The following is a 72,089-nucleotide window of genomic DNA, read 5'->3' as shown; positions in this document are numbered from 1 at the left end:
AGCATGCACGCCAGGCACACTCTGCTTTTAACCCCGTCCGGTGCCATTACAGCTTTCATCGGATCCAGGGATGCAAGTACCAACATGCATGCTGAGCCCACTATATACTTCTCCTGGAGCCAAATGGCTACTGGTAGGCGCTATGAAAGCAGACTCAGTTTTATACTGACTTTAAAACCAGCCTCCAGGGCAGACTAACTGGTCAGGTGTGCATGACTGCATGGAGATTGCCACGCCTCCAATATATATTACAAAGAAAAAAATGTGGGGGGTTCAGTCAGCACAACCCTGTAAGCAGGTGCTCATTGCTATGGCGAAATACAGATACAAACGCAAAAACACAAATGCAATGGCACTCTGCAACCAGCACTCTGCCCTGCCTCTATGCTGGATGTTGAATGAGGCATTAGTGTACATTTTGGCCAAAGTGTAATAAGCCACTCACCACGTCAAGGTCGCCTCTATGAGTGGTCCCTAACACTAGTTCCTACCTGTTATGGGCCATGACAGCCACATATATTTAGTAATTGAATTGATCACACAAAATATATCTGTCCACAGTAAAAACAAATCTTTAGCTTTTTAATTTTTAAAAGTAATATTCTGCATGAGATATGACATATTACTCTATTAAAGGGAACCTGTCACCTGGATTTTGTGTATAGAACTGAGGACATGGGTTGCTAGATCGCCGCTAGCACATCCGCAATACCCAGTCCCCATAGCTCCGTGTGCTTTTATTGTGGAAAAAACACGATTTGATACATATGCAAATTAACCTGAGATGAGTCCTGTGTGTGAGATGAGTCAGGGACAGGACTCCTCTCAGGTTAATTTGCATATGTATCAAATCGGGTTTTTTTCACAATAAAGGCACATAGAGCTATGGACCTCCTGACGAAGCCGTAAGGTGAAACGCGCGTCGAGGTTGTGCACCCAGGGTCCGACTGTCCACTCACCACCATGTCCTCAGGTACGTTCTGAGTTAGCATCACTCTATACCGTTGCTTTGGGACTTCTGTATACATCCATAGTGAGTCCCTCAACACACCCATGGTGCATATCATTAAGATTTTTACTTCTATTCGAGTAACTGTTACTTCCATGATCTGCTTGAATTGTTTAAGTACTATGTGTTGTGTGATATAGCTCTTTTTTGTACCTGGTATGGTCATTTGCATGACTTGTGCATAGTCTCATTGTGGAGACACTACATCTGGCCATCCAGGTATTTCCTGAGCTTGTATTATCATTAACGGATTGTACCTTTCTGTGTGTTATCACCCACAGATACATTGGTGTTTTGTAGAGTCTGTGACTCCGTATCCTTGCATTATCTGTAGTTGTTCCATCCTTTATACCTTATAATAAATTTATACTTTTATACATCATTTCCACTTGTTCGTTTTGGTTTACCTTAGATGTTTTATGAGTTGTAATCATAGCTGTCTGGTTGACAGGTGGCCTTTTGTAGGTTAATAACATAGAGCTATGGGGACTGGTTATAGTGGATGTGCTAGCGGCCATCTAGCAACCAATGTCCTCAGCTCTATACCCTAAATCCCGGTGACAGGTTCCCTTTAAATATCAATGTATTCTTCTTCTTTAAAATATTAAACAACGGTAAATATAAACCTTTGTTTAGAAAAGCAACAACTATGTATTAACCTAATCCCCATAGCTGGATATGCTTTCCAATATAGTTTACCCTTATATTTCCATGACTATTAATGAGTTCAAATTCCTATCACTGATCCAGGATTAACTCATTCCATTTCTGGAATCTCTCTAGAATACAATATCTGAAATAACAATTACAGTAACTCCATGATCACCATGTATTTCAAGCATGTCATACTCATATATCCTGATTAGATGATTCATACAATTGTGTAATAGATAACTATATAATATTTCAATATGCACTTGTATTTGCATACTTTCTTCCATATACCAATACTTATTGACACTCAAGTTAACTAAATTTGACTATTATTCTTAGACTTTAACTCTTGGGAGACACAAGTATGCCTTGACCACCTGTGGACATCACTCCTGTATAAACAAAACATGAGTGCTTTGCCATAAAGTAACCTAGGAATCTTGAAAACCTTACAAATATTCAGTTTGAGGATATACTGTGTGTATATATATATATATATATATATATATATATAACCAATAAATTACTAGCATGTGTAAAATATATAATATCTTCCTGTATATGAGGATATAGTTGTGTATGTGTGTGTAGTATCAATAATAAATCATCACTATAAACAAATAAAAAACACTTTTGAAAAACAAAATTAAAACAATCTTATGGAAAGTAAATCCCATAAATATATTACCATGAAACATTTGCAAATTAAATTGAAACATTTACCTGTGGATCTTTATGATTCTATATACTGGATCATCAAATATTCAACTTAATATGACTTATAATGTTAATGCCTCTTCTGACACTTTGGATAAAGAGACACCTGAGCATATGTCTGGGGAGGAGCCAATGCAGCTGGGGGGGAGCTACCCCTGGATCTGGTAATAAGAACTTTAGGCTTAAGATGAGACTCTGCTTTTTCTGTCAAAAAGGGGGACATTTTGCTAACGTATGTCCTTATGTTAAACGTCAAGGTGAAAAAGAAAAAAAAATGTGTTTAATCCTCATCTCACTCTTGGTGGTGTGGGTGGGCAGTCTGAGAAATTACTTTGTCTTTTGCCGGTAGTACCCGATTTCTCCTGCCTGCCAAGGTAACGTAGTACATAACATAGTACATAAGGCCGAAAAAAGACATTTGTCCATCCAGTTCGGCCTGTCATCCTGCAAGTTGATCCAGAGGAAGGCAAAAAAATCCTGTGAGGTAGAAGCCAATTTTCCTTACTTTAGGGGAATAAAAATTCCTTCCCGACTCCAATCAGGCAATCAGAATAACTCCATGGACCAGCGACCCCTCTCTAGTAGCTATAGCCTGCAATATTATTACGCTCCAGAAATACATCCAGGCCCCTCTTGAATTCCTTTATTGTACTCACCATCACCACCTCCTCAGGCAGAGAGTTCCATAGTCTCACTGCTCTTACCGTAAAGAATCCTTTTCTATGTTTGTGTACAAACCTTCTTTCCTCCAGACGCAGAGGATGTCCCCTCGTCACAGTTACAGTCCTGGGAATGAATAGATGATGGGAGAGATCTCTGTACTGACCCCTGATATATTTATACATATTAATTAGATCTCCTCTCAGTCGTCTTTTTTCTAAAGTGAATAACCCTACTGTAGTTGCCCCATTCCAGTTATTACTTTAGTTGCCCTCCTCTGGACCCTCTCCAGCTCTGCTATGTCTGCTTTGTTCACTGGAGCCCAGAACTGTACACAGTACTCCATGTGTGGTCTGACTAATGATTTGTAAAGTGGTAGGCCTATGTTCTCATCACGGGCATCTATGCCCCTTTTGATGCAACCCATTATCTTATTGGCCTTGGCAGCAGCTGCCTGACACTGTTTTTTGCAGCTTAGGCTACTTTCACACTAGCGTTCGGGTTTCCGCTCGTGAGCTCCGTTTGAAGGAGCTCACGAGCGGACCCGAACGCAGCCGTCCAGCCCTGATGCAGTCTGAATGGAGGCGGATCCGCTCAGACTGCATCAGTCTGGCGGCGTTCAGCCTCCGCTCCGCTCGCCTCCGCACGGACAGGCGGACAGCTGAACGCTGCTTGCAGCGTTCGGGTGTCCGCCTGGCCGTGCGGAGGCGTGCGGATCCGTGCGGATCCGTCCAGACTTTCAATGTAAGTCAATGGGGACGGATCCGTTTGAAGATGCCACAATGTGGCTCAATCTTCAAGCGGATCCGTCCCCCATTGACTTTACATTGAAAGTCTGGACGGATCCGTACTAGGCTATTTTCACACTTAGCTGTTCTATGCTAAAAATAATGCAGACGGATCCGTTCTGAACGGAGCCTCCGTCTGCATTATTATGAGCGGATCCGTTCAGAACGGATCCGCCCGAACGCTAGTGTGAAAGTAGCCTTAGTTTGCTGTTTATTAAAATTCCTAGATCCTTTTCCATGTCAGTGTTACCAAGTGTTTTACCATTTAATAAGTACGGGTGACTTGCATTATTCCTTCCCATGTGCATAACTTTACATTTGTCAGTGTTAAACCCCATCTGCCACTTATCTGCCCAAGCCTCCAATCTATCCAGATCCCTCTGTAGTAGTATACTGTCCTCTTCAGTGGTAATTACTTTACACAGTTTAGTGTCATCTGCGAAAGTTGATATTTTACTATGCAAGCCTTCTACAAGATCATTAATAAATATATTGAAGAGAATAGGGCCCAATACTGACCCCTGAGGTACCCCACTAGTGACAGTGACCCAATCTGAGTGTGTACCGTTAATAACCACCCTCTGTTTTCTATCACTGAGCCAGTTACTTACCCACTCACAGACGTTTTCTCCCAGTCCGAGCATTCTCATTTTATATACTAACCTTTTATGTGGTACAGTGTCAAATGCTTTGGAGAAGTCCAGATACACGACACCCATTGATTCGCCGCTGTCAAGTCTAGAACTTACCTCCTCATAGAAACTGATTAAATTTGTTTGACATGATCGATCCCTCACGAAGCCATGCTGATATGGCGTTATTTGCTTATTTCCGTTAAGATGCTCTAATATAGCATCTCTCAGAAAACCTTCAAACAGTTTACCCACAACAGATGTTAAACTTACCGGCCTATAGTTTCCAGGCTCTGTTTTTGGACCCTTTTTGAATATTGGCACCACATTTGCCATGCGCCAATCCTGTGGGACATTCCCTGTCAACATAGAATCTGCAAATATCAGAAATAAGGGTCTGGCTATGACATTACTTAATTCCCTTAGGATACGGGGGTGTATGCCATCCGGTCCTGGCGATTTGTCTATTTTAATCTTTTTAAGTCGCTGTTGCACTTCTTCCTGGGTCAGACAGGACACTTTTAATGGGGAATTTATTTCAACATTCAGGATTTCATCTGACAGTTTATTTTCCTCAGTGAATACATTGGAGAAAAAAATATTTAACAGCTTTGCTTTCTCCTCGTCGCTCTCTGCGACTCCCCCCTCATTACTCTTTAAAGGGCCGACACCTTCAGATTTATACTTTTTAACATTTATATAATTAAAGAACATTTTAGGGTTAGTTTTACTCTCTTTGGCAATTAATCTCTCGGTCTCTAGTTTGGCCGCTTTTATTTGTTTTTTACATGTTCGATTTTTTTCCTTATATTTTTTCAGTGCTTCCGTGCTACCTTCCTGTTTTAGTGTTTTATATGCTTTCTTTTTGTCATTTATTGCTTTCTTTACAGTTCTGTTTATCCACATTGGTTTCTTTTTGTTCCTTAACCTTTTATTCCCATACGGTATGTACCTCTCACAATGAGATTTTAGGATGCTTTTAAAGATATCCCATTTTGTGGCTGTATTTTTATTTGTGAGGACTTTATCCCATTTAGTTAGGCCTATGGCCTCTCTTAGTTGGCTAAATTTAGCTTTTTTGAAGTTTGGTATTTTTGTTCCTCCCTGTAGAAATGCTCTCTTGAATGATAATTGGAAGGTTATTACTTTATGGTCACTATTTCCCAGGTGTCCCCCAACCTGCACGTCTGTTGTTCTGTCAGGCCTATTGGTTAATACTAAGTCCAGTATGGCCGTCCCTCTAGTCGGGTCCTGAACCAGTTGGGAGAGGTAATTTTCTTTAGTTATTGCCAAGAACCTGTTTCCTTTATGAGATATACAAGTTTCAGTTTCCCAGTCTATATCTGGGTAGTTGAAGTCCCCCATAATAACCACCTCATTATGATTTGCCGCCTCGCCTATCTCGTTTAGTAGTAGATTTTCTGTGGACTCTGGTATATTAGGTGGTTTATAGTAAACTCCTATTAGTAATTTATTATTGTTTTTAGCTCCCTGTATCTCTACCCACAGTGACTCCACATGTTCATGTCCCTCACTTATATCTTCGCGGAGTGTGGGCTTTAGACAGGACTTTACATAAAGGCAGACCCCTCCCCCTCTCCAGTTTTGACGATCCTTTCTAAACAGACTGTAACCCTGTACATTAACTGCCCAGTCATAGCTATCATCCAGCCATGTCTCAGTTATTCCCACTATGTCGTAGTTCTCCTCACACATCACTAATTCCAGTTCACCAGTTTTATTAGTCAGGCTTCTGGCATTAGTATACATATATTTGAGAGGTTTATGTATATTTTTTACTCTACACCTTTCCTTCTGAACTGTTCTAGTCCCTCCTTCCATTCCTCCCCCAGTCTCACTACCTTGCCCCCGGTCTCTATCTGCACTATCTTCCCATTCTATAACATAATTACCCTCCCCCCCAGTCCCTAGTTTAAACACTCCTCCAACCTTCTAGCCATCTTCTTCCCCAACACAGCTGCCCCTTCCCCATTGAGGTGCAGCCCGTCCCTACGATAGAGCCTGTAGCCGATAGAGAAGTCGGCCCAGTTCTCCAGAAACCCAAACCCCTCCTTCCTACACCAGTTCTTGAGCCACTTGTTAATTTCCCTAATCTCCCGCTGCCTCTCTTGTGTGGCCCGTGGTACAGGTAGTATTTCAGAAAATACTACCTTTGAGGTCCTTGTCCTCAGCTTTTGACCTAAATCCCTGAAATCATTTTTAAGGACTCTCCACCTACCCCTAACTTTGTCATTGGTTCCGATATGGACCATGACCGCTGGATCTTCTCCAGCCCCTCCCAGTAATCTGTCAACCCGATCCGCGATGTGTCGAACTCTAGCGCCAGGAAGACAGCACACTGTTCGGCGATCACGGTCTTTGTGACAGATTTCCCTATCTGTTCCCCTAATAATTGAGTCTCCCACTACCAGCACCTGTCTGGCCTGCCCTGCTCTCCTGGTCCCCTGCTTACCGGAGCTGGCATTCCCCTGACTGGCAGAGGAAGTGTCTGGCTGCGGCAGTGCCATCCCTGGACTGACATCCCCATCATCTGCCAAACGTGCAAACTTGTTGGGGTGTGTCAGATCAGGGCTAGCCTCCCTGGCACTCTTCCCTCTACCCCGCTTTCTAACTGTTACCCAGCTAGCTACCTCACTTTCCTCAGCCTCCTCTCTGTCATCCTCCCCCTCATCTACCCCAAAGAGTGCTTGCTCGGTGAGAAGCAAACTCTTTTGCAAATTGTCAATGCCTCTCAGTGTTGCAACTTGCCCATTTAGAGACTCGATTAGCGATTCCAAACGGGTAATTTGCTCACATCTTGAACAAAGATATGCACCCTTGAACTCCTGTTCCAGGACTGCATACATCATGCAAGATGTGCACTGGACTGCGTTGTCAATTGTGCAACACATACTAAATGGGGATTACACCAGCAAAGCAAAAAATACAATATAATGTAGTACTAAGAAACTGGCTAATTACAGTCCCCCACTGAAGTCCCTGAATCTAAAGTCACTTAATCTTAAGTCACACACTTAATCAAACTCGCGTTATATATCTCCTTATATAAATAAATCTAGATGCAGCTCACTACACCAGCCTGGTTTGTTTCCCCTCTGGGTTCAAAGAGGCTGTGCTGCTCACACTGCTGAGTTTTTATAGTCTCCTAATTAGACAACCACACCCGAATTAGACAGCCACACCCTAATTACTCACCTGTGCAACCCCTGGAGAAGGGAAAAAAAAAAAAGTGTTATCACAGCATACAATACAGTCAAATACAGCCACTCAATGTCCACAAATAATTTAGCTCTCAGATACTCCCTCACTTAATCTTAAGTCACACACTTACGCAACCACACTTAATCAACCACGCGTCGCGGTCAAACTCGCGTTATATATCTCCTTATATAAATAAATATAGATGCAGCTCACTACACCAGCCTGGTTTGTTTCCCCTCTGGGTTCAAAGAGGAGGCATAACTACTATAAAGAAGGCATATCTGGGCATAATTATTGTGAGAGGGCACATCTGGGCATAACTACTTTGTGGGGGCAGTAAAGTGGATGACATTTGTAAAAGCTCTCATCCACACGTTGCAGAGACTGTCCACACTGGAATCTGCACATAACTTGACCCGCAGTGAGAATTTGAAATTCCCAAAATGTTATTACTGCAGATTTTCATCCACGTGTAAATATATATCCTTAGGCTACGTTCACATCTCTGGTGAACATTTCCGCTGGCGTTCAATGGATCTGGCATTGCCAGATTCAACAGATCACTGCTGAATCCCTATTGACTATAAGGGGATCTGGCGGTGATCCAGTTGCTTTCCGGTATAAATGATAGGTTTCGGCCAGACAAAAAACTTTTTTTTCTGTGGTCGACAGTCGGACAATCTCTAACAGAGATGTGGACGCAGTCTTAGGCCTCATGCACATGGCTGTTGCAGACCGTGGCCCGTATTGCGGCACGCAAACAGCGGGTCCGCAATATCTGGGCACCGGCAATGTGCTCCCCGCATCAAGTGAATGGGTCCATAATCTGGAGCTGCAGTGCGGAACAGAGGCACGAAACCCCACGGAAGCACTACGGACTGCTTCCGCGGTGTTGATGTTCGTGACTCCGCACCGCAAAAAAACACAACTTGTTCTATTTTTTTATGGTGCATACGGATCACGGACCCATTCAAGTTGAATGGGTCTGGATCCGTCGCGGCTACCGCACGGATGGGGCTCTTGCAGTGGCAAGGAACGGCCGCACAATGGCCATGTGCAAGAGGCCTTAGGCTTAGTACACACACATCACTATTTGGTCAATGATCAGTGATTGTGAGCCAAAACCAGGACTGGAGCCTCCACAGAGACAACATACAATGGAAAGATCTGCGCCTGTTCTGTGGCTTTGACCCACTCCTGGTTTTGGCTCACAATAACTGATAGAAATCACTAAAATTGTGGACTAGACTTTAGGATACATTCACACGAATGTAAGCTATCATTCGAATAGGTCTGCGATCCGCAATATACGGCAAAAGATAGGACATGTCCTATCCTGTGTTTCACAGTGAGGAGGCACGAACCAAAAAGGCCACAGAAACGTTTTAGAGTGCTTCCAATCCGTGTCTCCGCTCCGCACTGCAGATTGCGAACCCATTCAAGTCAAAGGGTCTACATACGTGATACGGGATTCACAAGGCCGGTGCCTGTATATTGTGGAACCACAGCTTGTGGTCTGCAACAAGGGCGTGGACGGCCTACGGTCGTGTGAATGGACCATTGGGCTTCCTGCACACGAACGTGTGCGCCCTGTGGCAGTGCTGCGGCCTGCAAATAGTGTTCTGTTGCAATTGCATCTGCAAATAGTGGGACGCAATGCAGGAACACCGACCGTGGGGCAGTCGCAGCGGATCGCGGATCCATTCACTTTAATGGGTCCGCGATCCACCCGTTCTGCAAAAAGATAGGACATGTTCTATCTTTTTGTGGAACGGAAGTACGGGACGAAACCCCATGGAAACACTCTGTAGTGCTTCCGTAGGGTTCTGTTCCACACCATTTCGCATCTCCGGATTTGCGGACCCATTCAAGTCAACGGGTCTGCATCCGTGATGCGGAATGCACACAGAACGGTGCCCCTGTGTTGCAGATCCGCATATGCGCTCCGCAATACGGCAATTGGAAACCTACGGTCGTGTGCAGGAGGCCTTAGTGAACAAGCCTTTATGCAACAGCTCAGCATAACAGTAGTTATAACTCTTTTGCCCACAAGATGGCAGACATCATACAAAAGACTTGTTCTAATCAGTGTTTTCAGTAACTGTCTTGATAAAAAAAAATACCCTCATATTGAGAGATTGCAACCACCAAGCATGTGAACCTGTGTTATGGATGCAACATTTAAAGTGTACTGTGCCCTCCTATGGAGAACATAACATGTACATATGAACAGTAAAGTCTATTGTAGCTGCAAATTTTACTGTGCTTCCATCCTCCATTTTCTGCGTCATCCTGACCAGTGTTCCCCAACTCCAGTCCTCAGGGCCCACCTACCAGTCATGATTTGAGAATATCCCACAGAATGAATGCCTGAGGTAAGTCCTGATGCATGGACACTAATTCTATCACCTGCTCAATACTAAGGAAATCCTGAAAACATGACCGGCAAGTGGGCCCTGAGGACAAGAGTTGAGGAGCCCTGATCCAGACAGCCTAGATTTCCATCTGCATCGTATATGTGGGAAAAACAGCAGTGGTCTTATTTTCATGCCGAGCTCAGCTTGAGATAATCAGTACAGGGTTAATTTCTCCTGTGGTAGTGCTGAAGGGTTCGAGAAGTTCGGCCGAACTTCCCGGAAATGTTCGGGTTCGGGATCCGAACTCGACCCGAACTTCGCCCCGAACCCCATTGAAGTCAATGGGGACCCGAACTTTTCAGCACTAAAAAGGCTGTAAAACATCCCAGGAAAGGGCTAGAGGGCTGCAAAAGGCAGCAACATGTAGGTAAATCCCCTGCAAACAAATGTGGATAGGGAAATTAATTAAAATAAAAGTAAAATAAATTAAAATTAACCAATATCAATTGGAGAGAGGTCTCATGGCAGAGAATCAGGCTTCATGTCACCCACCACTGGAACAGGCCACTGTCAGATATTTAAGCCCCAGCACCCAGACAGAGGAGAGAGGCCCCATAGCAGAGAATCAGGCTTCATGTCAGCAGAGAATCAGGCTTCATGTCAGCAGAGAATCAGGCTTCATGACAGCAGAGAATCAGGCTTCATGTCATAGCAGAGAATCAGGCTTCATGTTAGCAGAGAATCAGGCTTCATGTCAATAGCAGAGAATCATGCTTCATGTCACCCAACACTGGAACAGGCCACTGTCAGATATTTTTAGGCCCCAGCACCCAGACAGAGGAGAGAGGCCCCATAGCAGAGAATCAGGCTTCATGTCAGCAGAGAATCAGGCTTCATGTCAGCAGAGAATCAGGCTTCATGACAGCAGAGAATCAGGCTTCATGTCATAGCAGAGAATCAGGCTTCATGTTAGCAGAGAATCAGGCTTCATGTCATAGCAGAGAATCATGCTTCATGTCACCCAACACTGGAACAGGCCACTGTCAGATATTTTTAGGCCCCGGCACCCAGACAGAGGAGAGAGATCCCATAGCAGAGATTTAGGCTTCATATCATAGCAGAGAATCAGGCTTCATGTCACCCAACACTGGAACAGGCCACTGTCAGATATTTTTAGGCCCAGGCACCCAGACAGAGGAGCTGAGAATCAGGCTTCATGTCATAGCAGAGAATCTGGCTTCATGTCATAGAAGAGAATCAGGCTTCATGTCAGCAGAGAATCAGGCTTCATGTCATAGCAGAGAATCAGGCTTCACGTCACCCACCACTGGAACAGGCCATTGTCAGATATTTAGGCCCCGGCACCCAGAGAGAGGAGAGAGGTCCCATAGCAGAAATTCAGGCTTCATGTCATAGCAGAGAATCATGCTTCATGTCACCCAACACTGGAACAGGCCACTGTCAGATATGTTTAGGCCCCGGCACCCAAACAGAGGAGAGAGGTCCCATAGCAGAGATTCAGGCTTCATGTCATAGCAGAGAATCAGGCTTCATGTCACCCAACACTGGAACAGGCCACTGTCAGATATTTTTAGGCCCCGGCACCCAGACAGAGGAGAGAGGTCCCATAGCAGAGAATCAGGCTTCATGTCAGCAGAGAATCAGTCTTCATGTCATAGCAGAGAATCAGGCTTCACGTCACCCACCACTGGCACAGGCCATTGTCAGATATTTAGGCCCCGGCACCCAGACAGAGGAGAGAGGTCCCATAGCAGAGATTCAGGCTTCATGTCATAGCAGAGAATCATGCTTCATGTCACCCAACACTGGAACAGACCACTGTCAGATATTTTTAGGCCCCGGCACCCAGACAGAGGAGAGAGGTCCCATAGCAGAGATTCAGGCTTCATGTCATAGCAGAGAATCAGGCTTCATGTCATAGCAGAGAATCAGGCTTCATGTCAGCAGAGAATCAGGCTTCATGTCATAACAGAGAATCAGGCTTCACGTCACCCACAACTGGAACAGGCCATTGTCAGATATTTAGGCCCCGTCACCCAGACAGAGGGGAGAGGTCCCACAGCAGAGATTCAGGCTTCATGTCATAGCAGAGAATCATACTTCATGTCACCCAACACTGGAACAGGCCACTGTCAGATATTTTTAGGCCCCGGCACCCAGACAGAGGAGAGAGGTCCCATAGCAGAGAATCAGGCTTCATGTCATAGCAGAAAATCAGGCTTCATGTCAGCAGAGAATCAGGCTTCATGTCATAGCAGAGAATCAGGCTTCACGTCACCCACCACTGGCACAGGCCATTGTCAGATATTTAGGCCCCGGCACCCAGACAGAGGAGAGAGGTCCCATAGCAGAGATTCAGGCTTCATGTCATAGCAGAGAATCATGCTTCATGTCACCCAACACTGGAACAGGCCACTGTCAGATATTTTTAGGCCCCGGCACCCAGACAGAGGAGAGAGGTCCCATAGCAGAGAATCAGGCTTCATGTCATAGCAGAGAATCAGGCTTCATGTCATAGCAGAGAATCAGGCTTCATGTCAGCAGAGAATCAGGCTTCATGTCATAACAGAGAATCAGGCTTCACGTCACCCACAACTGGAACAGGCCATTGTCAGATATTTAGGCCCCGTCACCCAGACAGAGGGGAGAGGTCCCACAGCAGAGATTCAGGCTTCATGTCATAGCAGAGAATCATACTTCATGTCACCCAACACTGGAACAGGCCACTGTCAGATATTTTTAGGCCCCGGCACCCAGACAGAGGAGAGAGGTCCCATAGCAGAGAATCAGGCTTCATGTCATAGCAGAAAATCAGGCTTCATGTCAGCAGAGAATCAGGCTTCATGTCATAGCAGAGAATCAGGCTTCACGTCACCCACCACTGGAACAGGCCATTGTCAGATATTTAGGCCCCGGCACCCAGACAGAGGAGAGAGGTCCCATAGCAGAGATTCAGGCTTCATGTCATAGCAGAGAATCATGCTTCATGTCACCCAACACTGGAACAGGCCACTGTCAGATATGTTTAGGCCCCGGCACCCAGACAGAGGAGAGAGGTCCCATAGCAGAGAATCAGGCTTCATGTCATAGCAGAGAATCAGGCTTCATGTCATAGCAGAGAATCAGGCTTCATGTCATAGCAGAGAATCAGGCTTCATGTCATAGCAGAGAATCAGGCTTCATGTCATAGCAGGGAATCAGGCTTCACGTCACCCACCACTGGAACAGGCCATTGTCAGATATTTAGGCCCCGACACCCAGACAGAGGAGAGAGGTCCCATAGCAGAGAATCAGGCTTCATGTCATAGCAGAGAATCAGGCTTCACGTCACCCACCACTGGAACAGGCCATTGTCAGATATTTAGGCCCCGGCACCCAGACAGAGGAGAGAGGTCCCATAGCAGAGATTCAGGCTTCATGTCATAGCAGAGAATCATGCTTCATGTCACCCAACACTGGAACAGGCCACTGTCAGATATTTTTAGGCCCCGGCACCCAGACAGAGGAGAGAGGTCCCATAGCAGAGAATCAGGCTTCATGTCATAGCAGAGAATCAGGCTTCATGTCATAGCAGAGAATCAGGCTTCATGTCACAGCAGAGAATCAGGCTTCATGTCATAGCAGAGAATCAGGCTTCATGTCATAGCAGAGAATCAGGCTTCATGTCAGCAGAGAATCAGGCTTCATGTCATAGCAGAGAATCAGGCTTCATGTCATAGTAGAGAATCAGGCTTCACGTCACCCACCACTGGAACAGGCCATTGTCAGATATTTAGGCCCCGACACCCAGACAGAGGAGAGAGGTCCCATAGCAGAGAATCAGGCTTCATGTCATAGCAGAGAATCAGGCTTCATGTCATAGCAGAGAATCAGGCTTCATCTCATAGCAGAGAATCAGGCTTCCTGTCACCCAACACTGGAACAGGCCACTGTCACATATTTTTACGCCCCGGCACCCAGACAGAGGAGAGAGGTCCCATAGCAGAGAATCAGGCTTCATGTCATAGCAGAGAATCATGCTTTATGTCACCCAACACTGGAACAGGCCACTGTCAGATATTTTTAGGCCCCGGCACCCAGACAGAGGAGAGAGGTCCCATAGCAGAGATTCAGGCTTCATGTCATAGCAGAGAATCAGGCTTCCTGTCACCCAACACTGGAACAGGCCACTGTCAGATATTTTTAGGCCCCGGCACCCAGACAGAGGAGAAAGGTCCCATAGCAGAGATTCAGGCTTCATGTCATAGCTTAGAATCATGCTTCATGTCACCCAACACTGGAACAGGTCACTGTCAGATATTTTTAGGCCCGGCACCCAGACAGAGGAGAGAGGTCCCATAGCAGAGAATCAGGCTTCATGTCATAGCAGAGAATCAGGCTTCATGTCACCCAACACTGGAACAGGCCACTGTCAGATATTTTTAGGCCCCGGCACCCAGACAGAGGAGAGGTTCATTCAACTTTGGGTTGCCCCGCAATATAATGGTAAAATGAAAATAAAAAGAGGATTGAATGAGGAAGTGCCCTGGAGTACAATAATATATGGTTAAGGGGAGGTAGTTATAAATGTCTAATCTGCACAAGGGATGGACAGGTCCTGTGGGATCCATGCCTGGTTCATTTTTATGAACGTCAGCTTGTCCACATTGGCTGTAGACAGGCGGCTGCGTTTGTCTGTAATGACGCCCCCTGCCGTGCTGAATACACGTTCAGACAAAAAGCTGGCCGCCGGGCAGGCCAGCACCTCCAAGGCATAAAAGGCTAGCTCTGGCCACGTGAACAATTTGGAGACCCAGAAGTTGAATGGGGCCGAACCATCAGTCAGTACGTGGCGGGGTGTGCACATGTACTGTTCCACCATGTTAGTGAAATGTTGCCTCCTGCTAACACGTTCCGTATCAGGTGGTGGTGCAGTTAGCTGTTGCGTGTTGACAAAACTTTTCCATATCTCTGCCATGCTAACTCTGCCCTCGGAATGCTCTCAGTAGCGCGTCTACCAATGTGCGCTTGTACTCGCGCATCTTCCTATCATGCTCCAGTGCAGGAAGTAACGTGGGCACATTGTCTTTGTACCGTGGATCCAGCAGGGTAGCAACCCAGTAGTCCACACACGTTAAAATGTGGGCAACTCTGCTGTCGTTGCGCAGGCACTGCAGCATGTAGTCGCTCATGTGTGCCAGGCTGCCCAGAGGTAAGGACAAGCTGTCCTCTGTGGGAGGCGTATCGTCATCGTCCTGCGTTTCCCCCCAGCCATGCACCAGTGATGGGCCCGAGCTGCATTGGGTGCCACCCCGCTGTGAACATGCTTCATCCTCATCCTTCTCCACCTCCTGGCTGGCCACATTTGTACCTGGCCTCTGCTGTTGCAAAAAACCTCCCTCTGAGTCACTTCGAAGAGACTGGCCTGAAAGTGCTAAAAATGACCCCTCTTCCTCCTCCTCCTGGGCCACCTCCTCTTCCATCATCGCCCTAAGTGTTTTCTCAAGGAGACATAGAAGTGGTATTGTAACACTGATAACGGCGTCATCGCCACTGGCCATGTTGGTGGAGTACTCGAAACAGCGCAACAGGGCACACAGGTCTCGCATGGAGGCCCAGTCATTGGTGGTGAAGTGGTGCTGTTCCGCAGTGCGACTGACCCGTGCGTGCTGCAGCTGAAACTCCACTATGGCCTGCTGCTGCTTGCACAGCCTGTCCAGCATGTGCAAGGTGGAGTTCACCTGGTGGGCACGTCGCATATGAGGCGGTGAGCGGGAAGGCCGAAGTTACGCTGTAGCGCAGACAGGCGAGCAGCGGCAGGATGTGAACGCCGGAAGCGCGAACAGACGGCCCGCACTTTATGCAGCAGGTCTGACATGTCGGGGTAGTTGTGAATGAACTTCTTCACCACCAAATTCAGCACATGCGCCAGGCAAGGGATGTGCGTCAAACCGGCTAGTCCCAGAGCTGAAACGAGATTTCGCCCATTATCGCACACCACCAGGCCGGGCTTGAAGCTCACCGGCAGCAACCACTCGTCGGTCTGTTGTTCTATACCCCGCCACAACTCCTGTGCGGTGTGGGGCCTATCCCCCAAACATATGAGTTTCAGAATGGCCTGCTGATGTTTACCCCGGGCTGTGCTGAAGTTGGTGGTGAAGGTGTGTGGCTGACTGGATGAGCAGGTGGAAGAAGAGGAGGAGGAAGCCGAGTAGGAGGAGGAGGCAACAGGAGGCAAAGAATGTTGCCCTGCGATCCTTGGCGGCGGAAGGACGTGCGCCAAACAGCTCTCCGCCTGGGGCCCAGCCGCCACTACATTTACCAAGTGTGCAGTTAGGGAGATATAGCGTCCCTGGCCGTGCTTACTGGTCCACGTATCTGTGGTTAGGTGGACCTTGCCACAGATGGTGTTGCGCAGTGAACACTTGATTTTATCCGATACTTGGTTGTGCAGGGAAGGCACGGATCTCTTGGAGAAGTAGTGCCGGCTGGGAACAACGTACTGTGGGACAGCAAGCGACATGAGCTGTTTGAATCTGTCTGTGTCCACCAGCCTGAATGACAGCATTTCATAGGCCAGTAGTTTAGAAATGCTGGCATTCAGGGCCAGGGATTGAGGGTGGCTAGGTGGGAATTTACGAGAGCTGAACGCTGCCGTGTGGCATGGTTGAGATGCTTGGTGACGGAGGTGGTGGTGGTGTTGGTGGTACATCCTCTGTTTTCTGGGTGGCAGGTGCCAACGTTCCTCCAGAGGCGGAGGAAGAGGCCGAGGCGGCAGCAGCAGAAGAGGCGGAGGCGGCAGCAGCAGAAGAGGTAGCAGGGGGAGCCTGAGTGAGTTCCTTGTTTTTAAGGTGTTTACTCCACTGTAGTTCATGCTTTGCATGCAGGTGCCTGGTCATGCAGGTTGTGCTAAGGTTCAGAACGTTAATGCCTCGCTTCAGGCTCTAATGGCACAGCGTGCAAACCACTCGGGTCTTGTCATCAGCACATTGTTTGAAGAAGTGCCATGCCAGGGAACTCCTTGAAGCTGCCTTTGGGGTGCTCCGTCCCAGATGGCGGCGGTCAGTAGCAGGCAGAGTCTCTTGGCGGCGGGAGTTCTGCTTTTGCCCACTGCTCCCTCTTTTGCTACGCTGTTGGCTCGGTCTCACCACTGCCTCTTCCTCCGAACTCTGAAAGTCAGTTACACAACCTTTATTCCATGTGGGGTCTAGGACCTCATCGTCCCCTGCATCGTCTTCCACCCAGTCTTCCTCCCTGACCTCCTGTTCAGTCTGCACACTGCAGAAAGACGCAGCAGTTGGCACCTTTGTTTCGTCATCATCAGAGACGTGCTGAGGTGGTATTCCCATGTCCTCATCATCAGGAAACATAAGTGGTTGTGCGTCAGTGCATTCTATGTCTTCCACCGCTGGGGAAGGGCTAGGTGGATGCCCTTGGGAAACCCTGCCAGCAGAGTCTTCAAACAGCATAAGAGACTGCTGCATAACTTGAGGCTCAGACAGTTTCCCTGATATGCATGGGGGTGATGTGACAGACTGATGGGCTTGGTTTTCAGGCGCCATCTAAGCGCTTTCTGCAGAAGACTGGGTCGGAGATAATGTGAACGTGCTGGATCCACTGTCGGCCACCCAATTGACTAATGCCTGTACCTGCTCAGGCTTTACCATCCTTAGAACGGCATTGGGCCCCACCAAATATCGCTGTAAATTCTGGCGGCTACTGGGACCTAAGGTAGTTGGTTCACTAGGACGTGTGGCTGCGGCAGAACGGCCACGTCCTCTCCCAGCACCAGAGGGTCCACTAACACCACCACGACCATGTCCGCGTCCGCGTCCCTTACTAGATGTTTTCCTTATTGTTACCGTTCACCACAATAAGAAAAAAATTATTTGGCCCAATGTATTGAATTCAAATTCAGGCCTTTTTTTACAGACACCTAACACTATCTGGCTATCTATTTAGGTACCGTATTACACTAATACAGGCACAGCAGTAACGACAGATTTATCTGAATATAAATTGTAGGCCTAGTATTTAGGCGCTGGATGACAGGTATACGTTTACGGACAGAATTAGACTTGGAAATGCACGGTAGCGTGTGAAGTTATTGAGGATGACCCTATCCGCACCTTCAATCTAATATACCCTTTTATGGATAGATTTAAACTTGGCCTGATACAGCAGAAACCACTGATTTAGGGAATTGCTAAGTTGGGAATTGTATTTCAACCCAGAACAAAAACTGTGCTTTGACGGACACTAAATAACTTGACCAGCCACAGCAGTAACGACAGATTTAGCTGAATATAAATTGTAGGCCTAGTATTTAGGCGCTGGATGACAGGTATATGTTTACGGACAGAATTAGACTTGGAAATGCACGGTAGCGTGTGACGTTATTAAGGATGACACTATCCGCACCTTCAATCTAATATACCCTTTTATGGATAGATTTAAAGTTGGCCTGATACAGCAGAAACCACTGATTTAGGGTATTGCTAAGTTGGGAATTGTATTTCAGCCCAGAACAAAAACTGTGCTTCGACGGACACTAAATAACTTGACTAGCTACAGCAATAACCACAGATTTAGCTGAATATAAATTGTAGGCCTATTATTTAGGCGCTGGATGACAGGTATACGTTTACAGACAGAATTAGACTTGGGAATGCAAGGTATCGTGTGAAGTTATTGAGGATGACCCTATCAGCACCTTCAATCTAATATACCCTTTTATGGATAGATTTAAAGTTGGCCTGATACAGCAGAAACCACTGATTTAGGGAATTGCTAAGTTGGGAATTGTATTTCAACCCAGAACCAAAATATATCCTTTGCCAGACAGCAGACAGTATTACAATTGGCTGGCCACAGCTGAAACACCAGATTTAGGGTACTGCTATTTTGACAATTGTATTTCACCCCTCAATAAAATAGCAAGCACAGCCAAGCCCCTGATGTAGGATATAGCAAAAAAAAAATAACCACACTATTGATGGTTAAATGCACTTGGTCGCAGCTTGTGCTGGCGCACCACAAGACACAAAGTGGCCGCCGATCACCCCAGAAAAAAGTGACAGAAAAACGCTCTGGGCAGCCTAAAAACAGTGAGCAATTAAATAGCAGCAGTTGAATGATTTACAGCTGTAGATCGATCACTTCATTAAGTGTTTTTGCTGAGTAAATCCCTGCCTAATCTCGCCCTAACAGCAGCAGCTGCATCCTATCCCTACACTGATCAGAGCAGAGTGACGGGCGGCGCTACGTGACTCCAGCTTACATAGAGGCTGGGTCACATGCTGCACTGGCCAATCACAGCCATGCCAATAGTAGGCATGGCTGTGATGGCCACTTGGGGCAAGTAGTATGACGCTTGTTTTTTTCAAAAAGCGCCAAGAAAGCGCCGAACACCGATCCCGAACCCGGACTTTTACGAAAATGTTCGGGTTCGGGTCCGTGTCACGGACACCCCAAAATTCGGTACGAACCCGAACTATACAGTTCGGGTTCGCTCATCCCTAAAATTGAGCACTTACTGCTCTTAGCTGATTGCTGGGCGTCCCACTAAGAGGCACTTTCTGACCTTCTAAAAGTAGGGATTGTTCAGAGCAGAGAACCTCTTTAAGGCTACTTTCACACTAGTGTTTTTGCTGGATCCGGCAGGGTTCAGCAAAAATGCTTCCATTAGGCCTCATGCACATGGCCGTTGTTTTGGTCCGCATCCGAGCCGCCGTTTTGGTGGCTCGGATGCAGACCCATTCACTTCAATGGGGTCACAAAAGATGCGGACAGCACTCTGTGTGCTGTCCGCATCCGTTGCTCCGTTACGTAGCCCCGCAAAAAAATATAACATATCCTATTCTTGTCCGCGCTTTGCGGACAAGAATAGGCATTTATATTGAAGGCTGTCCGTGCCGTTCCGCAAATTTTGAAAAGCGCACGGACGCCATCTGTGTTTTGCAGATCCGCGATTTGTGGACCACAAACCACACCATGAGGCCTTACTCATAATACAACCGTCTGCATCCGTTATGAACGGATCCGGTTGTATTATCTTTAACATTGCGAATACGGATCCGTCATGAACTTGAAAGTCAGTGGAGGACGGATCCATTTTCTATTGCTCCGCATCCCAGGACGGAAAGCAAACGGTTTGCTCTCCGGTATAAGAACTGAATGCATTTTGTAGCATTCCGTTCTGTTCAGTTACGTTTTGTCCCCTTTGACAATGAATGGGGACAAAACTGAAGCATTCTTTTCTGGTTTTGAGACCCTATGACGGATCTCAATACCAGAAAATGTTAACGCTAGTGTGAAAGTAGCCTAAGGTTTTTTTTTCATGACTTACTTTTTGACGGTAGGTCATCAATATCTGATTGTGGTGGTCTAACTACTGGAGCTGAGGAACAGGAAACCATTACTGCAGCGCCACCCCCATTAAAGGAAATGTAGCTCTGCATTAGGGCTTATTCAGACAACCGTATATTTGTATCTGCATCCATTCCGCAATTTTCCATGGCCCCTCAAAAAGATAGAACATGTCTGATCCTTGTCCGCAATTGTGGACAAGAATAGACATTTCTATCATAGGGCTGGTCGTTCCATTCCGCAAAATGCAGAACACACACTGCTGGTATCTGTGTTTTGTGGATCCGCAATTGAAGATTATGCTAGCTTTAGTGTACTAATAATCTTAATTTTAATAAAGACAGGAGGCGAGTATTTTGCATTAACTCTCTTTACTAACTCCACAGCAGTAAAGAAAAATGTAAAGAGTAACAAGTAGATCACTGCTCGGCATAGTATATAAGGGTCATGCTGCCTGTACACTTCCTCTTTCTAAAAGCGACATCAAAGTCCAGGTTGAGCTCGAACATCCAGAATTTTAACGAAAACTGTAACAGCGGTTTCTGGCGAGCAGAACTTGAGGAGACTTCTGGTAAACGAGGTTGGAGGTAAGACCGAACGAAGCTCTCATCTCATCCTATGGGGTCGTAAGATTAACAAACCAGCGACCAGTGGAGGACCTGAAGAGGGTTACACTGAAAGGAGAGTATAAAATAGGTTAGGTATAGAATCGTAACTATTCACACTTATGGGTTTTAACGGAATAGTGTAAAGTTAAATCATTACAAATAGCGTGCAAATTATCTAGTGGCTAAATGTATGGTAGGTGTAAGTATGTAATACAACTAAGAACTGTCCGTCAGGGAGGCAATACTTAGGGTGAGAAATTCTGAATATGTCCCAAAACAGAGAGATTATTAAAATCAAGCCCCATATCCGTCACCTTGAGATTCACTCCCCCAAAGAGTCAGGGTAGGGAATAGAAGGGAGGGAAAATACTCGCCTCCTGTCTTTATTAAAATTAAGATTATTAGTACACTAAAGCTAGCATAATCTTCAATTTTAAAACATGACAGGAGGCTTCCTATTTTGCAATTTTAACGCTGAAGAAGAGATGTCCCAGCAGAAGGGGGAGTGCGAAAATAAAAGGTACGGAAAGTAGATTCCCTAGACCAGTCCGCCGTTCGGAGAATATCTGAAAGGGACGCCCCTGCCATTAGGGCTGATGAAGCCGCCGCTCCGCGAACGGAGTGGGCGCCGAAAGCGGGGTCTATACCTGTGAGGGAAAGGATCCAGCGGATCCAACGGGCCAGCGTGGTGACAGAGACTGGGGCGTAAGGGCGCACGTAGGAAACTAGGTGTTGACCTGACGTAGAGGAACGGAGTGAGGAGGTAACCGAAACATAACTGCGAAGGGTGGACACAACACAGAGCTGCTGGTCGTCTGCAAAAAAGGGATAAGAAACCCGACGTCGAACCTGATTTAGTGTGACGAGAGATATGGAATGTGACTCCTTCAGGGGTCACCTCAAAGGCATCAACATCGAAGGCCCGAACGTCCGACACCCGTCGGAAAGACACAAGACAAAAGAGAAAAGCGCACTTAGTGGATAGTTGGCGAAGGGAGAGGCGGTCATTCGGAGGCCAATCCCTGAAAAAAACGGAGAACCAGTCCCACGTTCCATAGCTGATGGTATTTGGGGGCCGGGGGGGCGGCGGAGCCGCATGCCGCGGAGTAGGCGACAGACCAGAGGATCTTTGCCGACCGGGAGGTCCCCGACGGAAGTATGGGCTGCCGAAGTCGCGGAGCGAACGACGTTGAAAAACAGTAGTCTGAGATAGGCACAGGGGTGAAAAACAGTAATGAGAGAGTAACAGCTAATTAGTACAGTCACACTGAATCCCCAATGAGATGTTATGAGGTTAAATTAAGATGGCCGCGAAATCCCGCGATGTCCGCAATCCAAAATGGCGGCCGCGAGTGTAGGCCGTAAGCCAGGGACTAAATTTTTGAGGCCAGCCGTGATTTGGAAGCGGGCCGGCACGAAAACGGCCACGAAAATGGCGCGAAAACGGCGCGAAAAGGAGGAAGCCAGGAGGCACTCCAGGCTAGAGGGGGACCTGAGGAACCCGAGGTAAATTATAATAATACGATATAGTAAGAAATAAATGTACAAGAAGTAATGTAGCTCCAGGGGAACAAAAAGTCTGACCTGTCTGTGAAGGAGCAGTAAAGAAAGAGGAAGTGTACAGGCAGCATGACCCTTATATACTATGCCGAGCAGTGATCTACTTGTTACTCTTTACATTTTTCTTTACTGCTGTGGAGTTAGTAAAGAGAGTTAATGCAAAATAGGAAGCCTCCTGTCATGTTTTAAAATTTGCGGACCGCAAAACAGATAGGATTGTCTGAATGAGCCCTTAACCAGACATGACCACTACACAATGTACAGAGCCGTGTGGTTCTGGTGCCTGGCTCAAGTGCTACAACTGGTAAAAACAACTAATCGTTGGGGTCCAAGAGTCAGACTCCCACCAATCTAATAGTTGTGTAATGGAAAGCCCCTTTCATTTTCTCTCTAACAGACCATAAAAGTGAAACTTTGATGAAAACCCGCTTTTAACATAATTGAGGGTATTTGAGGACCACATGAAAATATCTGCAGAACCTTAAAGGGGTTGTCCCGGTTCAGACATACCTATAATTTCACCCAGGCAGCCCCCCTGATGATAGCATCGGAGTGTTTCATGCTCCGATGCTCTCCTTTGCCCTGAGCTGGATCGTGCAGGGCAAGGGCTCTTTTATTTACAATAACACACTGCTAGACAAATGCTGACCTCACCGGCTCTGATGGGCGGGCTTTAGGGCTGCCCTAGCCGTTTTACAGGCTAGGGCAGCGATAAAGCCCGCCCATCAGTTCCGGTGACGTCACTGGGCTCACTGCTGGGCGGAAGCCTCCGCCTGGCAGCCCTATGGAGAGCCCGGTACATCACCGGATCTCCTGAAAATGCCTTTGCCCTGCGCGATCTAGCATATGGCAAAGGAGAGCATCGGAGCATAAACTGTTCTGATGCTCAAGTAAGGGAGGCTGCCTGGGAGAAAATGGGGATATGTCCGGATTCAGCTCTGAAACCGGACAACCCGTTTAATGCAATGCAAAGCTAGCTGAAAGCAGTCTCCGCAGTCATCTAGGTTGTGTACATTCTACAATAACATTTTGTTGGAAGGACTGAAAACTAAGCAGATTGTGCTGAGATCCCAGCAGATCAACTATTCTCTGTGAGTTAAGTGTCCCTGCAGATCCCCCACAGGAGAAACAAAGTATTACACATTGACCACTGAATTCCATCGGTTGTTCATGTAATTCCAGTTCATCCAGAGTAAAAGAAGCTATTTGTAGATGCTCTCCTCTGTAGCTAATTGATGAATATCCCGACTGAGTTACCACCACCCATCCCGCCATAGTTGCCTTTACAATGTACACAGTGGTTATTACTGAGATTCCTGCGCGGTTATGCAGAGAGGAGAAATCACTGTATACAAAGGGTAGATTATAAGTACAACAGGTGATTTTTATTTTTTATCTTAAAAAGGACCTTTCACCGCTCCTGACATGCCTGTTTTGATAGCTTCATGCATCCCCCATGTAATAACAATTCTGGAGCATCTATTCCTATGACTCTATGTTGTCCCATTCCTCTATTATTTCTACTAGAAGTTATGAATGAAGGACAGTCTGCAGTAAGGGGACAGAGGGGAGGTAACCAGTTGGGGGGGGTGTACCTGCACAGACTCACTCTATCCAATCAGTGCTGCCATTTTCAGACCGTGCAGAGACACCCCCCCAACTGGTTACCTCCCCTCTGTCCCCTTACAGCAGACTGCTAGCAATTCATTCATAACTTCTAGTAGAAATAATAGAGGAATGGTACAACATAGAACCATAGGAATAGATGTTCCAGAATTGTTATTACATGGGGAATGCATGAAGCTATTAAAACAGACATGTCAGGAGTGGTGAAAGGTCCTCTTTAAGTGTAAATGCAGAATGTAAAGAATACCTTGGAGTTATATATAACATAGGCTTTTACTGGTGCCATTGTGGCACAAGCTGTCACTCATTCTCATGCATGCCTAGTACATTACTCAATGTATTGTACAGGGGTGTATGCAGGGGTCAAGTCCTGGGAAAAAAAGTGTGGGAACTCACCCAAGATCCAGTGCCTCCGCGTGAAGTCACGGCACGCGGCGTACGCAAAGGGCAGGGAAGGTCACTCTCTTTCTCCCCCCTCCCTTGTCACTCTCTTTCTCCCCCCTCCCTCCCTCCCTCCCCTGTCACTCTCTTTCTCCGCCCTCCCTCCCTCCCTTGTCACTCTCTTTCTCCCCCCCCCCCTCCCTCGTCACTCTTTTTCTCCCCCCTCCCTCCCTTGTCACTCTCTTTCTCCCCCCTCCCTCCCTCCCTTGTCACTCTCTTTCTCCCCCCTCCCTCCCTCCCTTGTCACTCTCTTTCTCCCCCTCCTTCCTCCCTTGTCACTCTCTTTCTCCCCCCTCCCTCCCTCCCTTGTCACTCTCTTTCTCCCCCTCCCTCCCTCCCTTGTCACTCTCTTTCTCCCCCTCACCCCCTTCCTTGTCACTCTCTTTCTCCCCCATCCCTCCCTCCCTTGTCACTCTCCTTCTCCCCCCTCCCTCCCTTGTCACTCTCTTTCTCCCCCCTCCCTCCCTTGTCACTCTCTTTCTCCCCCCTCCCTCACTTGTCACTCTCTTTCTCCCCCCTCCCTTCCTTGTCACTCTCTCTTTCTCCCCCCTCCCTCCCTTGTCACTCTCTCTTTCATTCCCTCCCTCCCTTGTCACTCTCTCTTTCATTCCCTCCCTCCCTTGTCACTCTCTCTTTCTCCCCACCCACCTCGGGTGTAGCGTGGCCGAGCTCTGTCCGGTCCGTGATACAGGAGCATTTGCTGTACCCGGCCGGACTGACAGGAAGTGCACACTAAGTGAGCACTTCCTGTCAGTCCGGCCGGGTACAGGAAACAAAAGCTCCTGTACCACGGACCGGACAGAGCTCGGCCACGATACACTTGAGGCGCTTCCCTCCTGTCGGTCCCTCTCTTCATGCTGCGCCAGAGCGGGGCACCGACAGTGTTGAGGGGCACAATGCGCTGCCCTGCTGAAAGGGAACGGCGTTCCTGCTAAGAAAAAAGTGCAGGAACGCCGCTCCCACGCGTTCCTGCAGGACTCGAGCCCTGGGTGTATGCACAATATGTCTCATGTTTTTGGGTGTGTACTGAGTCACAACACTCTGTTGTAAACTCAACTTTCCTGTGCACTGAGGGTGTTGGATGGGCAGGTTACATGGGTGGTGGCTGATGTCATAACTTCCTATCACATGTAATGGAAATAATAAAATACTGGTACATGGGCTGTCTGTGTAACTGATGACCTTTAGCCTACACTAATGGTCTACAAGTCTCAATATAAGTTGCCGATGTGGGATGTGGTTACACAGCAGTTTGAGATCCAACGGTACAGTGGGCACCACTGGGCACACTGGGCACCAAAGAACAGAACAATTACTCACCTGCCATCTTCCATTTTGTGTCATCCTGTCTGTGGGTACTATGTTTGAGTGATAAAAAGTTGCACAGAATTACTAAGTCCGATCTTGACTCATAGGGAGCCAACTTTCAATAGGTGGTGTTGGCGAGATGCTTCTCTTTCCTTGGAAGAAACCTCTTTGAATATTGGTTTCCCATGCAGCGTTGCCAATAAGTCTCCATACCATGGAGTATTTACAGTAAGTTTCCATACAGGACTGGTCTCTTTAAGAAGATTCAGCACCCTGTCTAAGTTGCTTCCAAGGCATCACACCAAGCCAGCCCGAATCCTACTCCATACTGATGAGGAGCAAGCATCCAGAAACAGCTGTCTATGGGTGGACATCTGGCCTGGCTATATTCCATTGTCAAATCCCAAGGCTTGATGGAAAGTCAAATCTTGACTCATAGGGAGCCACTTCCAATAGGTGGCGCTGGGAGCTGTTTTTCTCTCTTGGGAGATACCTCTTTGCACAGAGGCGACTCTTCCATTAGACCACTTAGGCCGCCTCCTAAGGCCTCGTGCTAGTGGGGGCCTCGCTCTGGCTCCCACCTGCACCCGACACCGCCGCAACTGCAATTTTATTGGCTTCCAGGTGGCCTGCAGACCAGTGCGCAGAGTGCTAAGCAGACTAACAAGGTAAGATAAGAAGAGCCACTGCGGCCAGGCCGCTCTGAGCCCCTCTGCTCTCTGCCTCTTTAGGAGAGCAGTGGCTGCTAGGGCTCGAAGCGTGCGACCGCACAGGCACGTCTCTGACTGAACACAATGCCAGCCCCACCCTCAGAGGCTAGAGCAGCCAGGAAGAAGGAGCCAGGGCCCTGCCTCACCTCACCTCACTCAGTGTCTGTGTCCATGTCTGGCTTCCACCGGCGCCTCCCTGAAGACAATGGACTGTAGACTGGTGCCCGAAGAAGAATCCTAAGGTCAGGTCACCTGACTCAGGTGTGTGTCCTGCTGGCCGCTGTGACCCCCCACTACCTGGCTGGCCTGATGATAATAACTTACTGACTGGTGCCAGTAATGTGCCCATAGAGGGGGAGAAATGTGCAATTGGGAGGGGGTAAGATGTGCTGCTGCCAGGCCCATGAAAATGTGACATGGATGGAGGGGGAGTAATGTGACATTAATGCCGGGGGCATCATTGGGGGCACTTTTTACTGGCACATTATTAGGTGGCACTATGGGGGCACTTCTTGTCGGCACATTATTGGTGGGCACTATAGGGGCATCTACTGAGACCACAAAGAAGGGGTATGTTATATGGAGGGCTCTGTACAGTGGCATTTTATACTGGGATACATTATGGTGGGTACTATGGGAAGCGGGAGAGGAGTTATTCTGCCACAGATGTACGTTAGAGATTATCCCCTGATTGGTTGTGAGTGATAGCCCCTGTACAAGCAATGGTAGATAGCTGAACTCACTAATATCTCCAGATATAGGCACCAGTTGCATGTGATGATCCAGTGAGGAGAATAAAATGGTGAAGCTTTGATCATTTATTGATTTGTCTTGGAAACAAATGCAGGGAAATGAGGGTATGCTAGAGGATATTAGAGATACTAGAGGTCAAAAAGAATAGCTCTCACCACCTTGAAGGTCTGCGACAAAGAGGAAGTACGAAGGACCTTTCAGAGGATGTGATGTCACAAAAGAGGGAGGAGAGCAATGCAATGGGAATTTACATAACACACATAAATGAATTATAAGAATAACCACAGGGTGGCAGCGTTACACAACATGGTAAATGATAATATAATGCAAACACAAATTGTAGAATACAAGAATAAAGGCTGGAACAGCACACTCCCCGTCTGAAATCCTTGGATTTCACTATATATGCAATTACCGAAATGTCCATGAAATGTTGGAACCTGAAAGACAAAAAACAAACAAAAAGAACATACTGGAACTGGTGAACTGGAACAGTCCAACACCTTGAGTCTTCTGGTTGCCAGGAATAAAGTTCCTCAAGTAAAGAATCATTCCTCCACGGGTAAGAGGAGAACAATCTCAGATGCAGGCCTGATAAAGGGTTTGGGATGGCCTTGTTTTGCGATGGTCACTTCCACCTTGCGAACTTTGCCATCTTCACTGATGAAGACTTTTGAGATGAGTCCCATGGGCCAGGAGTTTCTTTCCACCTTTTGGTCTTTCATGAGTACAAGATCTCCTATCTGTAAGTTTGGCTTGACCTGTTGCCACTTTCTACGTGCTTGCAGAAGCGTTAAATAATCCTTTTTCCACCTGCTCCAGAAACAGTCGGCCAGATGTTGAACGTGCTTCCACTGTTTCAGATATATGTTACTAGAAGAAGACTCTTCAGGTGGATTAGGAACAGATCCAAACTTCTGAGTGAGAAGAGTTGCTGGAGTAAGAATGGCAGGGGATTCTGGATCCATAGATACAGGTACAAGAGGTCTTGAGTTGACAATAGCAGATACCTCAGCCAGGAAAGTAGTCAAAGTCTCATGGGTGAGCCTTGAGAAGTTTGAGTTCATAAGCATACAGTCCAATATTTTGCAGGTGATGCCTATCATTCTTTCCCATGAACCGCCCATATGAGAGGCATGCGGGGGGTTAAAGATCCATGTACAACCATTATTGGCTAAGTAGTCTTGAACTGGTTTAGAGTCAATTTGCAACTCTCGACAGGCTCCTATGAAGTTGGTTCCACAGTCAGATCTTATTTGCTTTACTGGTCCTCTGATGGCGAGGAATCGTCTTAAAGCATTGATGAAGCTAGAAGCGTCCATGGATTCTATTGCTTCAATGTGTATAGCACGTACACTTAAGCATGTAAACAACACTGCCCATCGTTTGCTTTCTGCATGACCACCTCTGGTCTTACGTGCAGTGACTGTCCATGGCCCAAAGACGTCCAGACCAACATAAGTGAACGGTGGTTCGGTGCTTGTCCTATCAACTGGCAAATCAGACATTTGTTGATGTTGTAATTTTCCTCTCGCCTTGCGACAGTTAATGCAATGGTGAATAATATGAGCAACCTGTCTTTTTGCTCCCACTATCCAAAGACCTGCGGCTCTTAAAGCGCCCTCAGTGAAATGTCGGCCTTGATGCTGGACTCTTTCATGATAATGCCGTATCAACAGTGTAGTAACGTGGTGTTTGGCAGGAATAATAAGGGGATTCATTTCTGCAATCTCTAGCTTAGCCTTGTTTAGGCGACCACCAACTCTCAGCATGCCACGATCATCAATTACTGGTTTCAAGTTGACAATGGGGCTGCCTTTTGGTATATCTTGCTTGTCATGTATACATTTCAGTTCCATTTTAAAGGCACTCTGCTGTACGTTACGTATCACAAGCAATTCACTTAGAATAATGTCTTCTGCCGTTAGAGGTTTATGGCACAGGTGCCAACTGCGACAGTCAGTGTTATGCTTCTCAGCATGAAAACAATGAACAATGTGGACTAACCTTGCAATGATGTGAATGAGTCTTGACCATCTAGAGAAGCGTTCAAAGCGATGACAGCCCAAGCCAGCGCTCCTTTCAGACTTGGTGACGAAGGTACTAACTTCAGGCCGAATCTCTGGATCTTCATGAGGGTCCTGGAGACTGAAGACGTCTTGGATAGGAGTTTCTTCATTCTGGTTCAGCAGAAACTCTGGACCTGTCAACCAAGAAGAAGTTGCAGAGACTCTTCCAGATGCTGGTCTGGTGGCGCAATCTGCAGGATTGAGATGAGATGGAACATAGTGCCACTGTTCAGGTTTAGAGGATCTTCTAACCCTTTCGATGCGGTTACTGACATAAACGTAGAAGCGTTTTGACTGGTTGTAGATGTAACCCAGGACAACCTTACTGTCTGTGTAAAATTGAATGTCATCCACCTGAATATCCAGCTCACGTTGTATAAAGTCCGCAATCTCTACGGCTAGCACAGTCCCACAAAGTTCGAGTCTAGGAATGGTGTGCTCAGGTTTTGAAGCTAATTTTGCCTTTCCAAATAGAAATCCAACATGTGCTTGATTGGAATAGTCTATTACCTTTAAATAAGCAACAGCTGCGATGGCTTCAGTAGACGCATCTGAGAAGATGTGGATTTCTCTCCTCCGAGTGGCTGTAAGGGATGTTGGAGTGTAACACCTTGGTATGTGAATACTGTCTAATGCATGCAAGCATTCCTTCCACAACTCCCACTTTTGTTGTTTGTCAGAGGGCAGTGGAGCATCCCAGTCAGATACAGACTCTGAGAACTGTCTTAACAGGAATTTGCCTTGTACAGTCAAAGGTGCCACAAATCCCAGGGGATCATATAGGCTGTTCGCCACTGAGAGAACTCCCCGTTTAGTAAATGGTTTATCTGCACAGTTAACTTGAAATCCAAGGGAGTCATTTGCTAAGTCCCACCTCAGGCCCAGACTTCTCTGTACTGGTGGATTGTCTATCCCTAGATTCAAATATCTGAATTCTGTGGCATGATCGCTGGGCTGGAAGGCTTTCATTACGGCAGCGCAGTTAGAGGCTATCTTATGTAACCTTAGACGAGACTTTGAAAGCATACCTTGTGTCCTTTTGAGCAGATCTATGGCCTCCTCCGCTGTAGGGAAGGATTTGAGTGCGTCGTACACATAGAAGTCTCTCACGACAAAGTTTCTGGCATGTTCCCCAAATTCTGACTCACCATCTAAGGCAGCCCTCCGTAGGCCATATGTAGCAACCGCAGGTGAAGGACTGTTACCAAACACGTGCACCTTCATGCGGCATTCAACCATTTCTTTGCTGGTGTCATTGTCTCTATGCCAAAGAAACCTGAGGTAGTTTCTATGATCTTGCCGCACGATAAAGCAATGGAACATTTGTTCAATGTCAGCAGTAATGGCTACTGGCTCCTTTCTGAATCTCATGAGCACTCCCACCAGATTATTGGTCAGGTTCGGACCGGTGAGAAGGACGTCGTTCAGAGATACGCCATTATGTTTGGCACTTGAATCGAATACCACTCTTATTTGGTTTGGCTTCCGTGGGTGATATACCCCAAAGGATGGAAGGTACCAGCATTCTTCATGCTCTTGTAAGGGTGGAGCCAGCTCTGCATGATCATTGCAAAATATTTTTTCCATGAAGGCCACAAAATGACTTTTTATTTCTGGTTTGCTTTTTAACGTACGTTGCAAGGAGATGAATCTGGAGAGTGCTTGTTCCCGGTTGTCAGGAAGTCTGGCTCTTACAGCACGGAAAGGTAAAGGTGCAACCCAGTGGTTAGATGCATCTTTGAAGAATTCATCGTCCATTATTTTAATAAACTCTTTGTCATCCATGGACAAGGCCAGTTTGTCGTCGTCTGGTGTTGTACAAAACACAGTTTTTCCTAAGTTATCATAACTGGTAGGAATGATGTCTGGTGTCTTTAAGAGGTTAGAAAGCCTTTCCTTCACCTCATAATGATGAACACATGGCTTAAAATGAGATGTGCGACCATTGTTGAGCACAAAGGTTTTGAAGGAGTTCACTTGAGATGGTTTGTGGCTCTTATTTATACATACATCGCCCACGATTACCCAGCCTAAATCGAGTCTCTGTGCATATGGGGCATTATCAGGACCGTTGCATTGTTGACGCACCTTGTGGACCCTCAGAATGTCTCTCCCGAGCAGAAGTAGGATGTCAGCATTCATGTCCATAGGGGGAATCTCACTAGCTAGATGTTTCAAGTGGGAATGATGGTATGCAGCTTCTGGAGTAGGAATTTCATCTTTTTCATCTGGTATTTGGTCGCATTCAATTAACGTTGGCAAGGGTATATGAACGTTCCCTTTTATGGAGGAGATAAGGTATCCAGTGGCTCTTCTGCCATAAGTCTCTACACGACCAGAACACGTGTTGAGGGTATATGGTGTTGCTTCTCCTGCTATGCCGAAAATCTCAAAGAATTTAGGTTTTGCCAGAGACCTATTGCTTTGTTCATCAATAATTGCGTACATTCTGATGGCTCTTTCAGATTGCCCTTCTGGGTAGACATTGACCAAAAACACCTTTGCACAGCACTTAGAATCAGCCTCCTTGCCACATATCGCCATACAGGAAGAGGAAATAGTAGTAGTAGCTAATTCTTGATCCGGTGGCTCCCCGCCATGAAGTGCAACGGCATTGGTCGCAGCTTGAGATGGTGCGTTGTCTGAAGGCAAGGTAGGATGCATTGCTGTAACGTGCTTGTCACTGCTGCATTCTGCACACTTGATAATAACCTTACAGTCTTTCACCATATGATTAGATAAGGCACAACACTTGTAACACTCCAAGCTCTTTGAGTATCTCTCTGCGTTCTTGCAAGGTCTTTGCCCTGAGCCCACGACACTCCTTTAAAGGATGAGGTCTTTTATGGATGGGGCACATGCGGTTAGGGTCCTTTTCTTTGAGGACAGGGTATTCCTTCCTAGTAGTGCAGGTTGAAATGAGTGGAACATTGGTTTTCCTAACGGATACTGTCCCCCTTAAGTCTCTACGTTTATTTGTGGTGTTGTCATACCTTGAACATGAGGATGAAGCAGGTAGAGTGGATTCAGAGAAGTCAAAGCTGGGGTCATTCTTCTTTCGAGCTTGGTCACTGATGAATCTGGTAAAATAAGAGAAAGAGGGAAAAGACACATTGTGTTCTCTCTTGTATCTGGAGCCCTGGTCTGCCCATTTCTCTTGCATGCCATGTGGTAGTTTCGACACTATTGGATTGACGCCATGGGCGGTATCAAGGTAACTCAGTCCTGGCAGACGTGGGTCCATTTTTGCCAATTCAAGTTCTTTTAGTAGGTCGCTTAGATCCTGGAGTTTGCGATTGTCTTTGCCAGTTATCCTTGGGAAGGCTTGAAGTCTCCTGAATAGGGCACTTTCTATAGCTTCTGGACTGCCATAGGTCTGTTCAAGTCTCTCCCATGCTGCAGCGAGACCTTCCTCTGAGTGGCCTGCATGAACCACTCTTAATGTCTTTATGCGTTCTGCAGATTCTGGGCCTAACCATTTGATGAGCAAGTCAAGTTCCTCCATGGCAGTGAGGTTTATATCACCGATTACTGCTTTAAAGGTTGATTTCCAGGCCCTGTAGTTTTCGGCACGGTCATCAAACCTTGAGAGACTAATGTTAATCAGCTCCCTGCGCATCATGTATCTGGCAAAGTCTGACATGTCCGATCTCCCATTCCATACTGTTGTATTGCATTGTGGTGTCTCTACAGCATGTAGGGGCTCTGGCAAATAAGGTTGAGATTGATCAGGATGGAATGATGTGGCATAAGGATTAAGCTGCGGTTTAGTCTCTGGATGGTCAGCCCGCTTGGTGCTAGATACTACCTTATTACTGGGGTGTGACGATTTCTGGTACTGTGTGGGTTCGCCCAGTTGGTGAGTTAGAAGTGGCGTTGGTGCATGCGATTTAGCAGGAGGAGTAGGCGATGGTTGCCTTAGCACATACCTGGCAGTGCGGTCGGCTGGGTCTTCCTCTTCTCCTGGGACGAAACAGTCTGGTCGGTACCTTGGCCTAATGCTTGCTCGAGGACCTTTAGTTTAGCTAAGGTAGCTGCTTCTTCCCTTTCTGTCTGGAGGATCTTTAGCTGGGCTTCTGTCTCAGCCTCCATTTCTGCTTTCTTCTTCGTAATCTCCGCCTCCTTCTTAGCAAAGGAAGTTCTTACGCTAGCTTCCTCTGCTTCTGCCCGGACTTCTATAAGCTTGTCATGCAATGCTGACCTTCCGGAACGAGAGGTTTTGGAAGATGAGAGGGTATATTTTGTATGTTTACTTGAAGTTGATCGATGGGATCTCGCCTCCTGTAAGTGTGCAATGCGGAGTTCTGCCTTGCTCTTAGCATCTTGTACTATGGCATCCTTCTCTTCAAGGAGATTCTTTCTCTCACTCAGCTCGTCAGAGGCTTCGTCAAAATCAGAGTCGCTCAGGAAAGTGATGTACTTAGCAGAGAGTCGCTGATAGCGGACGTAGGAGTTAGTTAAGCGATTCAACGTTGTGGTTAACTTTGTTGGGTCATTGTTATACCATAAAAGAGCTGCTATATAGTGTTCAGTTCTCTGCCATAAATCGTTTAAATTATCACTGAACTCTTCTTTGGTCGCCTCAAAGTTCTCTCTGATCTTTTGTGTTGGCTTGATAACACGTTTAAATCGTACTGCTTGTTCTTCAGTTAACATGGACTCTGCTTCCTGCATATCTGAGTTTTTGGGAGCAGGGTGACTTTCTGTATGTTCAGTTACTGAGAGATCCACTAAGCTTCTTGTGGACATGTTATTCCTATTTAAGCGGTACTGTCTCTTTAAGAGGGTATTCCAGCTTGTGCACTGTGCTTATGAAGCCACGTGCGTATAAGATGGCGGACAGCTCTAAGCTCGCTGGCAGACTGTGTGTAGACATGCAAGACTGTAGATTTAAGCTTCTTTTTGACTATTCTGCCACAGATGTACGTTAGAGATTATCCCCTGATTGGTTGTGAGTGATAGCCCCTGTACAAGCAATGGTAGATGGCTGAACTCACTAATATCTCCAGGTATAGGCACCAGTTGCATGTGATGATCCAGTGAGGAGAATACAATGGTGAAGCTTTGATCATTTATTGATTTGTCTTGGAAACAAATGCAGGGAAATGAGGGTAATCTAGAGGATATTAGAGATACTAGAGGTCAAAAAGAATAGCTCTCACCATCTTGAAGGTCTGCGACAAAGAGGAAGTACGAAGGACCTTTCAGAGGATGTGATGTCACAAAAGAGGGAGGAGAGCAATGCAATGGGAATTTACATAACACACATAAATGAATTATAAGAATAACCACAGGGTGGCAGCGTTACACAACATGGTAAATGATAATATAATGCAAACACAAATTGTAGAATACAAGAATAAAGGCTGGAACAGCACAGGAGTACTATGGGGTCATCTCCGGGGGCACTAAGAAGGGGTATTTTATACTGGTACATTATGGGGGCACTAGGAGGAAGGGGGGAGAGGAGCACTATGGGACAGTTACTGGGGGCACTATATAGGGGTATTTTATACTGGCACATTATGGGGGACACTATGGGAACATTAGCTCAACTGGGGGCATTACAAGGGGGTATTTTTTGCACTGTCACATTATAAGGAGAATTATTACTACTGGGGGCATTATAGTGGGCTTTATTACTCCCCCATGGTATGACCCCCTAGTAGCAGCACCAGCCTCTCCCTGCTCTGCTATCCCTCTGCCCCTTCTCCAAATACTTATTATGAAATCTTTCTCATTAGGATAAAACACATCATCAGCTCCGCCGAGCCCCCGGCCAAAGTGCTGAAGTGGCGTCCGAGATCCCCAAGGGCCAAGCCAAGTAATTGTACGTTTTCATGTGAAATATGTGTGTTATACACATATAGCCTAGACCGTGCCCCACAATATACAGTATACCGCTACACTATGGAGTCTGTTCTATAAGCACCACAGTATTTTCTGTCCGCCACCACAAAACAATCTGGAAGTGTCCCTCCATGTGGCATCATGTATGTGGGCAGTCATTTTTTTAAATTATGACAAGTGCCCTTTTTTTTTTTTTACTTAAGCCCTGCCCTTCAAAATTTCTGTGCAAGTCGCTGCCCTGTACTATGTGCTGCAAGCATGCAGCTTCTTAACCCTGACTGTGACATAACTCTGTATACCCTGTACTGTGATGTCACTCACTGTGCATGTTAACCCTGTACTGTTAGTCATACAGTACAACTAGGGTTAATCTTTATTATCGCTTGCATATCTTGTGTTCGTAGGGGCCTCATGTTCGAGTTTTGCCTAAGGCCTCGCAAAGTCTAGAGCCGCCTCTGTCTTTGCATATCAGACATACTGTATATTTAGTGTAGAATTTTAAAAAGTTCTGAGGGTGCTCCATTTGCTTCTACTGCTAATTAGAAGAAATCTGGTGACCAAGTGTGCAAGTCGGTTTCCATACAATAAACGTACAGGTTGCCAAAGTGGACTATGTAATAACTATGCAAGTAGGTGATGTGGTCAGGGTGACTTCTCCACTGCACCTAATATAAGCGGGGGAAAGAGAGCACTGGCAGTGGGGGTTAGGTGAGTACCGTATACATGTTAGTTTTCTTTTTCCCTGTTTTTCCATTAAAGCCCTTGCCTTTAAATCCCTGATGTACCCCAATGTTAGTGGGGAGGGGGCCTCTATCACATTATTTTGCCAAAGGTCCTATTGTGCAATAGTCTTGCCCTGGAACCAGAGACACTTCTAGGCTCTAGTCCAATATCTTAAATAGGGTCCCCCACCTATTATGTACCATTTATTGTACAGGTGTCTTCTTATGTGGCAGGGAAGACCTTTGGGCCCTCGAGGCACCAGGGTTCAGACGTGGCTGCTACCTCTGCACTTCAGCTGTCCGGTCTTCCAGATGTATTTGATTAGAGGTTTACATTGTGTATTGTGATATCATTGACATTATGCAGTAGGTGTTGCAACAAGTTGTGCCTCAACCTCAGCTCTGCTACATATCACCTATGTTAAGAACATTATGCAAAACGGCTTTCCTGGAAATATTTTACAATGGAAACCTGTGTTGACTGCAGGTGTCCCATTAGAATTTTCCTATAGTAGTAGGTCCATTCCCCATTGTACACCATAAATGAATTTCTTTAGAAATGCGCACAGCATTTGTAGGAGACACAATCTGTTTTACATAAATCTCACAAGGGCTTTTGTGCCATTTACTACAGTCTCATTTACAAGACAAACAGACCAGGAAGTAGTGGACGGACCATTTAAATATGAAGCGAGGTCCATAGATTCCCCCTAGGTGGACTTCTCTGTTTTCTACTGTGCATATACAGATGGAGCAGGGTTAGCACTCCAGGTCTTAACTCAAATTTCTTAACTCATCATCTTGAGACAAAAGCCATTGAAAAGCAATTGAAGGTGTTTGCTTAATGCATTTAGTTCAGATAACACGTCTCATAAATCATGAGTGTTAACTCTACTACATCCGTAGTGTGCGCGAAGAAGTCAGGAGCACAAGGGTGGACATGATAATGGTATGATCCACACAGGACTATGGAGGCTTCACGTGTTATCAGGGGCGTAGCGTGGGGAGGCCGGAGGGTTCGTTGCCCAGGGGCGCCAAATTACAGGGGGCGCCAGGCAGCTGAAATTTCAATGAGGGCCACGGGAGCCTATGGCTTTATTCCCCTCCGTTACGCATCATAGGCTGCAGGCCACTAGGCCTGAAGCCTATAAGGCAGTAGAGCGACGCAGGACTCGGTCACGATTACCTCACTGTGACCTCCTGCGTCGGATCTCGCGAGATGACGCGTCAGGGGAAGGCACAGTGAGGCATTCGTGACCGCCTGCGCCGGGACGCTACAAGCTGTGATGGAGAGAGGTAAGTATGCACTGGGGGCACTATGGGGGTGGGGGGGGGAGCAAAAAGAGGAGGACCACTGACTGGACATCATAGTAATAAGAGTGGAGAGACAGCCTCTCATTAATAACAAAAAGGGGGAGATTATATTAATAATAAAGAGGGGGCCATTATAATATACGGGGGGAATAATAATATGGGGAATGGGGGCTATCTGTCTGGCTCTAGCACAGTATTGGGGGCAGCAGGATGAGTTGTTGAGAGGATGATAGTAAAGTAAGGAACCTAAATTTTTTCTGTGAAACTCTACAGAGACGAGAAGCGACTGAAAGATGGTATCATGGCGGTCTAATCTCTGAATGTCAATGCACATATCTGTTTCACGGTAGGGTTGAGGGAGGAGATTGAGAATTTGGCCCACCCTGCCGCATCCTGGCCCCAGACTTCAGGTCACACTGTGCGTGTTCTCAATTCTGGGGGCTCACACCCATCTACTACATTATCTGTACTCAGAGAGTTATCACTGTGTTATCTGAGGTGTTACATAGGACTGCAGGTGACATCTAATACATTTTCTGTACACGGAGAGTTATCACTGTGTTATCTGTGGTGTTACATAGGACAGATAACTTGCCCCGGGTGCTGGCAACCCACGCTATGCCACTGCGTGTTATTACTATTGGGGGAACTACAGGAGGGGTTATTATTACTAGGGGCACTACAGTAGTGCTTCAGTACTACTCTGGCGTTATATAGGGCTTCTTTATGTTTGGGGGCTGTTGAACTACTGGGGGCACTAAAGTTTTTTTTATTGCTATTGGGAACATTACAAGGGGGTTTTATTAATACTGGAGCCACTCTGAGGGAGATTATTACTACTGACGACACTATAGGGGGGCATTATTACTACCAAGATAACTATGGGGGCTTCATTACTATTGGGGGCATTACAGGGGCGTTATTAGTAATGGGGCCACTATAAGGATGCTTAAAGGGAACCTGTCATCTGGATTTTGTGTATAGAGCTGAGGACATGGGTGGCTAGATGGCCGCTAGCACATCCGCAATACCCAGTCCCCATAGCTCTGTGTGCTTTTATTGTGTTAAGAAAATGATTTGATACATATGCAAATTACCCTGAGATGAGTCCTGTCCCTGACTCATCTCACATACAGGACTCATCTCAGGCTAATTTACATATGTATCAAATCGGTTTTTTGACACAATAAAAGCACACTGAGCTATGGGGACTGGGTATTACGGATGTGCTAGCAGCCATCTAGCAACCCATGTCCTTAGCTCTATACACGAAATCCCGGTGACAGGTTCCCTTTAAGACTACTAAGGCCACTCTGGGTGAGCATATTGCTACTGTGCAACTATAAGAGGGCTTTATTACTAATGGGGGTACTATGGAGGGCATTATTATGACTGGGCACTATGGGAGGCTTTATTCATACTGGGGCTCTATAGGGGGCACTATGGGGGCTTTATTACTATTGGGAGCTTTATTACTACAGGGAGGAGCTTAGTGGGTTCATAGGGCAGAGCATAGTGGTGTGATGGGACCCTCAGACAAAACTTTACTTGGGGTCCAATAAATACGAAATGCACCACTGCACATTAGGATCAAGGACACTAATGTTTGTATGAAATTCCTGTTAGATACAGTCTACTGCAGAGTGTATCTGATCAAGTATCTAAGCATGGTACTACGAGTTGCACAAACAAAGAGATTATATGTATTCAGAGGCTCTGGCTGTTACTGTAAATACAGTCTATATACATGGTGCACACTATGAATGCTATACTGAATAACTAAAGGATTTCTGGATCTAGTTGTCATGGAAACCAAGCGATGTTATTAACTTATATACTGCATCTATAGTCGCTATAACTGGCAGTGCGAGAGCATGGGAGAGCTAATAATGCATACTCAATAAATCACTTATAGGTCAGGGATGAGAAAATGTCTCACAATATATTGCGCAGCATTGTAGAGAAGTCGTCATGTCCTGTGTCCCTCAGCAAAGTTACATGACATCACAACTGTGTCTCCAACAGGAAAGCTCCTGTGACATCACCGTGAGCTTCAGGTGCAGTAAGCCCCTGAGGAGCCGTAGTGGAGGATGGGAGTGGTAGTGGCTGCAGAAAGTCTTGCACAGTGGCAATCCTCACACCATTCTTCCCTAGGGCCAGTGCAGTGAAAGGAGGGCACGCCCCCTTTTTCCCTTGGGGAACTCCCCAGTGTTAGGGCTCCTGCCTGATGGTTGTTTGGGTGCCCTTGGTGTGAACGTTTGTATGGGTGAAAGGCAGGGTGTGTAACATAGTAACATAGTAACATAGTACATAAGGCCGAAAAAAGACATTTGTCCATCCAGTTCGGCCTGTTATCCCGCAAGTTGATCCAGAGGAAGACCCCTCTCTAGTAGCTATAGCCTGTAATATTATTAAGCTCCAGAAATACATCCAGGCCCCTCTTGAATTCCTTTATTGTACTCACCATCACCACCTCCTCAGGCAGAGAGTTCCATAGTCTCACTGCTCTTACCGTAAAGAGTCCTCTTCTATGTTTGTGTACAAACCTTCTTTCCTCCAGACGCAGAGGATGTCCCCTCATCACAGTCACAGTCCTGGGGATAAATAGCTGATGGGATAGATCTCTGTACTGACCCTTGATATATTTATACATATTAATTAGATTTCCCCTCAGTCGTCTTTTTTCTAAAGTGAATAACCCTAATTTTGATAATCTTTCAGGGTACTGTAGTTGCCCCATTCCAGTTATTACTTTAGTTGCCCTCCTCTGGACCCTCTCCAGCTCTGCTATGTCTGCCTTGTTTACAGGAGCCCAGAACTGTACACAGTACTCCATGTGTGGTCTGACTAGCGATTTGTAAAGTGGTAGGACTATGTTATCATCACGGGCATCTATGCCCCTTCTGATGCAACCCATTATCTTGTTGGCCTTGGCAGCAGCTGCCTGACACTGGTTTTTGCAGCTTAGTTTGCTGTTTATTAAAATTCCTAGATCCTTTTCCATGTCAGTGTTACCGAGTGTTTTACCATTTAGTATGTACGGTTGACTTGCATTTTTCCTTCCCATGTGCATAACTTTACATTTATCAGTGTTAAACCCCATCTGCCACTTATCTGCCCAAGCCTCCAGTCTATCCAGATCCCTCTGTAGTAGTATACTGTCCTCATCAGTGTAAATTACTTTACACAGTTTAGTGTCATCTGCGAAAATTGATACTTTACTATGCAAGCCTTCTGCAAGATCATTAATAAATATATTGAAGAGAATAGGGCCCAATACTGACCCCTGAGGTACCCCACTAGTGACAGTGACCCAATCTGAGTGTGTACCGCTAATAACCACCCTCTGTTTTCTATCACTGAGCCAGTTACTTACCCACATACAGACGTTTTCTCCCAGTCCGAGCATTCTCATTTTATATACTAATCTTTTATGTGGTACAGTGTCAAATGCTTTGGAGAAGTCCAGATATACGACATCCATTGATTCGCCGCTGTCAAGTCTAGAACTTACCTCCTCATAGAAACTGATTAAATTAGTCTGACATGACCGATCCCTCACGAAGCCATGCTGATATGGCGTTATTTGCTTATTACTGGTGTATGGTGTAGGGCGTGCAATTACTGGTGTATGGTGCAGGAGTCAATAACCAGGTCGGATTTAACAGAATAAACGTCTCTCTTTGCTGTAGTGAGAAAATGAGGGTTGTAGAATTTCCAACAATCTCCAAAAATGTACAGTGAAAATCTTCCTCCAGATGGTTTTGTATGGGTATAGGCCAGGTTTAGATTCAATACACTCCTTCTCTCTTCCTCTGCAGAATCTGATAATTTTTTGATAAGATAGCTGCAATACACCCTTGCGACGTACAGATTCAGGGAAACGACTGACCGGGTTGTATCTAAGTGTAGAGGTGTCCTAGCAGTATTCCACTCACAGCAGTAAAGTCTATAGCTTTTGATAGCAGCGTCTTACTGCTATCTGCTATCTTACTGACTCGGTTTGCTCGGCCGTTACAGATTGTGGAATTTCCTTTCTCTGTCTCGCATCAGGGAGTGAAATAAGGACGATGACGCGTTTCGGACACAGCAACCCATTCTTAGTCATATCCATGGGATATGTGGATATGACTATGGACGGGTTGCTCTGTCCGAAATGCGTTATCATCTACATTTCACTTCCTGATGCTTTTAATATTTTTAAATAAAAAAAATTGTGAATTTTTTTCTGGATTAGTGCTAAAGATTAGAAGATGTGTTTTCACATTAATGAACATTTTGCCTCCATATCTCGCTGCTGATATGGGTTTCTTGCCTTGCACCATTTGGATGTGAACTAGTGTGCTGTAGATTTGGACTTACCGGCGAGCTGGCTGTATTTTAATTATATGGCTCTCTCTTGGTAGATAATGCACAGGCTTTGCCTCCTATCTCCTTCCCCTCCACTACTCCTCTACTAGACTGAGCTAGGGGTGGAGCTATGGCGCTAACAGTCCACACCTCTGTTTGCCACAGGGCTGTGCCAGAGTTGGTTAACTCTGTTACTCCCATACATTACCATCCTGGGAATACAAAGTCTAAAATGACATAACATATATGAACAAAATCATTTGCTTTCAGGTACTGTACAGACACACACATGATTATGACATCACAACTGGTCTTCAGACTGGTGTGTTTCCATCAAGTAAGCTGCTTTGACATCACTAGTTCGCATTCTGTGACATCATGAATGTGTATCACCCAGGTCAGTTGCTGTGATCTCTCAACTGGTTTCAGTCAGCTAAGATACTGTGATGTCATGAGTGTTTCAGTCAGAGCCTGGGGGAAGGGTGTCTGGCAAGAACTTGTTCTTCTCTTTCCCCGCATGAAAACACTGCATTTCCATGCATCCGCCACTATGGGGAGCTCAGGTCATTACTACAGCTCCCATGGTAGATGTATAAATGCCAATGCACTAAGGTCTCTCTAGTGGTGGCTGCAGGCAGTCAGCTAGCTTTGAAACAAAAGGGAAGCAGGAGTTTTATCAGTGTATTTATGCCACCTTTTTGGTGTAAATACTTTGAGAAATATGGTGTTCAGAATGAGCGCCATGTTTTCGAAGCACCTGTTCCACTTTTTCCAACTTAAAAGTAGGAAAAAGTGGGTAAGGCCAAAGGCACTTTTGTTAAATGCAATTTGCTTTTAATTAAAATTTCTTCCACTTGATTAAAAAAAGTAAAGATATAAATTGGTTAGAAGTCTGGGTGCTGTGCATGTTTTGCATTGCCTGGGAGTGACTGATGCACATATACTGGGAAACCAGGGGCAGGGGCCCATGATAAGTTTTGCTATAGGACCCTATAAGATCTCCATACTCCTCTGATTGAGTATACTATCAAGTAAGGAGTATATACAGTTCTTCCACAGGAGTCCTCTGTTGTTGGTGCCCAACCCTGCGCATAGCATACACCAATGTGTTCATATTTACAGTGGTTTGTTTCTCTTTCTGCCCCTCTTGGTGTCCCTAGAGCCTATATCTCACCGTCTTATTTCCAGAAAGCAGTTCCTCTGGAGAGGGGAGTCCTGCATGTCCTCAAAATGACTAGCATAATCCAAGGGACCAAATTGGCTGGCCTCCCTCTCTCCAAGGGCCAAATAGCAGTCACTCTATTTGTATGGTAAATCTCATCTACTTCTTTTGTGTGACAAAACTAGACAACTAGTCAACTAGTCTCAAAGTTTTACTGATCTTGTAGGAAAGCAAGGTTATGTCTGCTCCAGGAGGAATAGAGGAGACTATGGGTGCTTGGTTCATTAAATGAGATAGGGACTCCATTTTTTTGTTATGTGGTCCTCTATTCCTCTATAGTGCATGTATTGACCTTCCTACGTGACCTAAAATGAGTTTCTTCTCAAGAAACAAACAGGATACATGTTTGTATCAGGATACTGATGTGCATCATGTAGATGCAGTGACCCAGTGGTTCAATGCTAAAATGTCTAGAACTACTAATATAGCTCATGTATGCTATGTACTTTCAGTAGTACAAATACCCCTTTCCTCCAACTATGCCTACTTTCTCGCACTTCATGTCCCCTCAATGTACATTTGGGAGCCAGGGCTGAGTCTGGTGACGAAGCATCTTGATGTCACATACAGTAAAAGTTCATGGAGGGCTGCCTTCTGGTGGAAATCAGCCATCAATGACGTTCTCAGGAGATCTGCCAGCTCTTGTGGGAGTCCAGGAGGACTTTCCTTTTTCCAGGAGTCTCCAGAATGTTTCCTAAGCGTTTAAATGGTCCCTCAGTCTGGTTCAGCAAGTTATACAATCATGGGGAAGACTATTGACATGACAGTTGTCCAGAAGAGTCATTGACATCCTCCACTAGGAGAGTAAGCCACAAAAGATCGCTAAAGAAGCCGGCTGTTCAGAGTGCACTTGTTAAGTAGGTCATATTTGAATTCGCGATATTTCACGAATATTTTTAGATTATTCGTCGAATATTCGCGATTATTTTTTTTACTTGAAAAATCGGCAAGGTAATGATTGTGTAATATGCGAATTTCGGATTCTAATTTTTATTTCAAATTTTTCAACTTACAACTATTAGACAAAGAATATTATAGCACTATATTAGCTAAATTGCTCTATATTCGATTTTTTTCGAATATTTGCTATATTGCTATAACTTAGTTTTTTCGAATATTCGTAATATTCTAAAACAAGAATATATAGCAATATAGCGAATATTCAAAAAAAACAAATATAGAGCAATTTAGCTAATATAGTGCTATAATCTTTTTTTTATAGTTGCAATTTTTTTCCAATCTGAACTTCAGATGAGAAAAAAATTACAACTATTAGACAAAGAAGATTATAGCACTATATTAGCTAAATTGCTCTATATTCGTATTTTTTTTTCAAATATTCGCTATATTGCTTTTAACTTCATTTTTTCGAATATTCGTAATATTCTAAAACAAGAATATATAGCAATATAGCGAATATTCGAAAAAATGAATATAGAGCAAAATTCACAAACACTACTACTCCTAAAGTCAAGTATATTGCAGCCTTCTTATTGGCCCACAAGCTAGAAGCAGGGAGGGATCATGTGTACTGATAAAAAAAAAGAAAAATCGAATTAAAAAAAGGAAAAAAAAATTTGAATATACGAAATTACGAATATATATAACTATATTCGAAATATTTGCAAAATTCGAATATTCGTGATCAACACTATTGTTAAGAAAAGACCATTCAAGAATTTGGGGGAGAGTCACAAGGAGTGGACTGTGGCTGGAGTCAGTGTTGAAAGAGCCATCACACACAGACGCAGCATGGGCTACCACTGTTGCATTCCTTGTGTCAAGCCACTCATGACCCACAAACAACATCAGAAGTATCTTACCTAGGCTAAGTAGAAAAGGGACTGGACTGTTACTCAGTGGTCCAAAGTCTTGTTTTCAGATGAAAGTAAATTGTGCAATTTCATTAGAAATATCTCAGAGTTTGAAGGAAGCGTGAAGAGGCACCCAATCCAAGTTGCTTGAGGTCCAGGGTGAAGTTTCCACAGTCAAAGAAAGTTTGGGGAGCCATGTCATCTGCTGGTTTTGGTCCACTGTGTTATATTAAGTCCAAACTCAACAAAGCCATCTACCAGGAAGAGCACTTCATGCTTCCCTCTGCTGATAAGCTTTATGGAGATGCTAATTTCCTTTTCCAGGAGGACTTGGTACCTGCCCACACTGCTCAAAGTACAAATACCTGGTTTATTAACCGCTGTATCACTGTGCTTGATTGGCCAGCAAACTCGCCTGACGTAAACCCATACAGAATCTGTGAGAGAGACCAGACCCAATAATGCAGATGAGCTGAAGGCCACTATCAAAGCAACCTGGGCTTCCATAACACCTCAGCAGTGCCACAGGCTGATCGCCTCCATGCCACGCCGCATTGATGCGGTAATTCATGCAAAAGGAGCCCGGACCACGTATTGAGTGCATATACTGTACAGACTTTTCTGTAGGCCAACATTTCTGTATTAAAAATAATTATGTAATATTCTAATTTTCTGAGATATTGACTTTTGGATTTTCATTAGCTGTAAGCCATAATCATCAACATTAAAGTAAATAAATGCTTGAAATAGATCACTCTGTGTGTAATAAATCTATAGAATATATGAGTTTCACTTTTTGAATTGAATTATTAAAATAAATAAACTTTTCAATGATTTTCTAATTTATTGAGACGCACCTGTACATGCCACCAAGTACACCAAGCAGTTACAAGAAGATATAGCAGCCTACACTGACCTAACCTTGTGCAAGTATTTATAGCCGAGGAGGCTTGAGGTGAGGATTTCCAGTTTGACCTGAGGTGACCTTGCCTGGATCATCTGTAAGGGCACCGACTAATTAATCTGTGCAAAAAACAAGTCGTTATCTCACCTTTGCTCATGAGGGGATTGTATTAAATTCTTACTGGCACAGGGCATATGAGGACATCTCGCTGGCACTATGACTTAGAGCAGACAAAGCCAGGGTTTTATAGACTTCTCTATGCTGTCACATGACTTTATTGCTATCAATGTTTGTTTCTATAGCTTCACCACCAGAATACTTTCTTATACATTGTCAGGATTGATAATGCATGAAACGTGTATACCATGACATAATACATCTTAGCAAATCCTAGGCCTCTTGAAGAGTGTATATCACCTGTCATGATAACCTCTACCCACATTGCATTTAACCCCTTAAGAACCCTCGCTGTACATGTACGGCGCTGATGGATGTGACTTAAGGACCAGCGACGTACATTTAGGGAGGGCTGATCGGGCGGGTGCAGGAGCTGCGCCCCCGCCCTATCAGCGGCACGGACCGGCCGTCACTGACAGCCGAACCCCTGCTGCATAAGCTAGCATTGGTGAAAACATCGATGCTGGTGTATTAAACCCTTGCATGCTGCGGTCAAAGCTGACCGCGGTATGCAGAGGGTTGGCGGAGGGTACGCGTGCCCTCCATATGTCCATCGGGTCCAACTCTGCAGTGGCTGGAACCCGATGGCAGAGAAGGCAAGCCAGATTCCTTTCTTAGGCATTGGGGCTTGCCTTCTACGGAAGCCTGTGAGATCCAGCCCTTAGGCTGTGTCTCACAGGCAGGCTGTCAACATAAAAGCAGGTTGTATTGTAATGCATTGCAGAGGGGATCAGACCCAGAAGTTGAAGTCCCAGTAGGGAAAAAAAATAAGTAAAAAAAAAAAAGTGTTTTTCATAATAAAAAAATAAAGTTTCAAGTAAAAAAAAAAGCCCCTTTGCCAAAAAAAAAAAGAAAAACAGACATATTGGGTATTGCCGCATCCATAACGACCGGCTCTATAAAAATATCACATGATCCACCCACTCACCTGAACTCCGTAGAATTTTTTTTATAACAAATGTGCTAAAACAACAATTTTTTTGTCATCTTACATCACAAAAAGTGCAACACCAAGCGATCAAAAAGGTGTATGCCCCCAAAATAGTACCAATCAAACCGTAACCTCATCCCGCAAAAAATGACCCGAACACCTTAAAAAAATTAAAATAAAAACGGTGTACAAAAAGCCTTTTTTGTCACCTTACATTACAATAAGTGCAATACCAAACGTGATACGCACCACAAAATCATACCAATCAAACCGTCATCTCATCCCGCAAAAAATGAGGCCCTACCTAAGACAATCGCCCCAAAAAAATAATAATATGGCTCTCAGAATATGGAGACACTAAAACATGATTTTTTTCAAAAATGCTTTATTATATAAAACTGAAACAAAAAACAACAAAAAAGTAGTCATGTTTGGTATTGTCGCGTCCGTAACAACCTGCTCTATAAAAATAGCACATGATCTAACCTGTCAGATGAACATCGTAAATAATAAAAACAATGCCAAAACAGCTATTTTTTGTTACCTTGCCTCACAAAAAGTGTAATATAGAGCAACCAAAAATCAGATGTAGCCTAAAATATTACCAACAAAACTGCCACCTTATCCTGTAGTTTCCAAAATAGGGTCTTTTTTTTGAGTTTCTACTTTAGGGGTGCATCAGAGCAGCTTAAAATTATCCCAGTGAAATCTGCCTTCCAAAAACCATATGGCGTTCCTTTCCTTCTGCGCCCTAAAGGGTTAACAAAGTTTGTAAAATCAGTTTTGAATACCTTGAGGGTGTAGTTTCTAAAATGGGGCCATTTATGGGAGGTTTCTACTATGTAAGCCATACATAGTGACTTTAGACCTGAACTGGTCCTTAAAAATTATGTTTTGTAAATTTTAAGGTTTGCTTCTAAACTTCTAAGCCTTCTAACGTCCCAAAAAAATAAAATGTAATTTACAAAATGATCCAAACATGAAGTAGTCATATGGTAAATGTAAAGTAATAACTATTTTAGGAGGTATCACTATCTGTTTTAAAAGCAGAGAAATTGAAATTTAGAAAATTTCCAATTTTTGCAAATTTTTGGCAAATTTTGTATTTTTTTTATAAATAAAAATAAAATATTTTGACTCAAATTTACCACTGTCATGAAGTACAATATTTAACGAGTCTGAGAATGGCTTGGATAAGTAAAAGCATTTTAAAGTTATCACCACATAAAGGGACACATGTCAGATTTGCAAATAATTGCCTGGTCCTTAAGGTGAAAAATGGCAGGGTCCTTAAGGAATTTAAGAGCAATCCTAAAAAAAAAAAAAAAAAAAAAATACGAACCACCCCAGGGTTGTCTTTTAGCTTTGTCGTAGAAATAAATGGTAAATCTGCCTAGTAATACAGAAATATCATATCAGTTCATAACAAGGCAGATTGACCATCCTGTATTCTAGGTAAATTAAGTTCAATTTCCCTGCAGTGCCTCTACACGTAAAATCAAGTATTGCATGGTTTCCATTTAAATCAGTGGACTCATCCTCTCTACATTCGCCCTAAAAAATACTACTTATAACCTCTCGTGAAACGACCTCTTAAACTGTGTGAAAGTGGTCTTCTAATCAGGCCACACACATTATATGAACATCCATCAAGTGTATTATTATTTATTATTAAAGCGCCATTCATTCCATGGTGTTGTACATATTAAAACCCCTTTAACATACATAATAAAAAATAAAAAACAAGTACAATAAGCATGAACAAGACAAGTTACAAACTGGTGCAGAAGGAAAGAAGACCGTGCCCACAAGGGTTTACAATCTACAAGATCGACATTAGATCTGAAAACCATCCAATTTGTATGTTCAGTAACCAAAAAAGGGTGCATGTGGAGAGGATGCGAGTAGTACTTATGGATCTGGCCATGGTGTTGACCATGGTTTACCTCCACCAAGCCTCCTTCGCTCCCAGGGCTGGTACAGTGAGGGGGGGATGTTAGGAGTAGCAGTGTCCCCTGGGCACACCCTGTGTTATGTCTCCTGGCTGTTGGAAGGTGGGGTGTCTCAGGTGTGAATGATAGACAGGGCTGGCACAGTGAGGAGGGCATTTTAGGAGTAGCTGTCCTCCCTGGGCACATTCTGTGTTATGTCTTTTGGCTGTTGGAAGGTGGGCTGTCTCAGGTGTAAATTGATAGGCAGGGGGTGTCTTATTTCCCCCATGGAGCTGATAACTGTGGCACTTAGAGTATACCAGATTACCAGAGGACACAAGGTAAATGACACCCATATTCTCCCAAATACAAAAGACTGAATGAAGGGGTATTTTTTCTTTGAACAGTGAAGTAAACTTATTTCAATTGTGGCCTTGATTTACAATGTGCCTATGTTCTCATTGATGATTGGGGTGAGACTTTTCTTCCATTAAAGGGGTTGCCTCATCATGGGAACCCCTTGTTGAAATAAATTAACTGATTATCGTGGGTCCGGCGCCAGTCACCCCCAGAGGTTAGCTGCTAATGCTGGAGCATGTTACATCCAGCCAATCATTTCACTTGTAGGGGAAAATAATAACATGGCAGCCATTCAACTGAATCATGTACCACATGGTTGGGCTTGGGTCCAGCTCTTCATTTTGGCTTATAGTGGGGAGCCCAGAGCAGGTGACCATCCTATAATGTCCATATTGCATCGTATTCAGCATTATAGTGATTTTCCCTCTGGAACTATTGCTTCTAGTGGAGAATATTTCTACATTATGTATACAGGCACTGTATGAGGTGTAAAGCTGACCATACATATTAGATTAATGTTGGCTGAACCCACCAAATTCAGGAGGACACGTTGACCATCTAATCTGCTTTAAGTGGTCTTTGTCGATGATCAATGTCAGTGGCGAGAACGACTGGGCAGCTGGAGTTCATCTTGCACCTGGCAGAGCTTGGGTGACAGAAGGATCAGGTTGCAGGATTTTAAAACACCCAAACCATATCTTCTCCAGGAGATAAACCTTCAACAAAGTTGTCTGGCAAGCAGTGGCTTTCTCTCCACTACTCAGCACAGCTTCCTTATTGCAATTGCTTCCCAAAAGTTCACATTTTCGTCCCTAGCCATGTTCACATAGGGTGATGACTGTATGAACGAACTTTCAGAAGATCATCGCCCTGTGCATGAATGTTTATGGGTTGTCTTGCTCATCGATCATCCAAATATCTTAACTGCTTTATGTTAAGGTCATGTCGCTTTCTTTACAAGATCAGTGTAATAATTATAGGTGACAGGTCGGGTGATCATACAGCTCCAGCCCTGTGTCCTTAAACAGCCCTACCTCACAATGTATGGATTACTAGCAGAAGGACCCGGCTTTGCACGGGTATATTTCATCTATTTAATTGAATGTTTGTGTGTGTCGTTAAAAGATATCGACAGTATCCCCCATAACAGTGACATCTACAGCACCCGCCCCTCTAACAGTGAACTCCACAGTCCCCCACCCCTTAACACTGACCCCCCACAAAGCCCCGCCACTTTAAAATGGGACCTCCACAGCAGCCCATCCCCTTAACTTTGACCTTCACAGCAGCCCGCCCCTTTAACAGTGATTTTCACAGCACCCCACTCCCTTAACAGTGACCTCCTCAGGGGCCCGTCCTTACAGTACCCTGCTGCCTTAACAGTGACTTCCACAGTGTCCGTCCCTTTAACAGTGACCTCCACAGCGGCCTGCCCCCTTAACAGTAACATCCACATAGCCTTGCCCCTTTAATGCTAGGGCTACACGACATTTTGTCTCAACAATTTTTATAATGATAGGCTGTGGTGTTGCACTGCGACATCATGTGACATGCTGCGACGCTGCTGGCTACTGTCAGGTACTGCTGGCGGCTTGGGAAGGTTTTTGGAGGTGACAGGTTCCCTTTAAGCCCTTGGAGTTTTTAGATTCCATTCATTCCTTCACAGGTAACCTACTTGCATGCAGTCGTTCATTTGCTTCTGCATCGTTCCACCCTGTCCTAATTTTTCTTTCATTCCTCTCACATTCCAGTCATTCCTACATTCCAGTCCTGGGTGATGTCATCTGTTACTACCCTTAATTCAGACAGCATGGCTCTATACCCACAAGGCAATCCCTGTGAATAGACGGGACATTCATCAATAAGGGATTTATACGCCACACTAAGTATAATACTTACTGCATTCATCCATGACAAACTCAGTAACAGATGGAGTGATCATGGGCTGTGATTATCTTTGTCAAGAATGGATATGAAGGGGTTGTACTTATTTCAACGTGTTTTGCGAGAGGCCTCTATATAGAATAGGTAAACAGAGAAGTAGTCGGCACTCGATCCTTTTTGCACGCCGGCGCTGGTAGGAACAAAATCCCAAAACGTAATATAAAGAAATCCCAGCTGGCGCTTGAAGTCTTCTATTATGTACTCTTTATTATGTCACATCAATATCTCGAAACAATGGACGCGTTTCGGCTAAGGCTACTTTCACACTGGCGTTCGATCGGATCCGTTCTGAACGGATCCAATCATAATAATGCAGACGGAGGCTCCGTTCAGAACGGATCCGTCTGCATTATATTGGCAAAAAAAAAGCTAAGTGTGAAAGTAGCCTGAGCGGATCCGTCCAGACTTTACATTGAAAGTCAATGGGGGACGGATCCGTTTGAAGATTGAGCCATATTGTGGCATCTTCAAACGGATCCGTCCCCATTGACTTACATTGTAAGTCTGGACGGATCCGCACGCCTCCGCGCGGCCAGGCGGACACCTGAACGCTGCAAGCAGCGTTCAGCTGTCCGCCTGTCCGTGCGGAGGCGAGCGGAGCGGAGGCTGAACGCCGCCAGACTGATGCAGTCTGAGCGGATCCGCATCCATTCAGACTGCATCAGGGCTGGACGGAGGCGTTCGGGTCCGCTCGTGAGCCCCTTCAAACGGAGCTCACGAGCGGACAGCCGAACGCTAGTGTGAAACTAGCCTAATCCAGCCTTTATCAACTGTCATTTTGTTATAACATACAAACTTAAATACCACCCCCCATCACGTGAAGTGACGTCAGACGCCCGGGTGGTAACTAGAAAGTGTCAATCACACTTTGACCAGCCGTCACATAGTATTGCAGTAATACAAAAAGACACACATAAAAATGTCAAACCACATTTCAAACACAATTACAAACATAAAATTACAGATATAATCTCAGAGATACCACATATCTTGCAGCGATTCATCGTGGGTTTATTGTCTAAAAAAAATATTGAAAGAATATTGAAAAAGATATTTATAAAAATTCAAAAAAGGTATATTGAAAAATCAATCATATGACATATAACGGCCAGTTAAAAAATGCACAATATTATATTCTCTATTTAATCCTTTGGGTTGTAATGTGCCGAGAGTATGGATCCAGTAAGCTTCCCTCCGTAATAGCTGATTTTTTATATCACCACCCCTCCTATGTCTTTTTACCTGTTCCAATACCTGAAACCTCAATTGGGAGATGGAATGTTTTTCTTTATGGAAATGTGCTGGTAGACTTATATAGAGCTAGTAACATAGTACATAAGGCCGAAAAAAGACATTTGTCCATCCAGTTCGGCCTGTTATCCTGCTGTATAGAATAGCACAGCAGACTGTACGGAATAGCCAAGAAGACATTGCAAAAAGGCATATACGTATACCAGCCCAACAAGGGCATAATGAGGTCTATGTATGCTTTTGATATATGTGCTAGGAACTGTCCTGATGCATGTGGCAAATGAGCAATGCAAATGCAGTGTGAACCTGGCTGACATCAGATGGATGGATTTCAACTGCCCAATCCTTTTGCCCTGGGAAAAATAAGGCATTATCAGACGCCTGTCCTCCCCCTCTTCCTGCTGAGAACACATGCTTGTTTGGAAAACTGGCATACTATGGTTTTTACATATAAAGACATAATAAATAAAAAAAGGCTTGAAATTAGGTAAATCCAACCTCAGAAGAACAGCATACAACAGAGTTCACGTTTCATTATTTATTCAATAGAAATGAAGCCAAAATGGAAAAGTCATGTGTGAAAAACGAAGGCTACATACCCACGACAGTGAAAAAAATGTCCGTTAAAAACGGACACATTGTCCATTTTTTCGTGGCCATTTTGCATTAGTGTGTGCATCCATTTTCTGGCCGTGTGTCTGTTTTTAAGGTCTGTTTTGCATCAGTTTTTTATTGTCCGTTAAAAGCAGACATAAAAATTGGATGAATTTTATTGGCAGTTACGGTATTTCTAGACCCACCCTTTTGAGAAGACCCACAGGATTGTAGGCTAAAATAATGTCCCCCATAGTGTAGCCCTTTTTATTTTACCGCCCCCAGCTAAAAGAAATGTCCCACATAAAAAAAACTCACCTCGTCCACTTAATCGAGCTGCTGCAGACTCTTCTTATTTCATTGAAAAACGGACCTGCCGAAGGAGCTGCGTTGTGCGCAATGAAGTCACCGCACGCTCCCACGTGGCTACGTCATCACGCATATCGCAGGCCCTTCGGCAGTCCCTGAAGAGAGGAGAGACTGCCGCAGTGCAATCAAGTGGATGAGGTGAGGTTTTTTTTCAACCCCTAAATGGCCATGTTGTTAAAGTGTACCAGTTTTTAACGGCCGTTAGAAGGGTGCAATCCTGTCTAACAGGCCTTTAAAAACAGTCCCATTGATTTTAATGGGGTCCGTCTGGCCGTGGAAACTGCCAAAAATAGGACATCCTATTTTTGGACGGACGCTATTCACTGACCGTTAAAAGAACGGCCATGTGAATAGCCCAATAGACTTTCGCTGGTGCTAAAAATGGCCGTGTGATGGCCGTTACTTAAACGGCAGTCACACAGCCATTTCTCACTGTCATGTGCTTGAGACCTCAGTCCACCCTATGAGTCAATATATTGTAGAACCACCTTTAGCAGCAATGACTTGAAGTAATCATTTTCTGTATGACTTCATCAGTCTCTCTCAACATTCAGGAGAGATTTTGGGTCATTCTTCTTTACATTGCCTCGGTTCATTAAGGGTTTGTGTGCATTCAGTTATGCACAGCTCTCATAAGGTCCTGCTACAGAATTTCAATTGAGTTGAGGTCTAGACTTTCAATGGGCCATTTGCTGGTGTGCTTGGAATCATTGTTGAGTTGCATGACCCAGATTCAGGCAAGTTTTAGCTGTTGGGTAGATGGCCTCACATTTTTCTCTAGAATACTTTAGTATACAGCGGAATTCATGGTCGACTCAATAAATGTAAGGTGTCTAAGTACTATGGCTGCAAAACAAGCCCAAACCATTACCTCTCTGTCACCATGCTTCACAGTTGGTTGGTATGAGGTGTCTTTTTTTTTGTCTCCAAACATGGTGCTGTTTATTATGGCCAAACATAGTCCTATTTATAAGAGGTAAGTGCAGACTTGAATTTGAGGACAGCTTGTTTGTATGAGATGAAGTCTACGTTTGAGTGTTTTTTCTTCCAGTGTCGTTCTGCGACTGGAAGCTTGTCTTAGTTTTTTTTTTTTGTCTGGTGAGAAGGGGCGGACTGGGAACTTAAAAGTGGCCCCATTTTGTAGTCGGGTCCAAATTGATGGAAGGCAGGGCCAACAATATCATGTTGTGGCACATTATACCACCCAACAGAGCCAAATACTACAGTCAATCACAAAATCCTGCTGCCAGCAGCACAAAATACATCCCCAAAAACTTCCACTGGCTGGCAGTGATGAGGGCTCAGGTGGCCCCCTGGGCATTGGCCCACCAGGAAATTTCCCTGTAAGGTCTATGGCCAATCCGCCCATGCCGGTGAGTGTGCCAGGGTTCATGATTGATTTGCCAGGTTCTGGTATGTGTGAGGGGGGCGACTGAGTCAAGGGCTGAAATAATTGTGGTGTTGTAGTAAGCAGCGGCTGTGACAGCGGAGTGAAGGGCTGATATGGTGGACAGCAGTGAGAGAGAATCAGAGTGTTTGAACGAAGAGATGTTTGCGGTTTGGTCTTGTCTCAAAGAACATTGTTCCAGAAGGCTTGTGGTTTGTTCATATGCAACTTTGCAAAATTAAGCCATGCTGCCATGTTCTTTTGTAAAAAGAAGAGGCTTTCTCCTGGTTACCCTTTCAAAACAGTCATACTTGGTGAATCTTTTTCCACTTTTACGTGTCATGACCTTAAACATTTAACATGAACCCTTGTTTCCAACAATCTGCCTATGTAAAGGTACCACCGATCACCTGATGAACAAGAGAAACGCTTGTTCATCGGGGGATCCTGTCATTCGAACAGGCACCTAAATTATTGCTTCTGGGCAGCAGATCGTGGTGTCAAACAGCGATCTGCTGCCCAGAAACAATGCAGCTGTATGAGGATGAGGAATTGTAATAGCAACTGCTCATTTTCATACTGTGGAGGAGATTGCTGCATGTAAAATGCAGCGGTCTCCTCAACTGAATGAGGAGTCGACTGTCGGGAAGAAGCGCTTCCTTCCCAACAATCTGCTTCACATTGCCTAGTCTTTAGATGTTGGTCTTTGGTTTGTTGCAATTTCTCTGAGCATTGCACGGTCTGACCTTGGGGTAAATTGGCTGGAATGTCCACTCCTGAGAAAATTGGAAATTGTCAATTGCCTTGAATGTTTTCCACTCTTGAATATTATTATTTTTTCACTGTAAAATTAAGCACTTCAAATTGTTTGGAAATGGTCTCATCACCATTCCCAGATGGGCAGCAACAATTGCTTCTCTAAGATCATTGGCAGTAAGGATGTACTTCATTTTTTATTTTTGGGCCCACTTTTTGTTAAATAATGACATGGTGTAATTTGTACTGTGTTGTTGTTCCTTTTAGGTTTACCTAATTTTAAGACCTTCTAAGGACCAGATTTTTTTTTTATTGTGTCATGATACGTAAAACCATATAATTCAAAGGGAGGATTGAGAATGTTATTTGTTCCAAGGCTGTTCTAAGGGGGAGAATTGTATGGAGCATAACAATTTAGTTGACCATGGGGCTTCAATTGGTAAGCCTCATCCATACCAAGCACTATATAGGTGGCCCTAAATTTGTGGTAAAGATATAGCTTTCCATTGTTGCTCTCATACTATTGCTCTCCATGGTTTACGTGAGTCGAGATTTTAAAATTGCTTACAATGTCTCCTGAAAATAGAGCAGAATTCTTTATTCAATCCTTATAGTTCTGAAACAGAGTATTAGTGGTGAAGACAAATGCATAACTGTAGGATATGCATTAGTAAAAAAAAAAAAAATCCATATCTGCAAATATTCCACTAAATCCCAGCCACTATCTTATTTTCAAGACTATAGACAGCACCCAATGTGGGGTAAAAACATGGGATCTCCATTGCCATTGCACCCACAAGTTATATCCTATTTTGTTTAGCAACCAAACAGTAAATGGCATTGCTAATAAATTAGTAACTAGAGAGTCTAAGGACTCCCTAATGAATCATTTCAAGCGAAAACTGAAGTTGATGATCGTTTAAGCATGTGTGAAAGTCACTAATGGTCTTGGTAACGCAGACAAGTTAGGACAATGGAGAGATGTGTACATTGCACCATGTAATCTATATCATATGCGGAGAACTAGTTTTTCTTGTCCAGTCATCAGTTGTCAAACCACATCCAGGGAACCAGAAATCAGTCAGACCCCAGAGAATTATCAGGAATATGAAAAAGAAATGAGAGCATTTCATAGGAGGACTGCGATGAAATGTAAAGAACTCCAATCATATGGAGGAATGCCCTATGGAATGCAATATGACAGGTATTACTATATTAGAAATAGATCTGGTAATATTGTATTTGCATTAATATGGCGGGTATCGTCTCAAAATGAGTTCGGTAGCTCTTTCTTGACTTTTTGCCAATTTGTTAAAGTCTTTAGGAATAAACCATGAAAGTTTTTTGATGTGACATACATCTGTATGTCACAAAACAACTTACCCCCAGCATGTTACAGAATGCCCCCTGGTCCCTACATGTGGCCTGTGTAAACAATCCTCCAGGGCAGCATACATAGGTCACAAGATGGTGGAGGTGACGTAATTAATTCACCACTTTCTGCACCTTCCATGGAGGACAGGAGTTTTTACACAGGCCATTGAGGAGGCCTTCAGAAGAATACCAAGGTAAGTTATGATGTGACATATAGATGTACAGTATGTCACATCAAAAACAATTTATTGTCTATTCCTTGTAGTCTCAAGGAAAGGGAGGGTAAAGGGAAGGCCCTGCCCAAGGGAGAGGGAAAGGTGGTGACCCCTGACTCACCTTGAGGCTGGCACCTGACTGCCCTGACGTCCCTAGACGGGTTCCTCACCCGTACGCCGATCACGTGCCTAAACCCTGGCTTTCCCTAAGATGAGCCCTATGTAGTGAACGGGCCGGTGGGATCACTAGTCCGCACCACTGACACTAAGAGGAAAACACCAAGGAGAGGACAGACAATACAGACAAACATATAATCCCAGGTGGGCGACCACAGCAGACCACAAAGGCCCAACAGGGATCCGGAGGGTAACGTTCTGGAACAACAACCAGGGAACGCAGCAGCACAGCTCCAGTGGGTCAGTATAGAAGTCCAGGCAGGAAGCTCTATATCTGGCAACCAAAGAAGTGGGAGAGGGGAATATAAGGAGGTTAGGAGTGCTGGACAAGGAACAGCTGAGAAGGAGCTACGGATCCCTGAGTGAGCCAAAAAGGGTTGCAAAGCAAACCCAGAAAGTTACCATAAAGAAACAGCCCTATCTTTCTACATAGAGCGCGCAGCCACCCGCTGCGACTTCCTGACCCCGGGTATAACGGAGTCAGGCGTGGTTCTTGACACCCTCGTGACAGCCGGCTCGAGGTCACGACACAGAGACACATATAAGATGTCTTTATTATAATGAGTAGTGTGCGTATTTATACAGACACAAACGCAGTAAAAGTGTCCTAGTGAAGACAAGCTTTGAGTTACTAGGTTTAGTTTGAGATAAGAAAATGAATGGTCAGCATGGGTGGAGTAGGGGCCTATGGTGGAATTTGTACTCCTGCCTTAAATCGCCCTACTATCTAAGTGCAGGTTATACATAGATATAAAATGAATACATATACAAAATGGAAGCCTTTATGCTTTCCCTCACATTCTAAACATTTTCACAAATTGGACAACCCCTTTATTATGTTACTATCAACTTATTTACTATTTTTTCTGTTTATTTTTACTCTTTTAATTCTTCAGTTTAGCCAAAAAGTCAAAAAAGAGCTTACCGAACTCATAAAACAGTACCCAGCATATTAATGTAAATATAATATTACCAGATATACTTCCAATACAGTATTATTTGTCATAGAGCCCATATAAAACCAGTCATAGTTATTCTTATGTCCTTTTTGGAGCTGACTTTGAGGTGAAACGCTCCAAAATCAGCACCAAAAAACTGTCCCTTAGGGTTTGGCCGCATGCACACGACCGTGGTGTGTTTTGCGGTCTACAAATCGCGGATCCACATAACATGGATGGGGTCCGTGCGCGTTCCGCAAATTGCGGAACGGCACGGACAGCCTTCAATATAAATGGCTATTCTTGTCCTCAAAGCGCGGACAAGAATAGGACATGGTATATTTTTTTAGCAGGGCCGCGGAACGGAGCAACGGATGCAGACAAGCACACGGAGTGCTGTCCGCATCTTTTGCGGCCCCATTGAAGTGAATGGGTCCTCACCCGAGCCGCAAAAACTGCGGCTCGGTTGCGGACCCGAAAAACGGTCGTGTGCATGAGGCCTTTATAAAATGCAAGCCTTACTGCCCCATGAGCTGTCATTCATAGTGCTGATTGTGCCCATATCCCTTGGTAGATTTTGTATTTATCCCATCTAGACATTGACAAATCTAATAACAATAATCTAATAATCTATCTAATAATAACCTAATAATCTATAATTGTCATTTATACAGCATATTGGGAAGCACTTTACAATCAGAGGGAACATGTACAGACAGATATTACAGATATCAAACTAATCAGCAATTCAAACCATTGGATTGAGGGCCCTGCTCACAAGAGCTTACAATCTATGGGGAAATAAGGGTGACACAATATTTTTTATATAAAGAAATATACCGGCCTTAAGGTGGATTTACACAGCCCGACTATCGGGCAGATTATTGGAAATGAACGTTCCTGAGAACACTGGTTCCCGACAATCTGCTCGTGTAAATGTGCCGCTAATCACCTGATAAATGAGCAAAACGCTCGTTCATCAGGTGATCCTGTCGTTAGCACAGGTACACCAATTATTATTTCTGGGGAGCATATTGTTCCTAAACAGCGATCTGCTGCCCAGAAACCAGGAATCTGTATGAGGATGAGCGATCGCAATAGCGACTGCTCGTGCTCATACTGTGGAGGAGATCGCTGCATGTAAATACAGAGCTTCACCTCCACTGAACGAGCAGCTGTCAGGAAGGAACGCTTCCTCCCCGACAATTGCAAACTCCATCTGCTCCCATCAGGGGTCCTCAGAATAACAGCTAATCACATGCAGCCACTTATAAGGGTCTGCTTGTCACTTAATCTTGCTGTCCAAAACCCTGCAGAGACCAGCCTTGGTGGAAGATTGTACAAGACCATTAATATTTGTCAACTAGGGACTGGAAGCAATGCGGTCCAGCAGCAGGATCCACATGCGGATCACTGCTAATTGTTGGGTTGCACCTGGACTTGAAACAAATATCATGTACAGGAGCGGCTCAGCAATTAGTGGTGACGTGGAGCCTGTTGTCAGACCATACACAGGCTGAATCACCAGACTGTGCTCGGTCCGGAAAACACAACCTGACTGTACCCTAGTGATATAATACTGTCAATTCCTATCTGATTGAGGGTCTACTGTACTGTGCTCGACACTATAGGGTTCATTTTTTAAGATCGTCTTTTTACTCTGGTCTTAGATTCCACCCACTACTCTGCCGTAAGGTTTGTGTAATTTATGAGGAAGCGTGCACCCCTCACAAATTAGGTGCATCTTCGAGAGTCTTAGCGTCTGGTGAAAAAACTACTACAGAGTCGGGGGGGGGGGGGCATATTGTTCCTAAACAGCGATCTGCTGCCCAGAAACCAGGAATCTGTATGATTCAGTGTTTAGACTTTAATGGGGTTGCTCATCCCTATCATCTCCTAGCAACCATGCGTGAAAATCGCACCGCATCCGGACTAGCTTCCGATTTTCACGCAGCCCCATTCATTTCTATGGGGCCTGCGTTGCATGAAAAACACAGAATATAGAACATGCTGCGATTTTCATGCAACGCACAAGTGATGCGTGAAAATCACTGCTCATCTGAACAGCCCTATTGAAGTGAATGGGTCCGGATTCAGTGCGGGTTCAATGCGTTTTTTCACTGAAGCCCCATTCACTTCTATGGGGTCAGGGCTGCGCAGAATATAGAACATGCCGCGTTGTTCACGCAACGCAGAACTGATGCGTGGAAAAAACCGCTTGTATACACAGACCAATGTAATGTCCAGCAGTATTGATCCCTTTAAAACATAACTTTTACTAATCAGATTATAAAAAAGTACCACCGTGGTGGTTCACCAGTGCATAAGTGAAAAAGACATACAACAAATAATAATAGATGCAAAGATATGTCTGGGAGCTAGTCGTCAATACACTAAAAGAGGGACGAGTGAACACAGGGCAGCAGAGGGGAGGAGTGGGTATGCCTATACTCTCCCTAAGCTCGCCCTGGCTATAACCTCAGCCCAGGGACGTCCCCTTGTGGTGGAGACTCCCTGTCCTCGTTCCTGGGCTGACTGCCCTGCGTTTACCCTCCTCTTAAAAATAACAAAGGATGCTCCCCAGAGCATTGATGGGTGTAATCATGTGTCCCTGGTAAAAAAATTCCAACAGGGCCACTGAGATGGATACAGACCGATAAAGACCAATACAATAAGGGGTGAATTGGATAGATATCACCTTTAACCTATAGAGCCAAGCCCGGGTGCAACAACCAGTGCGTTCCCAGGTTGGTTCCACAAAAAGCCCCTACGCGTTTCCCCTATCACTAGGTTCATCAGGGGGCATATATGGTCAGAGATACAACCATTACAGAAAATAATATATGGTCAAAGATACAACCATCACAGAAAATAAGTCAAAGATACTTAAGATATGGTGAGGCAACAGGACCAGAGACGCAGATGATGTTAAAGCATAGGACCAAGGGACCCATTTGATATGTCCCACCTGTAAGAGATAGAGATGCTCTCAGTTCATGTGCCAGATACAATACAGTACATGTGTGTCCCCTATATCTCCTTCAAGTCAGCACTTACTCAATGTCCTGTGCAGTCAGGAGGAAAAAGAGCCCACATGATACGGGCCAATACTTCACTTAGGGATCTTTGAGCAAAGAGTCGAATATAGTATAACACACTACATGCTATAATGATGTAAATTTTCAATAGATGGTCCACACTTACATTTGAGCTGCGTCCTGGTATCGTCCTGTTCCTCCTCTCGTTCACAGTCACTCCCGTTCCCCTAAATAGCCACCCACCAGCTGTATCTAATTCATGCTGATTAGCATGTGTTCGGCTAATACCGAGGATGAGGCATCATAGCCGGCGTCACTTCCGGCCTGAGAGTCGTATGTGCAGGTCACGATTCGTCCCTCCTGTGGTTAGGGGTACATCCCCAAGCACTCGGAGCCGGCCGGATCAAGTGGAACGCACTCGGACCTCACATCCGGTTGCGTGGAACGCATAGCCGCGTCACTTCCGGTCCGTACGGCGCCTCACCCAGGTGGAACGCATAGGGCAGCCACATCCTGTTCTATGGAACGCAGACTCGCTCCCCATCCGGTCCATCAGGCGAATCGCTCACACTAGATACAGATCTCATCACAGTAAAGGCAGGACGACGCTTTCACTACATGAAACCAGTCAGTTTAATCTGGCATAGTGGTGTTTATTCTGGCGCTCTGTTAAGGAGAGGGGGGGCGGGGTCTGGGAGCTGTCGATGATGCAGTAATGTACTTTTCACTTAAGGTGTATTACTGTGATAAATAAAACACCTAAAGCACATTGGATAAACAATGTGCAACCTGGATACTTTTAAGTGGTATCCTACTTCTATTATCATGGCTATAGGTAAGATTACCGAAGTGGCGCTATTTATTGACAGAGGGATAGAGGAAAAAGTACGGCCCCATGGATAGACGTCCACAGGGGGAAGTAGATCATAGGAAACAGGAGAACGTAAGTCTCTCATTGATCCCTAATGGTGCCTGGGATCTAAAGCGGTGAATCCATATGCACTCTTTTTGAAGGATTTTACGATCCCAGTCACCACCCCTTGGTGACAGAGGGATGGTTTCCAGGACCGAAAATCGCAAGCACATGGGATCGCCCCCGTGCATATCAATTACATGTGACGCGACGGGTGTGATCTTTTTCTTCACCACGTCGTTCACGTGTTCACAGATACGACGCCTGACCTCACGAATGGTTTTGCCTATGTAGTCCATAGGGCAAGGGCATTGGCATAGATATACCGCACCCTTGCTTCTACAGTTGTAGAAATCTCTGATTTCATAGGCTTGACCGGTGGCTGAGCAGATGTTAGATTTAGAGGTGGAGATGAACGCACAGGCTTTGCAGGAGCCACATTTAAACATCCCGCAAGGTTTCCGGTCCAGCCAAGTGCCGACTCCAGTCGGTGCAGTGTAATGGCTATGAACCAGACGGTCTCTTATGCTCCTCCCCCGCCTATAGGTGACGCTCGGTTGCTTCGTCAGCACATCCTTCAGGTCAGGGTCCATGTGGAGAATTGGCCAGTACCTTTTCAGGACTGACATTACTTCCACATTTGCACAGTCGAATACAGATATTAGGCGTATGGGTTGTTGTCCGCTCTGTACCTTGGGTTTTGGGACAAGTAGTTCGGTACGCTCCCTGCTTGCAGCGTTCCGGAACGCCCCTCCAAGGACTGTTTGAGGATATCCCCTCTCTCTGAATCTCGTCTGTAATTTCTTGGCCTCAGTGTGAAACGCCTTACCCTCGGAGCAGTTTCTCCGGGTCCTCAAATACTGGCCCCTTGGTATACCGCGTTTAAGCGGTAGTGGGTGATGGCTCTCCCAATGCAACAACGAGTTGGTCGCGGTATTCTTTCTGAATAAGTTGGCAGTGAGTTTTTCTCCCTCCCTGGTTATCCGTACATCAAGGAAAGAGATAGAGTGATGGTCAAACTCAAACGTAAATCGCAGCCCAGCGTCGTTGTTGTTGAGGGACCCCACAAACTCCTGGAGTTCCTCTGACCCACCCTTCCAAATCACGAAGATGTCATCTATATATCGTGTCCAGAAGGTGATCTTCTCGGACCACCAAGTCTCACCGTCTGGAAACACGTAAGTGTCCTCCCACCAGCCCAGGAAGAGGTTGGCATAAGTGGGGGCACAAGGGCTCCCCATTGCCGTCCCCCTGAGCTGGTGGTAGAACCGCGAATTGAAAAGGAAAAAATTGTGGGTCAGAGTGAACTCCAGGAGCTTGAGCACAAAGATGTTATGTGCTCTGCAGTGGATATCCCTAGTCTTAAGGTAATGTTCAGTAGCAAAGATCCCCTTGGTATGTGGGATGGAGCTATAAAGGGACTCGACATCTATACTTGCCAGTATGCAGTCCTTGTCCACATTGATCGCGTCGATCTTGCTGAGGAAGTCCATCGTGTCCCTCGTATATGAGGGTAGAGACACGACGAACTCCCTCAGCACGCGATCGACGTAGATCCCACAGTTCTGGGTCAGGGAGTTAACCCCGGAGACAATGGGGCGTCCCTTGAGGGGTGTAACCCCCTTATGGATTTTAGGTAATCCATAAAAGGTAGCGATGGTGCAGTGAGCAGGAAGGAGAAAGTCGTACTCAGCCGCCGAAATCAATCTGTCTACTAGAGCCTCAGTCAAGATGATCTTCAAGTCCTCGTAGAAAGGGGTCAGGGGGTTCGTATCCAACACCCTGTAACCTTCCCTATCTTTCAGGAGGTCCAAACACATAGTCTGATAAGCTACATGGTCAAGGATGACCAAATTGCCACCCTTATCAGATGGTTTGATGATTATAGATTTATCTTTCTCAAGGGCAGTCAAGGCTGACATCTCCATTCGAGACAGATTGAAGTGGCGGGGAGACATTCCCTCCAATCTCTCCAGCTCACTCGTCACCATTTGCATGAATATGTCCACACATTCGTATTTACTGGGTGGGGGCATCTTCCTACTTGTTGGTTTAAGATTGGTGTATGGTCCCTGACCTGGGCACCGGCTACCTTCCTCTCCCAGTTCACAGAGAGTCTGCAACGAGGCAAGATCACATTCACTCAAGCCAAGTCTGGCACATGTTTGTCTGTCATTATCCCTGAAGAATTTGTGCCACTTAAGGCGTCTAGCAAAAAGACTCAGGTCCTTAATCCAAGTGAATAGACAGAAATTAGTGGTTGGAACAAAAGAGAGACCCTTGCTCAATACCCCAAGTTCAAGTGCACTTAGGGTCCGTGATGCCAGATTAACAACTTGTAGCCCATCCTTCAGGTTCTGTCGGTTTTGTTCCCCCCCCCCCCCGAAGATTGTAAGGGATCTGACTTTTCTCTAAAAAAGACGCCGAAGCGCATACAGGGGAATGTGACGACGGAAAGTTGTTGGAGGCGGCAACAGCTGCTTGAGATGATGAACCAGAGGGATAAGATGCTGGCCCAGTGGAGTAATTTGCCCCAGTGGAGTAATTTTAGAGAAAAGTCAGATCCCTTACAATCTTCGGGGGGGGGGGGGGGGAACAAAACCGACAGAACCTGAAGGATGGGCTACAAGTTGTTAATCTGGCATCACGGACCCTAAGTGCACTTGAACTTGGGGTATTGAGCAAGGGTCTCTCTTTTGTTCCAACCACTAATTTCTGTCTATTCACTTGGATTAAGGACCTGAGTCTTTTTGCTAGACGCCTTAAGTGGCACAAATTCTTCAGGGATAATGACAGACAAACATGTGCCAGACTTGGCTTGAGTGAATGTGATCTTGCCTCGTTGCAGACTCTCTGTGAACTGGGAGAGGAAGGTAGCCGGTGCCCAGGTCAGGGACCATACACCAATCTTAAACCAACAAGTAGGAAGATGCCCCCACCCAGTAAATACGAATGTGTGGACATATTCATGCAAATGGTGACGAGTGAGCTGGAGAGATTGGAGGGAATGTCTCCCCGCCACTTCAATCTGTCTCGAATGGAGATGTCAGCCTTGACTGCCCTTGAGAAAGATAAATCTATAATCATCAAACCATCTGATAAGGGTGGCAATTTGGTCATCCTTGACCATGTAGCTTATCAGACTATGTGTTTGGACCTCCTGAAAGATAGGGAAGGTTACAGGGTGTTGGATACGAACCCCCTGACCCCTTTCTACGAGGACTTGAAGATCATCTTGACTGACGCTCTAGTAGACAGATTGATTTCGGCGGCTGAGTACGACTTTCTCCTTCCTGCTCACTGCACCATCGCTACCTTTTATGGATTACCTAAAATCCATAAGGGGGTTACACCCCTCAAGGGACGCCCCATTGTCTCCGGGGTTAACTCCCTGACCCAGAACTGTGGGATCTACGTCGATCGCGTGCTGAGGGAGTTCGTCGTGTCTCTACCCTCATATACGAGGGACACGATGGACTTCCTCAGCAAGATCGACGCGATCAATGTGGACAAGGACTGCATACTGGCAAGTATAGATGTCGAGTCCCTTTATAGCTCCATCCCACATACCAAGGGGATCTTTGCTACTGAACATTACCTTAAGACTAGGGATATCCACTGCAGAGCACATAACATCTGTGTGCTCAAGCTCCTGGAGTTCACTCTGACCCACAATTTTTTCCTTTTCAATTCGCGGTTCTACCACCAGCTCAGGGGGACGGCAATGGGGAGCCCTTGTGCCCCCACTTATGCCAACCTCTTCCTGGGCTGGTGGGAGGACACTTACGTGTTTCCAGACGGTGAGACTTGGTGGTCCGAGAAGATCACCTTCTGGACACGATATATAGACGACATCTTCGTGATTTGGAAGGGTGGGTCAGAGGAACTCCAGGAGTTTGTGGGGTCCCTCAACAACAACGACGCTGGGCTGCGATTTACGTTTGAGTTTGACCATCACTCTATCTCTTTCCTTGATGTACGGATAACCAGGGAGGGAGAAAAACTCACTGCCAACTTATTCAGAAAGGATACCGCGACCAACTCGTTGTTGCATTGGGAGAGCCATCACCCACTACCGCTTAAACGCGGTATACCAAGGGGCCAGTATTTGAGGACCCGGAGAAACTGCTCCGAGGGTAAGGCGTTTCACACTGAGGCCAAGAAATTACAGACGAGATTCAGAGAGAGGGGATATCCTCAAACAGTCCTTGGAGGGGCGTTCCGGAACGCTGCAAGCAGGGAGCGTACCGAACTACTTGTCCCAAAACCCAAGGTACAGAGCGGACAACAACCCATACGCCTAATATCTGTATTCGACTGTGCAAATGTGGAAGTAATGTCAGTCCTGAAAAGGTACTGGCCAATTCTCCACATGGACCCTGACCTGAAGGATGTGCTGACGAAGCAACCGAGCGTCACCTATAGGCGGGGGAGGAGCATAAGAGACCGTCTGGTTCATAGCCATTACACTGCACCGACTGGAGCCGGCACTTGGCTGGACCGGAAACCTTGCGGGATGTTTAAATGTGGCTCCTGCAAAGCCTGTGCGTTCATCTCCACCTCTAAATCTAACATCTGCTCAGCCACCGGTCAAGCCTATGAAATCAGAGATTTCTACAACTGTAGAAGCAAGGGTGCGGTATATCTATGCCAATGCCCTTGCCCTATGGACTACATAGGCAAAACCATTCGTGAGGTCAGGCGTCGTATCTGTGAACACGTGAACGACGTGGTGAAGAAAAAGATCACACCCGTCGCGTCACATGTAATTGATATGCACGGGGGCGATCCCATGTGCTTGCGATTTTCGGTCCTGGAAACCATCCCTCTGTCACCAAGGGGTGGTGACTGGGATCGTAAAATCCTTCAAAAAGAGTGCATATGGATTCACCGCTTTAGATCCCAGGCACCATTAGGGATCAATGAGAGACTTACGTTCTCCTGTTTCCTATGATCTACTTCCCCCTGTGGACGTCTATCCATGGGGCCGTACTTTTTCCTCTATCCCTCTGTCAATAAATAGCGCCACTTCGGTAATCTTACCTATAGCCATGATAATAGAAGTAGGATACTACTTAAAAGTATCCAGGTTGCACATTGTTTATCCAATGTGCTTTAGGTGTTTTATTTATCACAGTAATACACCTTAAGTGAAAAGTACATTACTGCATCATCAACAGCTCCCAGACCCCGCCCCCCCTCTCCTTAACAGAGCGCCAGAATAAACACCACTATGCCAGATTAAACTGACTGGTTTCATGTAGTGAAAGCGTCGTCCTGCCTTTACTGTGATGAGATCTGTATCTAGTGTGAGCGATTCGCCTGATGGACCGGATGGGGAGCGAGTCTGCGTTCCATAGAACAGGATGTGGCTGCCCTATGCGTTCCACCTGGGTGAGGCGCCGTACGGACCGGAAGTGACGCGACTATGCGTTCCACGCAACCGGATGTGAGGTCCGAGTGCGTTCCACTTGATCCGGCCGGCTCCGAATGCTTGGGGATGTACCCCTAACCACAGGAGGGACGAATCGTGACCTGCACATACGACTCTCAGGCCGGAAGTGACGCCGGCTATGATGCCTCATCCTCGGTATTAGCCGAACACATGCTAATCAGCATGAATTAGATACAGCTGGTGGGTGGCTATTTAGGGGAACGGGAGTGACTGTGAACGAGAGGAGGAACAGGACGATACCAGGACGCAGCTCAAATGTAAGTGTGGACCATCTATTGAAAATTTACATCATTATAGCATGTAGTGTGTTATACTATATTCGACTCTTTGCTCACAGATCCCTAAGTGAAGTATTGGCCCGTATCATGTGGGCTCTTTTTCCTCCTGACTGCACAGGACATTGAGTAAGTGCTGACTTGAAGGAGATATAGGGGACACACATGTACTGTATTGTATCTGGCACATGAACTGAGAGCATCTCTATCTCTTACAGGTGGGACATATCAAATGGGTCCCTTGGTCCTATGCTTTAACATCATCTGCGTCTCTGGTCCTGTTGCCTCACCATATCTTAAGTATCTTTGACTTATTTTCTGTGATGGTTGTATCTTTGACCATATATTATTTTCTGTAATGGTTGTATCTCTGACCATATATGCCCCCTGATGAACCTAGTGATAGGGGAAACGCGTAGGGGCTTTTTGTGGAACCAACCTGGGAACGCACTGGTTGTTGCACCCGGGCTTGGCTCTATAGGTTAAAGGTGATATCTATCCAATTCACCCCTTATTGTATTGGTCTTTATCGGTCTGTATCCATCTCAGTGGCCCTGTTGGAATTTTTTTACCAGGGACACATGATTACACCCATCAATGCTCTGGGGAGCATCCTTTGTTATTTTTAAGAGGAGGGTAAACGCAGGGCAGTCAGCCCAGGAACGAGGACAGGGAGTCTCCACCACAAGGGGACGTCCCTGGGCTGAGGTTATAGCCAGGGCGAGCTTAGGGAGAGTATAGGCATACCCACTCCTCCCCTCTGCTGCCCTGTGTTCACTCGTCCCTCTTTTAGTGTATTGACGACTAGCTCCCAGACATATCTTTGCATCTATTATTATTTGTTGTATGTCTTTTTCACTTATGCACTGGTGAACCACCACGGTGGTACTTTTTTATAATCTGATTAGTAAAAGTTATGTTTTAAAGGGATCAATACTGCTGGACATTACACTGTGATTTTCAGATCCTTTTTCATTGATTTATATTGACTAAGCTGGACATTGATATTTATATACACAGACCCATTGAAATGAATGGGTCAGGATTCAGTGCGGGTGCTATGCGTTCACGTCACGCATTGCACCCACGAAGAAAACTCGCCCGTGTGAAAGGGGCCTAAGGCCTCTTGTACACGACCGTATGGCTTTTTTAGTATCTTTGCAAAAAATGGATATGCAAAAATTATGAATGAAGTCCGTGTGCTGCTGCATCCGCATTTACGGTCCGCGGCTCCGTACTTCCGGTCCGTGGCGCTCATAAAAAATAGAACATGTCCTATTCTTGTCCGCAACGTGTGAACTACGGACATGTCTTATTGTCTGCATAACGGACAAGAACAGTACTGTTCTATCGGGGGCCAGCTGTTCCGTTTCGCAAAAAACGGAATGCACACGGACATCATCCATTTTTTTTGCGGATCCGTTTTTTGCAGACAGCAAACTACTGAAAAAGCCATACAGTCGTGTGCAAGAGTGTTGAGGAAGGGTGGAGCGTGTTGTATGGGTGTATGTATGTGTATGTATTGGCGGTGCAGAGGGCGATGTGCGCAGATGTGCCCAGCACCTGTGCCCATCCGCCTCCGATATTCCCCAGGGGCTCATCCATGCCCCTGTGGGAATTCATATAGTGTGGCCCGCGAATACATATACATATATACATGTGTATATATGTGATGTGCCCCTTTAATCAATATATATATATATATATGTGGCCCCTTGATATTGCCCCCTTGATATATATGTGGCCCCTTGATATTGCCCCCTTGATATATATATGTGCCCCTTGAAATATATATGTGCCCCCTTGATATTGCCCCCTTGATATATATATATGTGCCCCCTTGATATTGCCCCCTTGATATATATATGTGCCCCCTTGATATTGCCCCCTTTGATATATATGTGCCCCCTTTATGCCCCCATATGTACTGTCCGTTCATATATGCTTATAGATGTGCCCCAAGCATCTATGGGCATATATGCCGGAATCATGCTGCCTGCTGGAGGGGTGGAGGAGACCGACAGTTGGACAATCATGTCCAGCGTCGGCCTCTACAAAGGACAGAGGATCAATGAGATCCTCTGCCCTTTGTCACCATCTCCGATCGCGCCGGAGATGGTACGCCTAACAGAGACATGGGAACAAAGAGTTCCCATGCCCCTGTGAGTGGCTGACCTCCGGCGCTGTAATTACAGCGCCGGAGGTAGGCGTCCGCTTCACAGGCGGGAGGATCAAAGGATCCCCCCCCCTGGAAGCGCGCTCCGAGATCCTCGGGCCGGCGCGGTGACGTCACATCACCGCGCCGGCCCACGTGTTCAGGCCGGCCGTGCGCATGCGCAAGGCGGCAAAAGGAGGACTGCGAGCGGGCGCCGCCAAGTTTAAATAGGCGGGCGGCGCTCCGCTCAGCAGTCGGAGAGACCACCGGGCAGGACATCATCCCCTGGACTGACGAGCCCCCCTGGACAACGAGCAGACCCTAAGTATCACTATTAACCCCCCACTATCCCACCAACGAAACCCCATTAACCCCCCACTATCTCCTATTAAGCCCCCCCACTATCCCACCAACGATTAACCCCCCACTATCCCACCAATGAAACCCCATTAACCCCCCACTATCTCCTATTAAGCCCCCCCACTATCCCACCAACGATTAACCCCTCCATAACCCCCCACTATCCCACCAACGAAACCCCATTAACCCCCCACTATCTCCTATTAAGCCCCCCCACTATCCCACCAACGATTAACCCCTGCCATACCCCCATTATATTAACCCCTGCCATACCCTCATTCCCCTGGTATTAACCCCTGCCATACCCTCATTCCCTTGGTTCCCCTGATTAACCCCTGCCATACCCTCATCCCCTGGTAACCCCTGCCATACCCTCATTCCCTTGGTTCCCCTGATTAACCCCTGCCATACCCTCATTCCCTTGGTTATATCTGATTCCCCTGATTAACCCCTGCCATACCCCCATTCCCTTGGTTATCACCCCTGCATTGGTTTGTGGTCTGCTTTACCCCAGCACGACCACCGTTAACCCTCGTCGTGCCCCCTAGGGATAGAATATTAGTCAGGTGGGTGGGTTGTTAATGTTACTTGTATGTATGTATTGTATAGTTAGTTTGTGGGTGGAAGTTGGGAACGTGTAGAGTAGTTGAGTACTGTATATTTAGTGTTGTGTTGTCAGTATTGCGTGCGTAGTGTATTGTAATAAATACTGTGTTACTTGTACCCTTTGTGTAGTGTGTACTTGTTAGCGGTAGTAAGTAAGGCGCATGCAGCTAGTATAGTGATTAGTGTAAGGCATAGCGAAGATATTGTGTAATTGTTATATAAAGGCACAAATAGGCGGAGTCATCACTAGACGGCTCCTCCTATTTAGGAATATTAATTATCGATATTCGCATAATATTGGTGATTAATATTCCCCCTTTACATTGGCGAGCCAGGCCCACTGCTTGGATTTTTAAATCTGTGTTTGGTTTTGAGGTTAGAGGTCGGTTATCCTGTGAATTGTCAGGCAAGAGAGACGTGGTCAGCGGTCTGAGCGTCTAGGAGAGACATGGTCAGCGGTCTGAGCGTCTAGGACCTGATAATTCAGACAGGAAACGCGGCTCTTCCTCACAGCACCAAACGCAGATCAAAATCTTTAGCAGAGAATCTATGTTCTATCTGTGAATTAATATTTTGCTATTTGCTTTGCACGGTCACTACACCGCTCGAGTGATTGCGAGGGAGAAGAGGATACGTCACTGGAAGAGATCCATCTTCGTGGGAGCAGCGTACAAAGTCAGGCTGGTCGGGAAGAGGCGTTCCGGGAAAATGGACTTCTTCCAAGCAGCTGCGAGGAGGTACGGCCCCAAGGAGAAGATGGACGCTCAAACGGTGAGTATGGACTTCCCCACACTGCAACACTTGAGCAAACACAGTACATTCAATCCCATCCTCCCCACCACATACAAGTCAGCAGAAATGCTGTGGTCCGATTTGTTGGCACAGGCTTGTAGTTATGACAAGCTTTGTGTTAACAAACGGACGGTGTTGAATAAGGCCACTAAACGGCTTCGGATGCTAGCCAAACTCGTTCATACGTTTGAGGCTAGCATCTGTAAGCCAAAGGAAGTGGCGCTGGTGTCTCAGTCAACAGAGACAATTCCTCCGGCTGTTCACTGCCAGTGCTGTGCCAATAGTTCCGACCAGGTTTCGGCATTGCGGGCACAGCTGGCGGAGAATGTGCAGTCTACTGTTGACCGAGATGCGCAGGTGGCTCGAATACAGTCACAATTAGTGGAAATGCAGAAGCAGAAGGAGGAAATTGAGGCTCAGTTGACTCAGTCTT

General features: G+C 45.6%; 1 protein-coding gene across 2 annotated transcripts; it reads right to left on the bottom strand.

Moving 5' to 3' along the window:
- Positions 1–20,791: 20,791 nt before the first annotated feature.
- LOC122939923 lies at positions 20,792–61,404 on the bottom strand. Of its 2 annotated transcripts, none has more exons than XR_006390205.1 (2): positions 61,344–61,404; positions 20,792–21,081 (listed from the first exon to the last, which is right to left on the bottom strand). XR_006390205.1 is itself a non-coding variant. In XM_044296150.1 (2 exons), exons 1-2 carry the CDS (start codon positions 34,229–34,231, stop codon positions 21,077–21,079), a joined length of 825 nt encoding a protein of 274 aa, XP_044152085.1. In that variant the 5' UTR covers positions 34,232–34,381; the 3' UTR covers positions 20,792–21,076. The 2 variants fall into 2 exon arrangements, 1 of the variants encoding a protein (XP_044152085.1); XM_044296150.1 differs by lacking the exon at positions 61,344–61,404 and adding an exon at positions 33,412–34,381.
- Positions 61,405–72,089: the final 10,685 nt, after the last annotated feature.

Source organism: Bufo gargarizans, chromosome 1 (genome assembly GCF_014858855.1).
Source record: "Bufo gargarizans isolate SCDJY-AF-19 chromosome 1, ASM1485885v1, whole genome shotgun sequence".
In the NCBI taxonomy this organism is placed as follows: domain Eukaryota; kingdom Metazoa; phylum Chordata; class Amphibia; order Anura; family Bufonidae; genus Bufo; species Bufo gargarizans.
The sequence above is the reverse complement of the archived record's forward strand: the minus strand, read 5'-3'. Positions and strand labels throughout refer to the sequence as shown.

Excerpts from the sequence above, each read along its gene's own strand:
- LOC122939923 (XM_044296150.1), bottom strand. The coding sequence starts at position 34,231 with ATGTCCACAAGAAGCTTAGTGGATCTCTCAGTAACTGAACATACAGAA.